Source organism: Fringilla coelebs (assembly GCF_963513975.1).
Source record: "Fringilla coelebs genome assembly, chromosome: 23".
Classification (NCBI taxonomy): domain Eukaryota; kingdom Metazoa; phylum Chordata; class Aves; order Passeriformes; family Fringillidae; genus Fringilla; species Fringilla coelebs.
In genome coordinates this window covers 3,463,479-3,533,107 of record NC_140049.1, presented here as the reverse complement: position 1 = coordinate 3,533,107, position 69,629 = coordinate 3,463,479, and the positions used below count along the sequence as shown (strand labels likewise).

General features: G+C 46.9%; 4 protein-coding genes across 6 annotated transcripts in view; 3 read left to right on the top strand and 1 right to left on the bottom strand.

Annotated features, from left to right (window-relative positions):
• Positions 1-8,409, top strand: part of SLC41A1 (solute carrier family 41 member 1) — a 20,949-nt gene extending 12,540 nt beyond the window's left edge. For both annotated transcript variants that reach the window (XM_084220616.1, XM_084220615.1), the window contains exons 5-11: positions 271-415; positions 514-660; positions 1,590-1,737; positions 1,811-1,890; positions 2,296-2,430; positions 4,051-4,199; positions 6,031-8,409. In XM_084220616.1, coding sequence (XP_084076742.1) covers positions 271-415; positions 514-660; positions 1,590-1,737; positions 1,811-1,890; positions 2,296-2,430; positions 4,051-4,199; positions 6,031-6,216 — 990 coding nt within the window. In that variant the 3' untranslated portion in view covers positions 6,217-8,409. The remainder of the gene's footprint in view (positions 1-270; positions 416-513; positions 661-1,589; positions 1,738-1,810; positions 1,891-2,295; positions 2,431-4,050; positions 4,200-6,030) is intronic.
• A 2,249-nt stretch (positions 8,410-10,658) lies between these two features.
• Positions 10,659-21,816, top strand: RAB29 (RAB29, member RAS oncogene family; the record flags this gene model as incomplete). Its single annotated transcript, XM_084220721.1, has 5 exons — positions 10,659-10,791; positions 15,420-15,491; positions 17,463-17,644; positions 19,585-19,706; positions 21,699-21,816. Exons 1-5 carry the CDS (start codon positions 10,668-10,670, stop codon positions 21,814-21,816), a joined length of 618 nt encoding a protein of 205 aa, XP_084076847.1. The 5' UTR covers positions 10,659-10,667.
• A 6,891-nt stretch (positions 21,817-28,707) lies between these two features.
• On the bottom strand, positions 28,708-32,277 carry LOC311162490 (uncharacterized protein; the record flags this gene model as incomplete). The annotated part of the gene is made up of 4 exons (XM_084220860.1): positions 28,708-29,832; positions 29,964-30,486; positions 31,950-32,088; positions 32,138-32,277. 4 exons carry the CDS (start codon positions 32,275-32,277, stop codon positions 29,426-29,428), a joined length of 1,209 nt encoding a protein of 402 aa, XP_084076986.1. The 3' UTR covers positions 28,708-29,425.
• NUCKS1 (nuclear casein kinase and cyclin dependent kinase substrate 1) lies at positions 32,206-53,669 on the top strand. Of its 2 annotated transcripts, none has more exons than XM_084220622.1 (8): positions 32,206-32,473; positions 43,729-43,778; positions 45,596-45,701; positions 48,391-48,446; positions 48,742-48,894; positions 49,122-49,274; positions 50,057-50,203; positions 50,780-53,669. In XM_084220622.1, exons 1-8 carry the CDS (start codon positions 32,457-32,459, stop codon positions 50,977-50,979), a joined length of 882 nt encoding a protein of 293 aa, XP_084076748.1. In that variant the 5' UTR covers positions 32,206-32,456; the 3' UTR covers positions 50,980-53,669. The 2 variants fall into 2 exon arrangements, with proteins under 2 accessions (XP_084076748.1, XP_084076747.1); XM_084220621.1 differs by having other exon boundaries at positions 50,054-50,203.
• Positions 53,670-69,629: the final 15,960 nt, after the last annotated feature.

Here is a 69,629-nt window from a genome sequence, read left to right as displayed (position 1 = left end):
CAGAGGGCAGGGCAGCCCCCACACCTGGGACAAGGTTTGGCCAGGGGAGGATTTGGTGTCTGCTGGGGGGGCAGTGGCACCTCGGTGGCCCTGCAGGGTGGACGGGCTGTGGCCGTGCTGGGATCTGATCTGATCCCCTGGGTGGGGAATCATGCTCAAGCTCTCCCCACCCTGGGACTGTCCTGGTGTCCAGGTGACCCTGTGCTCCCCATTCCAGGTCCAGGTCACCATGGTGGGACTGTCCTGGTGACCCTGTGCTCTCCATTTCAGGTCCAGGCCACCGTGGTTGGCTTCCTGGCCTCGATTGCAGCCGTGGTGTTTGGCTGGATCCCCGATGGGCACTTCAGCATGGACCACGCTGTGCTGCTGTGTGCCAGCAGCGTGGCCACTGCCTTCATTGCTTCCCTGGTCCTGGGTAAGACCCCCCCCCACCCTCTGCTGTGCACCTCCTCCTGAAATATTGAAATATCAGCCTCCCCTCGCCCTTATCCTGCTGGTTTTTGTCTCTTTCAGGCATGATAATGATTGGGGTGATCATTGGCTCCAGGAAGATGGGGATCAATCCTGACAACGTGGCCACGCCGATCGCTGCCAGCCTGGGGGACCTGATCACGCTGGCCCTGCTCTCAGGGATCAGCTGGGGCTTGTACAAGGAGCTGGGTGAGCAGCAGCAGGGGGCTCAGTCCCTGCCTGGGCCTGCCTGGGGCTCCCTCTCGTTTCTTCACCCCCTTCCTCTGGAATCTTCTCCCTGGGGTGGGTGGGGTTGGTGCTCTGGAGCTGGTTCGGGGAGGGGATGGAGGCTCTCACTGCCCTGCACTCCTCCTCCTCCTCCTCCTGTCCAGGTGAGGGGCTCAGGGAGAGGCTGGTTCCTTCCAGGGGCTTGCCTGGGGCTGGAGCAGTGGGAGAAGGCAGATTTGGATTCCATCTGCCCAGCTGGGGATTCCATCAGCTCCAGCTGGGGATCCTCAGGGCACGGCTGCAGCTGGAGACTCCCAATTTCCTCCTCCTTCATCCTCCTCCTTCATCCTCCTCCTTCATCCTCCTCCTTCATCCTCCTCCTTCATTCTCGTCCTTCATTCTCGTCCTTCATCCTCCTCCTCCTTCCTCCTCCTCCTCCCTCCTCCTTCCTCCTTTCTCCTCCTCCTTTCTCCTCCTCTTTCCTCCTCCTTCCTCCTCCTCCTCCTTCCTCCTTCCTCCTCCTTCCTCCTCCTTCCTCCTCCTTCCTTCTCCTTCCTTCTCCTTCCTCCTCCTTCCTCCTCCTTCCTCCTTCTCCTTCCTCCTTCTCCTTCCTCCTCCTTCCTCCTCCTTCCTCCTCCTTCCTCCTCCTCCTTCTTCCTCCTCCTCCTCCTCCTCCCTTCCCTGGCACTGGGGCTGGCACTCAGCCAGGTTCACCCAGGGGTGGAGGCAGCAGGGCTGGGAGTGGGAAGCAGGGATGGGAGCTGGAATTGCAGCGACCTCACTGAGATCCACTGGTGAACAGGAACCAGCACATCCTGCAGACTCCAGGCTGGCCTGGACCTTCCCTGCTCCCCCTGGAGCTCCTGAGGGATGTGCCCTTGATTTTTCTCCTTTTTTTCCCTCCTGCCCAGAGAGCAAAGCCTTCGTGAACCCCTTGGTGTGCGCCTTCTTCCTGTCCCTGCTGCCCATCTGGATCATCATCGCCAGGAGGAATTCTGCCACCAGGGAGGTGCTCTACTCGGGCTGGGAGCCTGTCATCATTGCCATGGCCATCAGCAGGTGAGCCTGGCCCTGTCCCCGTCCCCAGGGCCCCCAGGGTGAGCCCAGCACTGACTCCCCCTCTCCCCTGCAGCGTTGGGGGGCTGATTTTGGACAGGACGGTGTCGGACCCCAACTTTGCTGGGATGGCAGTGTTCACCCCAGTCATCAATGGTGAGTGCTGCCCCTCCCTGGGCTGCAGCTCTGGGTGAACTGGGGTGGGCTGGGACTTCAGGGCACTCATTCTCCTCTGGGGCACAGCCTGTGCCCCCCTGTCACCCTTTGCTCTTGTCATGCTGGGGTGGGCTGGGATTTCAGGACACTGAAATCTCTGGGGCACACCCTGTGCCCCCCTGTCACCCTTTGCTCCTGTCATGCTGGGGTGATCTGGAATTTCAGGCACTCATTCTCCTCTGGGGCCCCTCTTTCCCCCCCTCCTTCCCCCCCTTCTTTTCCCTAATTCTTTCTTGGTTCCCTTCCCAACAACCTTGGTGGGAATTTCTTCCAGGGCTAAACACTGGCAGAATTCCCCTCTCCCCAAACTCCTCTCTGGCTCACAGAAATCCTCCTCTCCCGCAGGTGTGGGTGGCAACCTGGTGGCGGTGCAGGCCAGCCGAATTTCCACCTACCTGCACATGAGTGGGGAGCCTGGGGACAGCCCTGGCACGGCCCCTCGCAAGTGCCCCAGCCCCTGCAGCAGCTTCTGCAGCTCAGGTAGGGCTGGGCTGGGCTGGGCTGGGCTGGGCTGGGCTGGGCTGGGCAGGGCTGGGCTGGGCTGGGCTGGGCTGGGCTGGGCTGGGTGCCAGCCGGGCTCCCTGGGCACAGCAAGGGGGGCCCAGCCCCACCCAGGGCCCTGCTCGGGGTCAGGATGTGGCTGGGGGGTGTCCTGAGCTGGGAGGGGATTTGGGGGTGTCTTGGTTTGAGCAGGCAGGTTCTGCTCAGGAGGGCAGGAGGTCCCCCTGAAATGGGAGATGTGAACCCCCTCCCTCCTAATTGTTATAAATTTGAAATTAAGGGGCTCTTAGGTAAAGATAAGAGAGCAGGAATAGCAGTTCTTTACTATTGTCTTTACTATTGTCTTTACTATTGTCTTTACTATTGTCTTTATTATTTATCCTGATCTGGAAGGGGATTTGGGGATGTCTCGGTTTGAGCAGGCAGGTTCTGTTCAGGAGGGCAGGAGATCCCCCTGAAATGGGAAATGTGAACCCCCTCCCTCCAAATTATTATAGTTTTCAAATTAAGGGGCTCTCAGGCAAAGGTATGGGAGCAGGAATAACAGCTTTTATTGGGGAAGAAAATAAGAATAAAATAAACGATGCAGTGATACAAAAGAACCCTGACACAGTCAGAGCAGTCCCTGTCCCCTGTGTGTCAGGGTGGTGGCACAGTCCCATCCCATGGTGGTGGCACAGTCCCAGGGGGTGGCACAGTCCCATGGTGGTGGCACAGTCCCATCCCAGGGGGTGGCACAGTCCCAGGGTGGTGGCACAGTCCCATCCCATGTGGTGGCACAGTCCCATGGTGATGTCACAGCCCCATCCCATGGAGGTGTCACAGCCCCATCCCATGGGGTGGCACAGTCCCAGGGTGGTGGCACAGTCCTGAGTAGTTTTGAGTCTTCTTTGTTCTCCCTCTGAGGGTCGTTTTGTGAGTACTAAAGTTAAAAGACCAAACAAAAAACCCCAAAATTGCTCTGCACCCCGAGTTAAATTTCCAACCCCCCGTTTCAGAAGGGACCCACAGGATCCTCCAGCGCAGCTCCTGGCCCTGCACAGCCCCCCAAAATCCCTCCAGCCTCGGGTGGTGCAATCCCAGAGCACTTTGGGTGGGAGGGGACCTTAAATCTCATTTAACCCCCACCCTGCCATGGGCAGCACACCTTCCCCAGCCCAGCTCACCCCCAAACCCTCCCCAAACCCTCCCTGGGTGCCTGAGCCAGCCCTGCTGTCCCCAAACCCTCCCCTGGGTGCCTGCAGGGTCTGAGCCAGCCCTGCTGTCCCCAAACCCTCCCCTGGGTGCCTGAGCCAGCCCTGCTGTCCCCAAACCCTCCCTGGGTGCCTGCAGGGTCTGAGCCAGCCCTGCTGTCCCCAAATCCTCCCCTGGGTGCCTGCAGGATCTGAGCCAGCCCTGCTGTCCCCAAACCCTCCCCTGGGTGCCTGAGCCAGCCCTGCTGTCCCCAGACCCTCCCCTGGGTGCCTGCAGGGTCTGAGCCAGCCCTGCTGTCCCCAAACCCTTCCCTGGGTGCCTGCAGGCTCTGAGCCAGCCCTGCTGTCCCCAGACCCTCCCTGGGTGCCTGCAGGGTCTGAGCCAGCCCTGCTGTCCCCTCTGCAGACGTCAACTCCCGCTCTGCCCGCGTGCTCTTCCTGCTGGTGGTGCCCGGGCACCTGGTGTTCCTCTACACCATCCACTCCATGCAGGGCGGACACACCACGCTCACCCTCATCTTCATCGTCTTCTACATGACAGCAGCACTGCTCCAGGTGAGCCTGGGGGCTGGGCTGCCTCAGGGGATGGGCTGGGGCTGCTCAGGTGTCCCTGTCCCTGCCAGGGATCCTCAGGGGCTCCTTGTTGTGCAGTTCTTCCACCCTGCCGTTCTTGGGGGTTTACAATCTGCCTTTTGTCTCTTTGTTTTTAAGTCTTTTTTGATAGCCACAGTGTCCTAATGTGTCCTGGGGGGTGATTTGGCAATTTGGAAAGGCCTGGGGACAAAAAGAGGGTGTGGAATTTTGCAGGGAATGTGTGCCAGGCGCTGCCCTGGCGTTTCCTGGAGCTGGGGGAGCCCACAGGGCTGTGAGGGACCAAAGGCTGGAGAGGATCCAGAGCAGATTGTGTTCTGGCCACGGGGTTATTGTGCCCATGGGGTTGTTGTGGGGTTGTTGTGCCTGTAGGGTTTTTATGGCCCATGGGGTTGTGGCTGTGGGGTTGTTGTGGGGTTAATTGTGCCCCTGGGGTTAATTGTGCCCATGGGGTTGTTGTGGGGTTAATTGTGCCCATGGGGTTAATTGTGCCCATGGGGCTGTTGTGGGATTAATTGTGCCCATGGGGTTAATTGTGCCCTGGAGGTTGTTGCTCCCATGGAGTTGATGTGGCCACGGGGTTATTGTGCCCATGGGGTTGTTGTGGGGTTAATTGTGACCCTGGGGTTAATTGTGCCCATGGGGTTGTTGTGCCCATGGGGTTGTTGTGGGGTTAATTGTGCCCATGGGGTGGTTGTGCCCATGGGATTGTTGCTCCCATGGGGTTGATGTGGCCACGGGATTATTGTGCCCATGGGGTCATTGTGGGGTTGTTGTGGCCCACGGGGTTATTGTGCCCATGGGGTTGTTGTGGGGTTAATTGTGCCCATGGGATTAATTGTGCCCATGGGGTCATTGTGGGGTTGTTGTGGCCACAGGGTTGTTGTGCCTGTAGGGTTGTTGTGGCCCATGGGGTTGATTGTTCCCACGGGGTGGTTGTGCCCATGGGGTTGTTGTGGGCCACAGGGTTGTTTTGTTGTGGCTCGTGAGGTTAATTAATTGTGGCCCGGGGGGTTAATTATGGCCGTGGGGTTGCTGTGGGGTTTATGTGGCCCACGGGGTCATTGTTCCTGTGGGGTTAATCATGCCCATGGGGTTGTTGTTCCCATGGAGTTATTGTGGCCACAGAGTTACTGTGCCCACGGGGTTGTTGTCCCCCTGGGGTTAATTGTCCCCATGGGGTTAATTGTGCCCGTGGGGTTGTTGTGGCCGCAGGGTTGTTTTGTTGTGGCCTGTGGGGTTGTTGTGGGGTTGTTGTGGGGTTGTTGTGGCCCATGTTAATGGGTTAATGGTTCCCATGGGGTGGTTGTTGCCCATGGGGTGGTTGTTCCCAGGGGGTTGTGCTCCCCTGGGCCAGGCAGAGCTCCTGTGGGGTTGCAGGGCTGCAGTGGGGTTGCAGGGCTGCCGTGGGGCTGCAGTGGGATTTGCAGGGCTGCAGTGGGGCTGCAGGGCTGCAGTGGGGTTGCAGGGCTGCCGTGGGGCTGCAGTGGGATTTGCAGGGCTGCAGTGGGGCTGCAGGGCTGCAGTGGGGTTGCAGGGCTGCCGTGGGGCTCAGGGCTGTGCCTGCCACGGGGCTGCAGGGCTCCCATGGGGCTGCAGGGCTGCAGTGGGGCTCAGGGCTGCAGTGGGGCTGCCATGGGGCTGCAGTGGGGCTCAGGGTTGCAGTGGGGCTGCAGGGCTGCAGTGGGGCTCAGGGCTGCAGTGGGGCTGCAGGGCTGCTGAGGGCTGTGGGCGCCGTGGGGCTGCCGTGGGGCTGCCGTGGGGCTGAGGGCTGTGGGCGCCGTGGCTCTTGCAGGTGCTGATCCTGCTCTACATCGCGGACTGGATGGTGCACTGGATGTGGGGCCGGCACCTGGACCCCGACAACTTCTCCATCCCGTACCTGACGGCCCTGGGGGACCTGATCGGCACGGGGCTGCTGGCCCTCAGCTTCCACGTGCTCTGGCTCATCGGGGACCGGGACTCGGATGTTGGGGATTAAACCTCCCTGCTCCTCCCTTCCCGCTGCTCTCCTCCTTCCTTTCGTTGTTTCTTTGCTTCCCCCTCCTGTCCTGCCACTCCCACCCCCAAAGATTTCACCTTTGATACTGGATTCTCATTATTTTCAATGGGAATTTTACCTGGTTTATATTTGTAAAAAAAAAAAAAGAAAAATATCTTATCTAGTTTTGGGAAGGACAAACAAACAAGCAAACAAAAAGTGTTAACGAGACAATCACTAAGTGCAATTTTTGTAGCAGTTGTGTGTGAACCGAGGTTCCAGAGAAGTTCCTGCTCAGTCAGGTCCTGCAGGGAGCCCCCCCTGCCCCCTCCCTCGAGGTGCAGGGCTGCTTTTTTCGCTTCATAAGCGTTTTTTAAACCCTGCAGGTGGAGCTCAGGTGTGCTCAGCTGGGCTGGCACCTTCCAGCCGAGCACGGGGTACCCCTGCCTTGGCTCCCTCCAGCTCCAGCCTGGTCCCACAGCCAAAAACGGGGAGTGTCCGTGAGGGGGATGAGGAGGATGGTGAGGAAGGCTCCTGTGTCCACCCCAGGAATGTCAGTGAGCTCACTTGGAACCCCCCCAGCCCAGAGCACAGCACGCTGCTCCTGCCTTGGTGAGCCCGGCTCAGCTGCCCTGAGCCCGGCCCAGAGGGGCTGGGAGCCCTCCCCACCCATCACCACCACCATCATCATCACCATCACCATCATCATCCCCCTGCCAGGGATCCCTGCAGGGCTCTGCTGGTGCTGCTGCCCTCCCCAGCTCCTGGGTTGTGTGCCCAGGTTCTCCCTTTTTCCTTGCAGGCAGGAAAAGCCGCCCAGCCGCTGCCCCAGCTGAGCCTGGGCTGCTCCTGGCTGGGCTCAGGGAAGGGCATCCATGGTTTCTCTGCCAGCTGGGAATGCAGATCACAGGGGGCTGCCCCTGGAGCAGGATCCCCCTGTCCTGGTGTAAAACTGGGATTATTTGGGCTCAGCCCAGCTGGGAGCCCCTGGCTGAGCCCTGGCAGTGCGGGGCTCCCTCCTCTGCTGCTTCCCCTCCTGCTTTTTGTGGAATTCCTGCTCTTCCCCTTGGGCCAGCAAAACCCAGAGGGGCAAACCAAGACCAAAGTTAGGCCAGGCTCATTGTCCCAGGCCAGGATCGGGGTGCAGAGCTGGGCCTGGCTGCAGGCGCTGCTGATGGAGAGGAGGCTCAGGATGGAATTCTGGAATTCTGGAGCAGATGGAGCCAAGCCCTCCCTGGAGCCCTGCAAACCCTTCCCTGCTGCTGGGGGCTGAGCTGGGCTCAGGCTGCTCCTCCTCAGCCCCTCCCAAGAGCAGGAGTTGTATTTTTGAGGTGATTTCCCCCTTTTTTTCCCTTGCTGATCCAGCATCAGGCTCAGTCCCCCTCGTCCCGTGCTGTTTGGGGCAGCTCTGATCCTCCTCTGTCCCCTCTGGTGACATTGCTCAGCTCTCCTTTGGCCAAAGCTGTGCTCAGAGGAAAAATCCCAGCCACAAAACCAACCCTGTCCCTGCTGTGCTGAGCCCTCAGCCCAGGGAATCCTGGAATATTTTATTTTTCTGGAATTTTATTTTCTGGAATTTTTTTTCTGGATTTTTTTTTTTCCCTGGAATTTTATTTTCTGGAATTTTATTTTCTGGAATATTTTTTTCCTGGAATTTTATTTTCTGGAATTTTATTTTCTGGAATATTTTTTTTCTGAAATATTTTCTGGAATACTCTCAGCTGCTCACCCGATTTCTCTGCCTGATGTTGAGGAATTAAATGCAAGATTTCCCTCCATTAACACTTCAGCTTTTATGGATGTAGAGAGAAGCTCTGCTGGCCTTTTCTGGTGTCACATCCCCCCTTCATCCCCCAGGAAAAGATTCCCTAGAGGAGGAATCTGCCTCTCCTGGTAGGTCTGTACATTAAAGGTGTGCTTGGGAGATGGTAAGGGAAGAATTTCATTTAAAACTGAGGAATATTGATGGAAAAACAACAACAACAAAAAACCAAACCTCTTCCCACTGGTTGCACTCCAATGCATGCCTACTCTACAGCTGCCTGCAGATGAAAATCCTGGTTTACTCTTTTATTAAAGGAAAAATAAAAAAAAGAGACTGTCTTAATTATTTATAGTTCCTATAACTGACAGATGTCGACCTAATGGATAAATTATATTTGGTTAAATAAAGATGACATTTATTTATCTGGACTCTGGTGGGGTGTTTTTATTTTCCATCAGGTTGAAGGCCCCTCTCAGGTTTTGAGGCTTATTTGAGCTCAGGCTGAATTTGAGGTTTATTTGAGCTCAGCCTGAATTTGAGGTTTATTTGAGCTCAGCCTGAATTTGAGGCTTATTTGAGCTCAGGCTGAATTTGAGGCTTATTTGAGCTCAGCCTGAATTTGAGGCTTATTTGAGCTCAGCCTGAATTTGAGATTTATTTGAGCTCAGCCTGAATTTGAGGCTTATTTGAGCTCAGGCTGAATTTGAGGCTTATTTGAGCTCAGGCTGAATTTGAGATTTATTTGAGCTCAGCCTGAATTTGAGGCTTATTTGAGCTCAGGCTGAATTTGAGGCTTATTTGAGCTCAGGCTGAATTTGAGGTTTATTTGAGCTCAGGCTGAATTTGAGGTTTATTTGAGCTCAGGCTGAATTTGAGGTTTATTTGAGTTCAGCCTGAATTTGAGGTTTATTTGAGCTCAGGCTGAATTTGAGGCTTATTTGAGCTCAGCCTGAATTTGAGATTTATTTGAGCTCAGGCTGAATTTGAGGTTTATTTGAGCTCAGGCTGAATTTGAGGTTTATTTGAGCTCAGCCTGAATTTGAGGTTTATTTGAGCTCAGCCTGAATTTGAGGCTTATTTGAGCTCAGGCTGAATTTGAGATTTATTTGAGCTCAGGCTGAATTTGAGATTTATTTGAGCTCAGGCTGAATTTGAGATTTATTTGAGCTCAGGCTGAATTTGAGATTTATTTGAGCTCAGGCTGAATTTGAGATTTATTTGAGCTCAGGCTGAATTTGAGGTTTATTTGAGCTCAGGCTGAATTTGAGGCTTATTTGAGCTCAGGCTGAATTTGAGGCTTATTTGAGCTCAGGCTGAATTTGAGGTTTATTTGAGCTCAGGCTGAATTTGAGGTTTATTTGAGCTCTCTTTTGATAGCAGAGTTAGGAAAATCAAATAAACTGCTGGGCACGAGGTGAGCTGGGGTGGGTGTGAGTGCCAGGGGACCTTGGGCAGGTCCTGGCAGCTCCTGGGGGCTTCCAGCAGGAATCCAGGTGTTTGTTCAGGATCCAGGTGTTTGTTCAGGATCCAGGCCCTGCTGCCACCTGGCCTCTGCCTTTTCCTGCTGGTTTTGTGGAATAAAAGGTGTATAAAAGGGTAAATAAGGTAAAAACCACCCCTGGAGTTGCAGGAATTGGTGATTCCCTGCAGGGCTGTGCCTCCAGAGCAGGGTCTTGGTGCAGAGTCCTGTGGTGGGGTGAGGGCTTAAGATGAGGTGAGAGATGAGAATTTAAGTGTTCAGAAGGCTGATTGATTATTTTTTTATATGAAATTATATAGTAAAATGATACTAAAGACAGGATCCATCAGAAGGCTGGAAAAGGATGAATAATAAAAACCATGACAGACCCAGAGTGTGGATTGGGCATGAAATGAAATCAGTTCCCCTGCGGGGTGAACAATTCTCCAAATCACAATCCAGAGGAGCAGGACGGGGAGAAGCTGAGGATTCTCATCTTGCAGGATCTGGGGGTGCACAGAGCACATCTGGGGGTGCACAGAGCACATCTGGGGGTGCACAGGGCTGGGGGTGCACAGAGCAGATCTGGGGGTGCACAGGGCTGGATCTGGGGGTGCACAGAGCACATCTGGGGGTGCACAGAGCAGATCTGGGGGCACACACAGCACATCTGGGGTTGCACAGAGCACATCTGGGGGCGCACTCAGCAGATCTGGGGGCGCACTCAGCAGATCTGGGGGTGCACAGAGCACATCTGGAGGCACACACAGCAGGATCGGGGGTGCACAGAGCAGATCTGGGGGTGCACAGAGCAGATCTGGGGGTGCACAGGGCAGATCTGGAGGCACACACAGCACATCTGGGGGTGCACAGAGCACATCTGGGGGCGCAGAGCAGATCTGGGGGCGCAGAGCAGATCCGAGGGCGCACAGAGCACATCTGGAGGCACACACAGCAGGATCGGGGGTGCACAGAGCACATCTGGAAGCGCACAGAGCACATCTGGGGGCGCAGAGCAGATCCGGGGGCGCACAGAGCACATCTGGGGGCGCACAGAGCAGATCCGGGGGCGCACAGAGCCGGATCTGCCGCCCCGGGGGATGTTCCGCATCCGGCGGTGCGCGGGGCCCGCTGCGGCGGAAGGCAGCGAACTACAGATCCCGGCAACCCCGGGAGGCGGCGGCGCTGGCCCGGCCGGGCTCGGCGGAGGAGCGGGGCCGGGCCGGGATGGGGCAGCGCGATCGGATGTTCAAGGTGCTGGTGGTGGGCGACGCCACGGTGGGCAAGACCTCGCTGGTGCAGCGCTACGCCAACGACAGCTTCAACCGGCACTACAAATCCACCGTGGGCGGTGAGCCGGCCCGCCGCCGCGGTACCGGGGCTGCCGGGGGGTACCGGGGGCTACGGGGGGTACCGGGGGGTGCCGGGGCGGTACCGAGGGGTACCCAGTGATTGCCGGGGGATACCGGGGGTCACCGAGTGATTACCGGGGGGTACCGGGGGGTTACCGAGTGATTACCGGGGCTTACCGGGGGTCACCGAGTGATTACCGGGGGGGTTACCGAGTGATTGCCGGGAGGTACCGGGGCTCACCGAGTGATTTCCGGGGGGTACCGGGGGCTACCGAGGGGTACCGGGGAATACCGAGTGATTGCCGGGGGGTACCGGGGGGTACCGGGGGGTTACCGAGTGATTACCAGGGGGTACCGGGGGAATCGGAGTGATTACCGGGGGGTACCGGGGGTTACCGAGTGATTACCGGGGGGTACCGGGGAGTTACCGAGTGATTGCCGGGGGGTATCGGGGGGTACCGGGGGATACTGGGGGGTTACCAAGTGATTACCGGGGGGTACCGGGGGGTACCGGGGATCACCGAGTGATTACCGGGAGGTTACCGAGTGATTACCGGGGGATACCGGGGGGTACCGGGGATCACCGAGTGATTACCGGCGGGTTACCGAGTGATTACCGGGGGGTACCAGGGGGTTCTCGGGGGTTACTGGGGTTCTCGGGGGGTTACCGAGTGATTACCGGCGGGTACCGGGGGGTTACCGAGTGATTACCGGGGGGTACCAGGGGGTTCTCGGGCGTTACTGGGGTTCTCGGGGGGTTACCGAGTGATTACCGGGGGGTACCGGCGGGTTACCGGGCGCTCTCGGGGCTTCGCTGGCGGTTCTCGGGAGTTACCGGGGGTTCCCGGTCGGTTCCCGAGTGGTTATGGGAGGGTTACCGGGGGTTCCCTGGAGGGTCACTGGGGGTTACTTCTGTCCCCCTGCCAGGATTATTTGGGGTGCCCCTACCCCTTGGAATAGCCCCCCCAGGAGCTGTCAGCTGGATAGGCTGAGGTTATAGGCTCAGCTTATCCCAGTCAAACCAGCAGCAGCGCTGGTTTGGCATTAACTGAACAGCCCTGAGCCCTCAGCAGTTTCTGTCCCCCTGCCAGGATTATTTGGGGTGCCCCATCCTTCTCCCAGCCCCTAGAATAGCCTCCCCAGGAGCTGTCAGGTGGATAGGCTGAGGTTCCAGGCTCAGCTTATCCCAGTAAAACCAGCAGCAGCGCTGGTTTGGCATTAATTAAATGGCCCTGGAGCCCCCCAGGAGCTTCTGTCCCCCTTCCAGACTCATTTGGGGTGCCCCTACCCCCTGGAATCACCACCCCGGGAGCTGTAAGCTGGATAGGCTGAGGTTCCAGGCTCAGCTTATCCCAGTAAAACCAGCACCAGGCTTTAGTAGAACAGCCTGGCCTGGCTGCTGGGGTCCAGCAGCTCTTGGGAAGCTTTGGGAGGAGAGGATGGGGCTGAGCAGGATTTGGGTTCTCTGTGTGAATGAATAACCTGGGAGGAGCAGGAGCTGCCGAGGGTTCACCCAGGAAATCTCCCCAGGAACCCAAAGCTGGGGTTGGAGCTGTTGGAATCTCCTGATTCCTGAGCTGAGGGATGGATTAGAGGTGCAGATCTGGAGAGCTCAGAGCTCTGGGCTGTGCCTGCTCTGTCCCTGCAGGAAATGCTGCAGCCTCTTCTCCCTGGGACTTTTATTTTAGTACTTTCTTCCTTGTTTTGGTCAGTTCCAGCCCAGCTGGGTCTGGCTGAAACCCTGACACGTCAGGATGTGAGAAGAGCACAGGGCTTCCCCTTTTGGTCACTGGTGACAGCAGGGATGGGCTGATCCAGCTGGGAAAGGACCTCACAGCTCCCCTGACCCCATAAACAGGGACCCCTTTCCTGTCCCAGGTTATTTTGGGGTGATCCAGCTTGGAAAGGACCTCACAGCTCCTCTGACCCCATAAACAGGGACATCTTTCCCTGTCCCAGGTTATTTTGGGGTGATTCAGCTCAGAAAGGACCTCACAGCTCCTCTGACCCCATAAACAGGGACACCTTTCCCTGCCCCAGGTTATTATGGGGTGATCCAGCTCAGAAAGGTCCTCACAGCTCCTCTGACCCCATAAACAGGGACACTTTTCCCTGCCCCAGGTTATTTTGGGGTGATCCAGCTTGGAAGAGACCTCTCAGTTCTTCTGACCCCATGTGCAGGGACACCTTTCCCTGTCCCAGGTTATTATGGGGTGAATCAGCTCAGAAGAGACCTCACAGCTCCTCTGGCCCCATAAACAGGGACACTTTTCCCTGTCCCAGGTTATTATGGGGTGATTCAGGTGGAAAGGACCTCACAGCTCCTCTGACCCCATAAACAGGAACACCTTTCCCTGCCCCAGGTTATTTTGGGGTGATTCAGCTTGGAAAGGACCTTGGAAACCCTGACACGTCAGGATGTGAGAAGAGCACAGGGCTTCCCCTTTTGGTCACTGGTGACAGCAGGGATGGGCTGGTCCAGCTGGGAAAGGACCTCACAGCTGCTCTGACCCCATGGACAGGGACCCCTTTCCTGCCCCAGGTTATTTTGGGGTGACTCAGCTTGGAAAGGACCTCACAGCTCCTGTGACCCCATAAACAGGGACATCTTTCCCTGTCCCAGGTTATTATGGGGTGATTCAGGTGGAAAGGACCTCACAGCTCCTCTGACCCCATAAACAGGGACACCTTTCCCTGTCCAAGGTTATTATGGGGTGATCCAGCTCAGAAAGGACCTCACAGCTCCTCTGACCCCATGGACAGGGACACCTTTCCCTGTCCCAGGTTATTATGGGGTGATTCAGGTGGAAAGGACCTCACAGCTCCTCTGACCCCATGGACAGGGACACCTTTCCCTGTCCCAGGTTATTATGGGGTGAATCAGCTCAGAAGAGACCTCAAAGCTCCTCTGGCCCCATAAACAGGGACACTTTTCGCTGTCCCAGGTTATTTTGGGGTGATTCAGCTTGGAAAGGACCTTGGAAACCCTGACACGTCAGGATGTGAGAAGAGCACAGGGCTTCCCCTTTTGGTCACTGGTGACAGCAGGGATGGGCTGATCCAGCTTGGAAAGGATCTCTCAGCTCCTCTGACCCCATGGACAGGGACTCCTTTCCTGCCCCAGGTTATTATGGGGTGATTCAGGTGGAAAGGATCTCACAGCTCCTCTGACCCCATAAACAGGGACCCCTTTCCCTGCCCCAGGTTATTATGGGGTGATCCAGCTCGGAAAGGACCTCACAGCTCCTCTGACCCCATAAACAGGGACTCCTTTCCTACCCCAGGTTATTATGGGGTGATTCATCTTGGAAAGGATCTCTCAGCTCCTCTGGCCCCATAAACAGGGACACTTTTCCTGCCCCAGGTTATTTTGGGGTGATTCAGGTGGAAAGGACCTGACAGCTGCTCTGACCCCATAAACAGGGACACCTTTCCCTGTCCCAGGTTATTATGGGGTGATTCAGCTTGGAGAGGACCTTGGAAACCCTGACACGTCAGGATGTGAGAAGAGCACAGGGCTTCCCCTTTTGGTCACTGGTGACAGCAGGGATGGGCTGGTCCAGCTTGGAAAGGATCTCTCAGCTCCTCTGACCCCATGTGCAGGGACACCTTTCCCTGTCCCAGGTTATTTTGGGGTGATTCAGCTCAAAAAGGACCTCACAGCTCCTGTGACCCCATAAACAGGGACATCTTTCCCTGTCCCAGGTTATTATGGGGTGATTCAGCTCAGAAAGGACCTCACAGCTCCCCTGACCCCATAAACAGGGACCCCTTTCCTGCCCCAGGTTATTTTGGGGTGATTCAGCTCAGAAAGGACCTCACAGCTCCTCTGACCCCACAAACAGGGACACCTTTCCTGCCCCAGGTTATTATGGGGTGATCCAGCTTGGAAAGGACCTCACAGCTCCTCTGACCCCATAAACAGGGACACCTTTCCTGCCCCAGGTTATTTTGGGGTGATCCAGCTCAGAAAGGTCCTCACAGCTCCTCTGACCCCATAAACAGGGACACTTTTCCCTGCCCCAGGTTATTTTGGGGTGATCCAGCTTGGAAGAGACCTCTCAGTTCTTCTGACCCCATGTGCAGGGACACCTTTCCCTGTCCCAGGTTATTATGGGGTGAATCAGCTCAGAAGAGACCTCACAGCTCCTCTGGCCCCATAAACAGGGACACTTTTCCCTGTCCCAGGTTATTATGGGGTGATTCAGGTGGAAAGGACCTCACAGCTCCTCTGACCCCATAAACAGGGACACCTTTCCTGCCCCAGGTTATTTTGGGGTGATCCAGCTCAGAAAGGACCTCACAGCTCCTGTGACCCCATAAACAGGGACATCTTTCCCTGTCCCAGGTTATTATGGGGTGATTCAGGTGGAAAGGTCCTCACAGCTCCTCTGACCCCATAAACAGGGACCCCTTTCCCTGTCCCAGGTTGCTCCAAGCCCCATCCAGCCTGGAATTGTGCCGGGGCTGCTGACCCCGGTGCAGGATTTGGGGGGGCTCCGTGGCTGGGTTGGGGCTCTGGGAATTGGGGAGAGGCTGTGCAGGAGCAGCCCCGTGGTGCTGAGCAGCTTTCCTTTCCTTTCCTTTCCTTTCCTTTTCCTTCCTGCATTTTTTGGGAATTCTCCAGTGGATTTTGCCCTGAAGGTGGTTCAGTGGTCGGAGTCGGAGACGGTTCGGCTGCAGCTCTGGGACATTGCAGGTATTGGGAAGGGTTTGTTCTTGTCTCAATGTTTTGGCCTTTTTGGCCTTCCTTTCCCTTTTCCTTTTCCTTTCCCCTTTTCCCTTTCCTTTCCCCTTTTCCTTTCCCCTTTCCCCTTTTCCTTTCCCTCTTCCTTTCCCCTTTTCCTTTCCCCTTTTCCTTTCCCCTTTTCCTTTCCCCTTTTCCCTTTCCTTTCCCTTTCCTTTCCCTTCCCTTTCCTTTCCCCTTTCCTTTCTCCTTTCCCCTTTCCTTTCCCCCTTCCCTTCCCTTCCCTTCCCTTCCCTTCCCTTCCCTTCCCTTCCCTTCCCTTCCCTTCCCTTCCCTTCCCTTCCCTTCCCTTCCCTTCCCTTCCCTTCCCTTCCCTTCCCTTCCCTTCCCTTCCCTTCCCTTCCCTTCCCTCCCCTCCCCTCTTCATTTTTTCTTCCTTTTCTCCCTCCAAAAACAAATCCCATCTCCCTGTGGATTCCAGGGGCAGGGCTGCTCTGCCTTGCTGCCTCCAGCCTGCTGTAGCAATTTCAATATTGAATTAAAAACCCACCTGCAAGGAATGCCCACGGTAATTCCTGCCCAGCCTTTCCCCTCCCTTCCAGAGCAGAGATTGCTCAGCTCCAAATTTTGGGTTAAAATCCAAATTTCTGGCACTGAGGGACAGGATTAGAGGAGCTGGAGAGGGGCAGAGGAAGGGATTTCCCAAATTCCCTGGCTCCAGGGGGCTCTGGGCAGAGCAGCTCTGAAACCCCCCGTGGATGAGGAGCAGGGAGGGACTCAGGGCTGTGGTTTCCTCTGCCTGGGCTGCCTGAGGTTCTTAAAATGGCATCAGGAAGGAGAAGCTGGCAGAGGGAGCAGCACAGCAGGAAACTGCTGCTGGTTTGGGCCCCAAAAAGGAGCTGGGGACGGGGGGCAGAGCTGGCACCGCGCCCCAGGGGTGCCCAGGGACACCCAGGGCACTGGGTTACAGGGGAACAGTGCAAATATTGGGGTGTCCATCCCTGGGTTACAGGGGAACACTGCAGATATTGGGGGATAACACCCCACAGACACACAATCCTCCTGGATAACACCCCCAAACACACAGAGAACATGGATAACACCCCCCAAACACACAATCCACATGGATAACACCCCCAAACACACAATGTATCTGGATAACAGCCCCAAACACACAATCCCCCTGTCTAACACCCCACAGACACAGAGAGAACATGGATAACACCCCATAAACACACAATCCCCTGGGATAACACCCCCAAACACACAGTCCAGCTCTATAACACCCTCAAACACACAATCCAGCTGGATAACACCCCCAAACACACAATCCCTGTGGATAACACCCCCAAACACATGATCCCCCTGGATAACAGCCCCAAACACACAATTTCTCTGAATAACCCCCCAAACACAAAATGTATTAGGATAACAACCCCCAAACACACAATCCCCCTGGATAACACCCCCAAACACACAATCCCCATGGATAACACCCCGAAACACACAATGTACTCAATAACACCCCCAAACACACAATGTATTAGGATAACACCCCCAAACACACAATCCCTCTGGATAACACCCCGAAACACACAGCCAACCTGGATAACACCCCCAAACACACAGAGAACATGGAAAACACCCCCAAGCACACAATGTACTGAATAACACCCCCAAACCCACAATCCCCCTGGATAACACCCCCAAACACACAAAGAGAACATGGATAACACCCCCAAACACACAATGTACTGAATAACACCCCCAAACACACAATCCCCCTGCATAACACCCACAAACACACAATCCAGCTGGATAACACCCCCAAATACACAATGTATTATTAGGATAACACCCCCAAACACACAATCCCCCTGGATAACACCCCCCCCAAACCCACCATTTCTCTAACTAAACCCCCCCAAACCCCCCATTTCTCTAACTAAACCCCCCAAACCCCCCCCTGGCTGTCCCCCCCAGGGCAGGAGCGTTTCACCTCCATGACCCGCCTGTACTACCGGGAGGCCGCCGCCTGCCTGGTGCTGTTCGATGTCACCAACAGCGGCACCTTCGGCAGCAGCCGCCGCTGGAAGCAGGACCTGGACAGCAAAGTGCTGCTGCCCGACGGCAGCGCCGTGCCCTGCCTGCTGCTGGCCAACAAGGTGGGCACGGGGGGCTGGGGGGTTTGGGGGGTTTATGGGGTTTTTATGGGGTTTTTGGGTGGGTTTATATGGGGTTTGGGTGTTTCTGTGCGGGTTTGGGTGTTTTTTATGTGGGTTTTTGGTGTGTTTCTGTGTGCGTTTTTGTGTGTTCCTCTGCGTTTCTGTGTGTGTTTGTATGAGTTTTGTGTGTTTCTGTGTGTGTTTGTAGGGTTTCTGTGTGTGTTTGTATGAGTTTTGTGTGTTTCTGTGTGTGTTTGTATGAGTTTTGTGTGTTTCTGTGTGTGTTTGTATGAGTTTTGTGTATTTCTGTGTGGGTTTGTATGAGTTTTGTGTGTTTCTGTGTGTGTTTGTAGGGTTTCTGTGTGTGTTTGTATGAGTTTTGTGTGTTTCTGTGTGTGTTTGTATGGTTTTTGTGTGTTTCTGTGTGTGTTTGTATGGTTTTTGTGTGTTTCTGTGTGGGTTTCTGTGAGTTTTGTGTGTTTCTGTGTGTGTTTGTATGGTTTTTCTGTGTTTCTATGTGTGTTTGTATGGTTTTTCTGTGTTTCTGTGTGTGTTTGTATGAGTTTTGTGTGTTTCTGTGTGTGTTTGTGTGGTTTTTGTGTGTTTCTCTATGGGTTTGTATAGTTTTTTGTGGGCTTCTGTGTGGGTTTTTGTGTTTCTGTGCAGGTTTGGGATGGGGTGGGGTTGGGGAGGGGAGGCAGGTTTGGGATGGGGGATGAGGGTGGGGAGGCAAGTTTGGATTGGGATGGGGTTGGGGAGGCAGATTTGGGATGGGGTTGGGGAGGCAGATTTGGGATGGGATGGGGTTGGGGAGGCAGATTTGGGGTGAGGTATGAGGATGGGGAGGTAGGTTTGGGATGAGGCTGGGGAGGCAGATTTGGAATGGGATGGGGTTGGGAAGGCAGGTTTGGGATGGGGATGAGGCTGGGGAGGCAGGTTTGGGATGGGATGGGGTTGGGGAGGCAGGTTTGGGGTGAGGGACGAGATTGGGGAGGCAGATTTGGGATGGGGTTGGGGAGGCAGATTTGGGATAAGGGATGAGGCTGGGGAGGGGAGGCAGGCTTGGGATGGGGATGAGGCAGGGGAGGCAGATTTGGGATGAGGGACGAGGTTGGGGAGGCAGATTTGGGGTTAGGGATGAAGTTGGGGAGGCAGATTTGGGATAAGGGATGAGGCAGGGGAGGCAGATTTGGTATTGGGCTGGGGAGGCAGGTTTGGGGCAAAGGACAAGGCTGGGGAGGCAGGTTTGGGGTGGGGGACGAGGTTGGGGAGGCAGATTTGGGATGGGGGATGAGGCTGAGGAGGCAGATTTGGGATGGGATGAGGCTGGGGAGACAGATTTGGGACGGAGGATAAGGTTGAGGAGGCAGATTTGGGAAAGGGATGAGGTTGGAGAGGCAGATTTGGGATAAGGGATGAGGTTGGAGAGGCAGGTTTGGGGTGAGGGATGAAGTTGGGGAGGCAGATTTGGGATGGGGTTGGGGAGGCAGGTTTGGGACGAGGCAGGGGAGGCGGGTTTGGGATAAGGGATGCTGCTGGAAGCTCCATTCCAGGCGTGCTTGGCTGAGGTGTGTCCATGAAGGAATTCCTGCTTGCAACACCCGGGACAGCCTTGCCCTGGGAGCTGGCCGGGCTGAGCCGCCTCCCACAGCCCCAAAATCGGGGAGAAATCCCCCCCTGGCAGGAGTGACCCCAAAAATCCACGGCTGCCCCATGGCTGGGGCGTCCCAGGGCAGCTGGGGCAGCCGTGGAGATGGGCAGGAGAGTTTTAATTTTAATTTTAATTTTAATTTTAATTTTAATTTTAATTTTAATTTTGATTTTGATTTGAATTCCTCATCCCCACTCCAGGGCAGGGGAGATGAGGAATAATTGAGATCCCTGCAGCCCGGGGCAGGGAGGGCTCCGGGGCCCTGAAATGCCCCAATTGTGCCCTGCAGTGTGACCTGGCCCCCTGGGCTGTCAGCAGGGAGGAGATCGATCGCTTCAGCAAGGAAAACGGATTTACAGGCTGGGTGGAGACCTCGGTGAAGGAAAACAAAAACATCAACGAGGCCATGAGGTGGGAGCAGCGCCTGGGGGGGCTGAGGGTCCCCAGGAGCGGGGAAGAGATGGGAATCTGGGAATTCTTCATGTGAAGAAGAGTTAGAAGGTTCTTGTGATAATAAATAAATAAATAAGTAAATAAGTAAATAAATAAATAAATAAATAAATAAATAAATAAATAAAATAATAGTAATAGTAATAATAGTAATAATAATATAATATATTATAATAATATATAATAATCATATTAATAAATAATAATAAATAAATAATAAATACGCCTTCCATGTTTCAGAAGGATGAATTATTATTTTATTATATATATTATATTAATATATATAGTATTTTAGTATATTATAATATATATTATAATATATAATAATTATAATAATTTATAGTAATAAATCAGCCTTCCATGTTTCATAAGGCTGAATTATTTTATTATATATATATATAATATTAATATATTTTTATAGTATTTTAATGTATTATAATATATAATACGTTATATAATATATAATAATTATATAATTATAATATATTATAATAGTAATAATTTTTAATAATAAAAATAATAAATCAGCCTTCCATGTTTCATAAGGCTGATTTATTATTTTATTATATATATTATATTAATATATATATATTTAAAGTATTTTAATATATTATAATATATTATATAATATATAATAATTATAATAATTTATAATAAAAATAATAAATCAGCCTTCCATGTTTCCTAAGGCTGATTTATTATTTTATTATATATATAATATTAATATATATTTATAGTATTTTAATATACTATAATATATAATAATTATAATAATTATAATAATTTATAATAAATAAATAATAAATCAGCCTTCCATGTCTCATAAGGCTGATTTATTATATTATTATATATTATATTAAAATATCAATATTTCTATTCTTTAATATATTATATTTATATATATTCTTTAAATCTAGAAATTATATTATTTTATATATATAATATATATGAATTATAAATTTATAAATACATAATATTTATACATTTATATATAAAATATGTAAATATTATATTTATAAAATTATATTATATATAAAAATATACAAAATTATATCTATAAAACCCCCTGGCAGAGCCCGAGGATCCTGGGCAGAGAGGGCAGGGGCAGAACACAGCTTGGCTTTTTAAATTTTTTATTTCTTTTTTGCACTGCCCAACTCTAAAAAAATCCATCTCCAGCACCTGTGAGCTTGGCTTTTGTAATTATTATTTATTTTCTGCAGTGCCCAACTCTACAAATACATCTCCAACAGTTGTGAGCTTGGGTTTTTTATTTTTTATTTCTTTTCTGCACTTCCCAACTTTCTGCAAATCATCTCCCACATTTCTGAGCTTTGTTTTTTATTTATTTCTTTTCTGCACTGCCCAACTCTAACAATCCATCTCCAACACTTCTGAGCTTTGCTTTTTTATTTTTTATTTGTCTTCTGCATTGCCCAAATCTCTACAAATCATCTCCAACACTTCTGAGCTTGGCTTTTAAAATTATTATTTCTTTTCTGCACTGCTCAACTCTACAAATCCATTTCCTGCACTTTTGAGCTTTGCTTTTTATTTTTTCTTCATTTTCTGCACTGCCCAACTCTCCAAATCCATCTCCAGCACCTGTGAGCTTTGCTTTTTCATTTTTGGTTTCTTTTCTGCCGTGCCCAACTCTACAAATGCATTCCCCACATTTCTGAGCTTTGTTTTTTATTTATTTCTTTTCTGCACTGCCCAACTCTAAAAATCCATCTCCAGCACTTGTGATCTTGGCTTTTTTATTTTTTGTTTCTTTTCTGCACTGCCCAACTCTCCAAATCCAACACAAATCCATCTCCAACACTTCTGAGCTTGGGTTTTTCATTTTTTTATTTCTTTTCTGCACTGCCCAATGCTACTGATTAAAAAATAACCCAAAAACCAAAAACCAATCAAAAATAACCAAACTCAATCCTGGCACTCCCTGCCCAGGGTTCTGATCGAGAAGATGATGTCCTCGAGCTCGGGGGACGGCAGCTCCGGCCCCGCCGGCACCGGGGATTACATCAACATCCAGGAGAGCTCCGCGCCCGGCTGGGGCTGCTGCTGACCACACACTGCTGCCCTGGCTGCTCCTCATCCTCACCATCATCATCGTCATCATCGTCATCATCGTCATCATCATCATCGTCATCATCATCGTCATCGTCACCATCATCATCAACATCCAGGAGAGCTCCTCGCCCGGCTGGGGCTGCTGCTGACACACCCACACTGCTGCCCTGGCTGCTCACCATCATCATCATCATCACCATCATCATCATCATCGTCATCATCATCGTCATCATCATCATCACCATCATCGTCATCATCGTCACCATCATCATCAACATCCAGGAGAGCTCCGCGCCCGGCTGGGGCTGCTGCTGAAACACCGACACTGCTGCCCTGGCTGCTCATCATCATCACCATCATCATCATCATCGTCATCATCATCATCGTGATCATCATCGTCATCGTCACCATCATCATCAACATCCAGGAGAGCTCCGCGCCCGGCTGGGGCTGCTGCTGAAACACCCACACTGCTGCCCTGGCTCCTCCTCATCCTCACCATCATCATAGTCACCATTGTGATCATCATCATCATCGTCACCATCATCATCATCGTCATCATCCTCACCATCATCATCATCGTGATCATCATCAGCCTGCTGCTGAAGCACACGCTGCTGCCCTGGCTGCTCACCATCATCATCGTCACCATCATCATCATCATCATCATCATCATCGTCATCATCAGGGTCACCTTTCCCTGGACTCGCCCTGGTTTGGGGTTTTTCCCTGTGGTTCTGAACGTTTGGGGCCGTTTGCTCAGCACAGCCCTGGGAGGGAGCGGGGGGAAGAGGAGGGGGAACATCCCTGAGCTCGAATGTCCCCGAGCTGGGAACGTCCTTGATTTGGGAACATCCCTGAGCTGGGAACATCCCTGAGCTGGGAATATCCGTGAGCTGGGAATGTCCCTGATTTGGGAATGTCCCTGATTTAGGAATATCCCTGAGCTGGGAACAGCCCTGATTTAGGAATATCCCTGAGCTGGGAATATTCCTCATTTTGAATATCCCTCATTTGGGAATATTCCTGATTTGGGAATATTCCTAATTTTGGGAATATTCCTGATCTGAGAATATTCCTCATTGGAAATATTCCTCTTTTTGAATATTCCTCTTTTTTAGTATTCCTCTTTTTTAGTATTCCTCTTCTTGAATATTCCCCTTCTTGAATATTCCTCTTTTTGAATATTCCTCTTTCTGAATATCCCTCTTTTTGAATATTCCTCTTTCTGAATATCCCTCATTTGGGAATATTCCTCTTTTTGACTACCCCTCCTTGGGAATATTCCTCATTTTCTCTGCTGCTCTGCTGGAGCACAATCCATATCCAAGCAGTGCCTTGGATTACATTGAATTTTTTAATTTTTTTTTTTTTAATTTTGAGCACTTCTCCCTCTGGCAGTGCTGGCCTGGGCTGTCAGAGGGATTTTGTCACTTTCTGCACCTTTTGGGGACATCCCAGGAGTGCCCCAGACCTGCTGAGGATGAGGAGCTGGGAGTGCTGAGGTCAGCCCTGTGCAATTCCGGGGGATGCTGGCACCTGGAGCGGCACAGCAGAGAGCAGAGACCCCAAAATCTGCTCAGGAGCGGCACAGCAGAGAGCAGGGACCCCAAAATCTGCTCAGGAGCAGCACAGCAGAGAGCAGAGACCCCAAAATCTGCTCAGGAGCAGCACAGCCCCCTCCCCTGGGAGCAGGGACCCCAAAATCTGCTCAGGAGCAGCACAGCCCCCTCCCCTGGGAGCAGGGACCCCAAAATTTGGTCAGGACCTGCTCCTGCCCTCCCTGGAGGAGCTGGATTCTCCCTATAGAGCTGAAATCCCAAAATTTGGTCAGGAACTGCTTCTGCCCTCCTGGATCAGCACAATCCTCATTATTTGGGTTTTCCCTGTAGAGCAGAGACCCCAAAATTTGGTCAGGAGTTGCTGGGTCCTCCCTGTAGAGCTGAAATCCCAAAATCTGCTCAGGAACTGCTCTGCCCTTCCTGGACCAGAACAATCCCCACTATTTGAGTTTTCCCTATGGAGCAGAAACCCCAAAATCTGCTCAGGAGCTGCTCCTGCCCTACCAGAACAATCCCCACTCTCCTGGTGAGCAGAGACCCCAAAATTTGGTCAGGAGTTTCTCCTGCCCTTCCTGGACCAGAACAATCTTCACTATTTGGGTTCTCCCTGTGGAGTAAGACCCCAAAATTTGGTCAGGAGTTGATGGGTTCTCCCTGCAGAGCAAAAATCCCAAAATTTGGTCAGGAATTGCTCTGCCCTCCCTGGAGGAGCACAATCCTCACTATTTGGATTTTCCCTGTGGAGCAGAAACCCCAAAATTTGCTCAGGAGCTGCTCCTGCCCTCCTGGACCAGAACAATCCCCACTCCCCTGTGGAGTAGAAACCCCAAAATCTGCTCAGGAACTGCTCTGCCCTCCTGGACCAGCACCATCCCCACTATTTGGGTTCTCTCTGTGGAGCAAGACCCCAAAATTTGGTGAGGAGCTGCTCTGCCCTTCCTGGAGCAGCACAAACCTCACTCAGCTGTGGAGCAGAAACCCCAAAATTTGATCAGGGACTGTCCTGCCCTACCAGAACAATCCCCATTATTTGGGTTTTCCCTGTGGAGCAGAAACCCCAAAATTTGGTCAGGAGTTGCTGGGTCCTCTCTGTACAGCAAAAACCCCAAAATTTGGTCAGGAGCTGCTCCTGCCCTCCTGGAGGAGCTGGATTCTCCCTGTGGAGCAGAAACCCCAAAATTTGCTCAGGAACTGCTCCTGCCCTTCTTGGACCAGCACAATCCTCATTATTTGAGTTCTCCCTGTGGAGCAAGACCCCAAAATTTGGTCAGGAACTGCTCTGCCCTTGCTGGAGGAGCTGGATTCTCCCTGTGGAGCAGAAATCCCAAAATTTGGTCAGGAGTTTCTCCTGCCCTTCCTGGACCAGAACAATCCCCACTATTTGAGTTTTCTCTGTGGAGCAGAGACCCCAAAATTTGGTCAGGAGTTGCTGGGTCCTTCGTGTAGAGCAGAAACCCCAAAATTTGGTCAGGAACTGCTCCTGCCCTACCAGAACAATCCCCACTCTCCTGGTGAGTAGAGACCCCAAAATTTAGTCAAGAATTACTGGGTCCTCTCTCTGTGGAGCAGAGACCCCAAAATCTGCTCAGGAACTGCTCTGCCCTCCTGGATCAGCACAATCCCCACTATTTGGGTTCTCCCTGTGGAGTAAGACCCCAAAATGTGGTCAGGAACTGTCCTGCCCTATCAGAACAATCCCCATTATTTGGGTTTTCTCTGTGGAGCAGAGACCCCAGAATTTGGTCAGGAGTTGCTGGGTCCTCTCTGTAGAGCAGAAACCCCAAAATTTGGTCAGGAACTGCTCCTGCCCTACCAGAACAATCCCCACTCTCCTGGTGAGCAGAGACCCCAAAATTTGGTGAGGAGTTGCTCCTGCCCTTCCTGGACCAGAACAATCCCCACTATTTGGGTTCTCCCTGTAGAGCAGAGACCCCAAAATTGATCAGGAGCTGCTCCTGCCCTTCCTGGACCAGCACAATCCCCACTATTTGGGTCCTCCCTGTAGAGCAGAAACCCCAAAACTTGGTCAGGAACTGCTCCTGCCCTTCCTGGAGGAGCTGGATTCTCCCTTTGGAGCAAGACCCCAAAATCTGCTCAGGAGTTGCTGGGTCCTCCCTGTGGAGCAGAAATCCCAAAATTTGCTCAGGAACTGCTCTGCCCTCCTGGACCAGAACCATCCCCACTATTTGAGTTTTCCCTATGGAGCAGAAATCCCAAAATTTGGTCAGGAGTTTCTCCTGCCCTCCTGGATCAGCACAATCTTCACTATTTGGGTTCTCCCTGTGGAGCAAGACCCCAAAATCTGCTCAGGAGTTGCTGGGTCCTCCCTGTAGAGCTGAAATCCCAAAATTTGATCAGGAACTGCTCCTGCCCTACCAGAACAATCCCCACTCCCCTGGTGAGTAGAGACCCCAAAATTTAGTCAAGAATTACTGGGTCCTCTCTCTGTAGAGCAGAAACCCCAAAATCTGCTCAGGAGTTTCTCCTGCCCTCCTGGACCAGAACAATCCCCACTATTTGGGTTTTCCCTGTAGAGCAGAGACCCCAAAATTAATCAGGAGCTGCTCCTGCCCTTCCTGGAGTTGCTGGATTCTCCCTGTGGAGCAGAGACCCCAAAATCTGCTCAGGAGCTGCTCCTGCCCTTGCTGGATCTTCACTATTTGGGTTCTCCCTGTGGAGCAAAAACCCAAAAATCTGCTCAGGAGTTGCTGGGTCCTCCCTGTAGAGCAGAAACCCCAAAATCTGCTCAGGAGCTGCTCTGCCCTCCTGGAGCAGCCCCATCCCCACTCTTTGGGTTCTCCCTGTGCAGCCCAAACCCCAAAATCCGCTCAGCATTTATTTCCTGCTGCCCCTCTGGGGCTGTAAATAATTCCCTTTTCTGGCCCCTTTTTGGGGCCATCCCAAAGGGCTTTTGGCAAGTGCTGCTCAATTGCCTTCCCTGGAGGAAACAGCCCCCTAAAAACCCCCCTGCTGCTTTAGTGGGGCTGGGGAGGAGGAAAAATCAAATTTATGGGATGAGAGGAAAGGAAGGAACCGCTCCCCATTCCCCTCTGGGGCCACTTTCCCCCAAGCATCCCAAATTTGGTGGTTGGAGAGAAGTTCTGGCTAAAAAATTGGTAGAAATTGAAGAGAATTTATGGGAAATTCACATTTCAGAGCTGGAATTTTGTGTGTTTAATTCTGGGTTTGCTGTTGCAGGATTTTGTGATGGGACAGAATTGACTTGCTCACTTTTTGGGATTGAATTTTAGCAAAAAAATCTTCAATAATTGGGATTTTTTTACCTCATTAACTCACCCTGCTCCTGTTTTGGATTTTAGTAAAAAGTTTCAATAATTGGGATTTTTTTACATCCTTAACTCATCCTGCTCACATTTTGGGTTTGGATTTCAGCAAAAAGTGTCAAAAATTGGGATTTTTTTTTCCTCATTAACTCACCCTGTTCATATTTTGGGTTTAAATTTTAGCAAAAAGTCTTCAAAAATTGGGATTTTTTACCTCCTTAACCCGAAACAGGACCAGAAATTGCTGTGTCCTGCTGAATTAGGTAAATGATTTTAATTTTTTCATTTTTATATAAATGGAGGAGTTGGTAAAACTGAAAAAAAAAAAAAATCTGAGTTTTCATTCTCTGGAGCTGGAAAGAATTTCAAACTGAACGGTTTGGGGTTGAGAAAATTGGAATTATTTGTGCTGCAGTTTTTAATGCAAAGCTGAAATACCTGGGCTGTGCAAATATTGCCAAATTTGGGGTTAGAAGCACTTAAAAATATCATTTTCTGCACCCAGGGAGAAGTGGTTGGCAACAAAATGGGTGAATTTTGCTTCATTGTCTTAAACAAAAAATAAACCCACAAAAAACATTTTAAAAAAACCCAAAACAAAACAAAAAAACCCCACCAAAAACCCCAAAAAACCAAAAAACCCCCCCCAAAATGTCTTTTAATCCTGTAAATATTTCATCCTATAAATATTTCCAGTTCTTTTCAGAACACAAGAGAAATGCCTGATTTTTTTAAAGTTTTTTTAAGGTTCAGGTGTTATTTATTGATTTTTTTGTGTACTGGAAATGGTTCAGCCGAGAGGTGGAAAATCCTGCCCAGAGCAGCTGAAAATTCTGAAAATTCCCAATTCCTGCTCCACCCCATGGAGCCAAAACAGAGAATGGAATTAAATCAAATTCTCCCAAAATTTTTGTCATTTTTTTGTCATTTTTTTGTAATTTTTTTTGGTAATTTTTCATAATTTTTCCTACAATTTTTTATATTTTTTTAAATTTTTCCTACAGTTTTTTGTAGGAAATTTGTAGGAAATATCCTCAAATATTTTTATTTTTTTTGTATTTTCCCCTTACAAATCTGACATTATTTATATCCTCAATTATGGAGTGTGTGGGTGGGAAGGAATTCCCATTTCCAGGGATCCAGGATAATAAAATTGGACATTTCTTTGGATAAAATCTAATTTTTTTTTAATAATCTATTTTAAAAAAATTATTTCTGTGCTGCCCTTTGGTTTCCAGCCCCAGCTGTGCCTTGGGGAGGTTTTTATTATTTTTTTCTGTTGGTTAACAGCTGAAAAAATTCAAAATAAAACCCCCCACAAAAGGAAGAGTCGTTGCTTGAGCTGGGTGAAAACAAAACCAACAGGAAAACGATTTTTGTGCAGCTGGGGAAAATCTCCTGTGCTTAAAAAAAATCCAAATAAACCCAAAAAAAGCCCCAGGATTAAAGGGGCAGAGTGGGAGGAGCAGGGGAGGTGCCCAGCTGAACAAATTCTGGTTTTTAAAACCCAAAATTATTTTTAAAAATTCATTATTAAAAAAATTATTATTTAAAAAATTATCATTATATTAAAAAAATTTTAAACCCAGAATGATTTTAAAAAATTATTATTAAAAATTATTATTTTAAAAAATTATCATTATATTTAAAACATTTTGAAACCCAGAATGATTTTTTAAATTAATATTTTTAAAAATTATTATATTAAAAATATTTAAACCCAGAATTATTTTTAAAATTATTTTCACAATTATCACTATATTTAAAATTTTTAAACCCAGAATTATTCAAAATATTATTATAAATTCTTATTATATTCAAGAATTGAAACCACAGAATCATGTAAAAGTTATTATTAAAAACATTATTCTATTTTAAAATTTCAAACCCCAGAATCATTGAAATTCTTCTATTTAAAATTTGAAACCCAGAATTATTTAAAAACTAGCATTAAGAAATTATTATTATATTTAAAATTTAAACCCCAGGATTATTAAGATTATTATATTTAAAAATTTTAAAACCAGAATTATTTTTAAATTATTACCACAAAATTTCTTATTATATTAAAAATCTTAAAAACCCAGAATTATTTTCAAATTTATCCTTATATTTCAAACTTTTAAACCCCAAAATTCTTTTAAAAATTATTATTTTAAAAATTATAATTATATTTAACACTTTTAAACCCCAAAATTCTTTTAAAATTATTATTTCTCCTGGAAGGGAAAAGCAAAAAAATGTTTGAATTTCACTTTTGTTGGGGTAGGTGGGTAAAATCCTGAACCTTTCCAGAAATTCTCTTTATTCTGCCTCAGAATTTCCACTCCTGGAACGAGGATTTGGGGGAATTTTTGGGAAATGAAGGAATTTCCTTCCCCTTTTCCCTCTGGGCCAACACTTCCCATTTCCTTCTCCTTCCTCCTTCCTGAAATTTCAATTATTCACCCCAAAACCACAAGAATTTTGAGTCAAAAATATCAAAAATTCAGCTTTTATTATGCTTTTTTTAATTTTAATTTTTTTAAAAGCTTAAAACCTTTTATTTTTATTTAATTTTCTTTTCTAGCTTAAAATCTTTTATTTCTATTTTTTTTTTTTTTTGCTCTTTCACTGAATTATTTTAAAGGCAGGCTCCTGAGAGTTGTAAAATTCAGTATTATGGTTGTGGAAAGAGGAAAAAAATTGGATTTTAATCCCCATCAGGGTTGGAAATGCAAATTTGGAGTTGCTGGGTGGGGGTTGATGTTTGGCTGTGCTAAGAAATGAGTTTACAAATTGAAATTAGGAATAAAAAGCAATAAAAATGTATAAAATAAAAAAATACCTGGTGTGGATTGAGCCTGCATTGCCAGGAAAAGAAATTCTGAAATGTCACAAGAAATAAACAAAGGGAAAGAGAAAAAAACCAGCCCAAAACAGAACAAAAAAGAAAAAAAATAGCAAAAAAAAGCAAATACACATCCAGAAATCCCAAATAAAAATGCCAAATACACCCCCAAAAATCCCAAATAAAAAAGCCAAATACACACAGGAAAAAACCCAAATGCACACCAAAAAATCCCAAATACACACTCAAAAACCTAAATAAAAAAATCCCAAATACACACCCAAAAACCCAAATAAAAACCCAAATACACACCCAAAAAAATCCCAAATACACACCTAAAAAACCCAAATAAAACCCACAAATACACACCCAAAATATCCAAATACACACCCAGAAATCCCAAATACACACCTAAAAAACACAAATAAAAAACCCAAATACACACCAAAAAATCCCAAATACACACTCAAAAACCTAAATAAAAATCCAAAATCCACATGGAATAAAACCTCAAATACACACCCCAAAAATCCAAATAAAAAACCCAAATACACACCCAAAATACCCAAATACACACCCCCAAAAAATCCCAAATACACACCTAAAAAACCCAAATAAAACCCCAAATACACACCCAAAAAAACCCAAATAAAAACCCAAATACACACCCAAAAAATCCCAAATACACACCTGGAAATCCCAAATACACACCAAAAAAACCCAAATACACACCAAAAAAACCCCAAATACACACCAAAAAAAACCCAAATACACACCCCAAAAACCCAAATAAAAAACCCAAATACACACCCAAAAACCCCAAATAAAAACCCAAATACACACCCAAAAAAACCCAAATACACACCTAAAAAACCCAAATAAAAACCACAAATAGCCACCCAAAATACCCAAATACACACCCCAAAAAAAAGCAAATAAAAACCCAAATACACACCCAAAAAAACCCAAATAAAATCCCAAATACACACCTAAAAAAACCCAAATAAAATCCCAAATACACAACCAAAAATCCCAAATACACACCCAAAAAAACCCAAATAAAAACCCAAATACACACCCAAATACACATCTAAAAAACCCAAATAAAAACCCAAATACACACCAAAAAAACCCAAATGCACACTAAAAAAACCCAAATAAAAACCCCAACTAAACACCCAAAAAACCCCAACAAAACCCCCCCAAAAAAGCAAAAAAAACCCCAAAAATCCCCCAAAAAACCAAATTACGTCAGCTGAAATATCCTCAATTCTTGAGTTTTTATTGGGCTGCAGGTGGGACATAAAAATGCAAAATTTGTGCAATTCTGAGCCACCCCCACTGGGGTTTAATTAATGAATGAATTAATTGAATATTAATTAAATTAATTAATAATTCCAGCATTAATTCCTTGCTGTGATTCCTGCGCCTTCCTCCCCTGGCTCCATAATTCCGTTTATTTTGGGCCTCTTTATTCCAATTCCAAAGGAATTCCAAGAAAACTCCAGCGAAATAAAATGATCCAAAAATCGAATTTTTTTCCTATAAATTTAATGGCGTTTGTGTCATCAAACACAGAACCCAAGGGATAAAAAATGGGATTTAAATGTTATTTTTATTAAAATTGGAGGCAGGAAACTGCCAAGACCAAACTGCAAACAAAAGTGAGAAGGTGCCATTTAATGGATGTGGAATAATCTTAATTTTTTCATGGTTTTTTCGAATCAAAATGAGTGATTTTGGGGGTTTAAATGGAAATTAAAGTGTAAAAATGAAATATATTCAGTGGGTTTTGCATGAATGGTGCTGGGAAATTGGTGCTGGTGAAAAAAAAACCCCAAAAACCAAATTTTTCCTATAAATCTGATGACATTTATATCATCAAACCAGTCTTTTTAATGAACAAAATGTATAAAAATAAGATTTAAATGTTATTTTTATTAAAATGGAGGCACGAAGCTGCCAAGACCGGAATGCAAACAAAAGTGAGAAGCTGCCATTTAATAGCTGTGGAATATTTTTAATTATTCCACGGTTAAATTAATCCCTTTTCTAATTAAATTGATGAATTTTGGCATTTCTGGCGAGTTTAAAGCGCAAAAAAATTCCGAATTTTCCGCTGGGCTTTGGAGGAATCGTGCGTGTGCTCGGCTGGCGGCTGGCACGGGGAGAGGCGGTGCCGGAGCCACCGGGATTCGCCGCCGACACCGAATTTTTGCGTTTTTAAAGAATAAAAATTCCCGGCCCCGCTCCCGCGCCCGGGGCCGCCTTTTCCCTCCAAAACCGCGCCGGGCCCGCGCGGCGAATCTGCCGATCGGGCCTTGAGGCGCCGCAGCGCCGCGGAAAATTCACGGAGAAACGGGAAAAAATTCCAGCGTGGTGCCGGTGGTGGAAGGGCGCGGCGGGCGCGGCGGGAGGGGCGGGACGGGGCGCGGCGGGGCCGCGGCGGTACCGGGAGCCCGTGGCGAATCTGCCGCCGGGGCTCCGCCGCGTGCGGGCCGCGCTGCCCGCCCTCCCCGCGGGGACAGTGGGCGGGCCCTGCGCGCCGTGATGGTTCGAACGAGCCAATGGGGCGCGGGCTCTCGCGGCCCCTGACCAATGGGCGGGAGAGAGGGGCGTGACCGGCGGGGTCGGCGGTACCGCCCCCCCCGCTCGCATCCTCTCGGCGGGGCGAGCGCGACCATTTTGCGGGGGGGAGCGGCGGGAGCGGGACCGGCACGGACACCGGGACCGCCGGCGGGATCGGGGAGCGACACCGGGATCGGCGCCGGGGCGGGCATCGGGGAGCGGCACCGGGGGCGGCGGCGGCGCCTGACGGGGGAGCGGCGGCTCCGCAGGCGCGGCCTGAGGCGCTGGGCCCAGCGCTCCCGCTCGCTGCGGGCGGCCTCAGCGGCCCCGGCGGCCTCAGCGTCCCCGTGAGCTCCGCGCCCAGCCCCGCGCGGCCCGAAGCGCCGGGAGGATGTCGCGGCCCGTCAGGTGAGTGCGGGCGGCAGCGCTGCCGCCGGGCCGGCCCCGCGCGGGGCAGGCCCGGCTCGGGGCAGGCCGTGCGGGTTTCTCCTCTATTTCCCCTTGTTTCCCCCCGCTAACTTGGCACGGCCACCGCCATCACCGCCGCATTTCGCACCGCGCCGCCCGCGGGCCTCGCCGGGCTGGCCCCGCGGCCGCTGTCCCACATTTTGTAACGGGGGATACGCGAATTTTTTTTTTTTTTTTTTTTTTTTTCCGCCGCCGTGACCCACTTGGCGCGGGGCGGGCGCCGTTCTGGCCGCGATGCGCGGCCCCCTCCGGGCGGCGGGGCCGGGCCGAGCGCGCCGCCGGGGGAGGGGACGCGGTGCCATCCGGCGAGGGTCCGGGGCACGGGGGCTGTGCATGGGGAACCACGCGTAGGGGAGGAGCCGCCGGGAGCCGCCCCCTCGCAGCGAGCGCCGCCGCCGCCACACGCCCTGCTCCGCCCGGCCGGCCGCGGGCTCGCCTGCCCGCCGCTGCTTTCCCCCTCTCCGTTCCATTCCCGGCCCTCGGCAGCCGCTGCTTTGCCCCTCTCCGTTCCGTTCCCGGCCCTCGGCAGCCGCTGCTTTCCCCCTCTCCGTTCCATTCCCCGGCCCTCGGCAGCCGCGCCGTGCCCGGCCAGGTGGGCCCGGGGTCGGTGGGCTGGGATGGAGCGCGGGGGGTTGGGGATGCGCGGGGAAGGGAAGGGCTGGAGCTGTGTCAGGGTGGGTGTTTGGGGAGTATTTCTTCCCTCAGAGGGTGGTGGGCACTGCCCAGGCTCCCCAGGGAATGGGCACAGCCTCGGAGGTCCAGTTTGGACATTGCTGGGTGGGCTGGGATGGAGCGTGCTGGATTTGGGGATGTGGAGCACGGGGAGGGGGTGCTCGAAGGAAGGACTGGAGCTGTGTCAGGGTGGGTGTTGGGGGAATATTTCTTCCCTCAGAGGGAAGAAATATTCCCTCTCTGTGTATTCCTTCAGTATTTGGGATATTTCTTCTCTCAGAGGGTGGTGGGCGCTGCTCAGGCTGCCCAGGGAATGGGCACAGCTGTAGGGCTGCAGGGGAGTTTGGACATTGCTGGGTGGATTTGTGGATGTGCACACGGGGAGGGGGTGCTCGGGCTGGAGCTCTGTCAGGGTGGGTATTTGGGAAAGTATTTGGGATATTTCTTTCCTCAGAGGGTGCTGGGCACTGCTCAGGCTGCCCAGGGAATGGGCACAGCTGTAGGGCTGCAGGAGAGTTTGGACATTGCTGGGATGGAGCGTGGTGGATTTGGGGATGTGGAGCACGGGGAGGGGGTGCAGAGCTGTGTCAGGGTGGGGATTTGGGAAAGTGTTTGGGATATTTCTTCCCTCAGAGGGTGCTGGGCACTGCCCAGGGAATGGGCACAGCCACAGCACTCCAGGGGAGTTTGGACCTTGCAGGGTGGATTTGGGGATGTGCACACGGAGAGGGGATGCAGACCTGTGTCAGGGTGGATATTTCCAAAAGTATTTGGGATATTTCTTCCCTTAAAGGGTTCTGGGCACTGCCCAGGCTCCCCAGGGAATGGGCACAGCCGCAGAGCTGCAGGAGAGTTTGGACATTGCTGGCTGGATTTGGGGATGTGGAGCACGGGGAGGGGATGCTCAAAGGAAGAGCTGGAGCTGTGTCAGGATGGGTATTTCCAAAAGTGTTTGGGATATTTCTTCCCTCAGAGGGTGCTGGCATTGCCCAGGCTCCCCAGGGAATGGGCACAGCCTCAGAGCTCCAGGAGAGTTTGGACATTGCTGGGATGGAGCGTGGTGGATTTGGGGATGTGCACACGGGGAGGGGTGCAGAGCTGTGTCAGGGTGGGTATTTCCAAAAGTATTTGGGATATTTCTTATCCTCAGAGGGTGGTGGGCACTGCCCAGGCTCCCCAGGGAATGGGCAGAGCCTCAGAGCTCCAGGAGAGTTTGGACAGCACTCCCAGGGATGCCCAGGGTGGGATTTTGGGGTGTCTGTGCAGAGCCAGGAGCGGCCCTGGATGCTCCTTGTGAGTCCATTCCTGCTCAGGATATTCTGTGACTCCCTTGTGTCCCAAAGCTTTCCCAAGGAGGTGGCAGAAGAGCCAGCTGGTGATTTCAGTTGGCTTTATAGCAGAGGTGTGAGGTTTCCCACGGTGTTCTTCTCAGGCTTTGGAATTTCTTCATTCTCAAGTGCCTGCTTGGAGTTTTATTCCCAGCTGGAGTTTCATTCCCAGTGAGCCTGGGCTGGGCTGTGGCTGTTTTGGCTAATTTAACTAAAAAGTACAAATTAATTGTGACAATGCCATGTCTATACATTTGGAGATGACAGCATTTGTATTGAAGTAATATCTCCCATAATGCAGAATTTAAAATATAAATGGAACCCAGGATTGCTTTGCTGAGCTGGGGAGTGGCTCAGGGATGGCTGAGCTGCCCAAATTAGTGGTGATGTGACTCTGCTGCCTGAGGGGACACTTCAGTGTTGGAGGTTTCCTCCAGGTAAGAAAAGGCTGCTGTCTTTAAAAGCAGAGCTTGCTGGAATTCAGTATTTTTGCACGAGTTTCCACAAAATAATTAAAATAAAACACCTCTGTCCAGTCCTGGGCTGTTGTGAGAGCTCTGCCTGCTCTCAGGCTCTGCTCTGCAGGAAAATGAAGCACCAAAGTCCAGCAGGAGCACAAAAAAACCTCCTGGCACGTGGCAGGATAGATGCAGCAGTCCCTTATCTCCCTGGATTTAATAACCCTTCCAGGGGAAAAAAGGTAAATATTCAGTGCCTGCTGCATTATATTGCTCTGCTAGCTAGAAAACCCCACCTATGGATTTAAATCCATTCATAAATTAATGCTTGAATGAAGTTTTTGCTGGTTTTTTGGGAAAATGGAAGCCTGGTGAAAAGTTTTTCATCAGAGTGAGATGCAGTGGTGGGAGAGTTTTCCCCTCTTGGAATTAATTGGTGTTTTCTGCTGGTTTGGGGTGGAATATGTGTGCACATAAAGCAGTGAACTTCATAAAATCCATCCTATATCCCAAATTTTTACTCCTCTTGTTAAGAAAATTGACCTTAATGTCAATTATTTCAAATTAAGTAGTAATAAAGTCCTGGCTATTTGCATGTGGCTGGCACTGAGAGCCAGGCACTTCCTGCACCATTCATTGCTCCTGGGTGGGTAATGATGGAGTTTTCAGTGCTCTTAGAATAAAAGGAGTAAAAACTGAAGAAACCTGAAATTACTGAACTTCTGCACCTTTTGTGTAACTCTCCTGTAGTTCTGCAGAGAGAGGGATAAATAAAACAAAATGAAATTTAATTTAATACTTGGAGCTGCTATTTTTTTTATATATATACAACATCAATTAATGTGTTTAAAGTCAGAATTTTGACTTCTGGTGCTGCCTTTCTTCTGCTTTTTCTCACTGGTCACTTTTACTTGCTGGTTTTTTCCTGCAGGCTTTGAAAATTGAGATGTTGTGGGCAGGGCTGGAAATCCCAGGGGTTTTTTTGGTCGTTCATTTTAACCTTAAAGCCAGTTATGAATTTATCTCAGTGCTTCAAGGCTTTACATCCTTCATTTTTCTGGATTTGAATCCTTCCACTGTTGGCACTGCAGGTGGAAGGGTGAAATTTTACTTGTAGGAAAAAATATTAAATGTAACTTGTTGTCAGTGGGTGATGTAAAGTAGAAATAATTGTGATTGTGGAAAAGTTTCTGTGGGATTGCAGGCAAGCAAAGGTTCCTTGGGGATTGGCACTTAATAAAATGGAGTGATGCTGTGTGCTGCAGAGATTGATGAGTAAAGAGCTGATCCTTGCTCCCTTTCAGTCTGAGGAGAAGCAGAGAGGAGGTGGAGGTGCAGGAAAATTCAAAATACTGGGGAGGGGTGTTTGGGTTTGGTTCCCTTCCTGCTCTGTAGTAAAATCTCAATTCTAGTTAAAATCAAATAGAGAAAGAGCACAAAGCTGCTTTAATTATTGCTGCAGAAATCATTTAATTGTTTCCTGGAGTTCAGAGTTGTGTGGATCCCTTAAAACCTTTCAGGACCTGGTGTGGGGAGTCAGCCCAGAGCCAAATCTGAGCTCTGGGCTGAGTCTGAGCCCGGTTTTAACCCAGCTGAACCCCAGAGTGGTCGGGTTTGTGTCCCTGAGTGTCACCAGGTGTCCTGTGCCACCTCCTGGTGGTGGCTGTAAATCCTTGTGCAGGGAGAGCCCAAATCCAGCACTGCAGATCTGCTTTGCACACTCTGAGCATCCCCACAGGAAACACCTGTGGCTGGGATTTGTGTTTTCTGTGCAGAAAAAAAACCACCAAAAATGCTTTTAGTGGCAATATTTGGTGATGATTCTGGTCTCACCTTTACCTGAGAGTGAAACCTGACTCCAGGGGCTGCAGCTCTGCTCACAAATGCTGAGGATTTTTGGTTATCTTGGTTAAATTGAGGCTGTGCTGAAAAAAACCACACAAAAACCCCAATAACCATTTCACCTCCTTGCCTTTGCTCTGTTGGATTCAGGCTGGGTGGTTTGAAAACTTTCACTTCAGTGCCTGGATTTTTGAAAACTCCTTTTAATCCTTTGCAGGATTATTTGTTATGGGATTTTTTTTAAAAAATGTGGGTTTTAATGCTTGTGCAAATATCTGGGAATCTGTGCATTCCCTTAAAAAAACCCTCAAAACTTCTCTGACTGTGGGGCTGTGCTGATGTTGATTTAAAAAATTGAGGATTTAGGGCCTAAATTGGAGATGAGTTATGAGGATGGGATCCTTTCTCAGTTTTATGGGAATTTAGTGACCCTTTGAGGTGTTAAAGTTGCATTTAATCTGTGGATTCCCTTAAAAAATAACCCCAAACTTTTCTGACTGTGCTGATGTTGGTTTAAAAACTGAGGATTTAGGGCCTAAATTAAAGATGAGGTATGAGGATGAGATCCTTTCTCAGTTTTATGGGAATTTAGTGACCCTTTGAGGTGTTGATGTTGCATTCCCTTAAAAAAAACCCCAAACTTTTCTCTCTGATTGTGGGGCTGTGCTGCTGTTAATTTAAATTAAAACCTGAGAGTTTAAGGACTAAACTGAAGATGAGGTGTGAGGATGACATTTTTTCCTCAGTTTTATGGGAATTTAGTGACCCTTTGAGATGCTGATGTTGCATTTCATCTGTGCATTCTCTTAAAGAAAACCCCAAACTTTTTATTTTGGTTTAAAAACTGAGGATTTAGGGACTAAACTGAAGATGAGGTTGACATTTTTTCTCAGTTTTATGGGAATTTAGTGACCCTTTGAGGTGTTGATGTTGCATTTCATCTGTGCATTCCCTTAAAAAAAACCCCAAACCTTTCTAACTGTGGGGCTGTGCTGATGTTGATTTAAAAACTGAGGGTTTAAGAACTAAACTGAAGATGGAGTGTGAGGATGACATTTTTTTCCTCAGTTTTATGGGAATTTAGTGACCCTTTGAGGTCTTGATGTTGCATTTCATCTGTGGATTCCCTTAAAAAAAAAAACCCCAAACTTTTCTAACTGTGGGGCTGTGCTGATGTTGGTTTAAAAACTGAGGATTTAGGGCCTAAACTGAAGATGAGGTGTGAGGATGACATTTTTTCCTCATTTTTACAGGCATTTAGTGACCCTTTGAGGTGTTGATGTTGCATTTCACCTGTGGATTCTCTTAAAGAAAACCCCAAACTTTTTATTTTGGTTTAAAACTTGAGGATTTAGGGACTAAACTGAAGATGAGGTTGACATTTTTTCCTCAGTTTTATGGGAATTTAGTGACCCTTTGAGATGTTGATGTTGCATTTCATCTGTGCATTCCCTTAAAAAAAAAACCCCAAACTTTTCTGACTGTGGGGCTGTGCTGATGTTGATTTAAAAACTGAGGATTTGGGGCCTAAATTGAAGATGCAGTGTGAGGATGACATTTTTTCCTCAGTTTTATGGGCATTTAGTGACCCTTTGAGGTGTTGAATTTGCATTTCATCTGTGCATTCTCTTAAAGAAAACCCCAAACTTTTGATTTTGGTTTAAAAACTGAGGATTTAGGGCCTAAACTGAAGATGGAGTGTGAGGTTGACATTTTTTCTCATTTTTACAGGCATTTAGTGACCCTTTGAGGTGTAGATGTTGCTTTTCATCATTCCAAAATTTCACTTTGGCAGGCATCAGGTGCAGCTTGCAAGAATTTCTCTGCATTTCTGAGCTGTAGGTAAATTACTGGGGAATTATTTCCCTCAGTGCTTCCATCCCAAAATGTTGATGAGTTCTTTTTGATCCCAAAAATATTGCACTGACAGCTGTTGTCAAAAACTTCTCTGAACTTTTTCCATGCACACTTGGTGTTAATCTGAATCAGCAAGGGAGTTACCTTCAAATTTAGATTTATATTTTAAACCACTCTGAACAATGCCCATCCCCTTTAAATTTCAATTTATGTTTTAAACCACTCTTATCAATGCCCATCCCCTTTAAATTTATATTTCAAATCACACTGATCAATGCCCATCCCCTTCAAATTTATATTTATATTTTAAACCACTCTGAACGATGCCCATCCCCTTGAAATTGATGTTTTAAACAACCCTGAACAATGCCCATCCTCTTCAAATTTCAATTTATATTTCAAACCACCCTTAACAATGCCCATCCCCTTTAAATTTCAATTTATATTTTCAAACTACCCTTAGCAATGCCCCTCCCCTTCAAATTTATATTTATATTTTAAACCACCCTTACAATGCCCATCCCCTTTAAATTTCAATTTATATTTTAAACCTCACTGAGCAATGCCCGTCCCCTTCAATTTTAAATTTATATTTCACACCACCCTAACAATGCCCATCCCCTTTAAATTTAAATTTATTTTTTAACCACCCTAACAATGCCCATCCCCTTTAATTTTAAATTTATATTTCAAACCACCCTAACAATGCCCATCCCCTTTAAATTTATATTTTACACCACCCTAACAATGCCCATCCTGTTCAAATTTCAATTTATATTTTACACCACCCTTAACAATGCCCATCCCCTTCAAATTTATATTTATATTTTAAACCCCATTGAGCAATGCCCATCCCCTTTAAATTTATATTTTAAACCCCACTGAGCAATGCCCATCCCCTTTAATTTTAAATTTATATTTCAAACCACCCTAACAATGCCCATCCCCTTTAAATTTAAATTTATATTTCAAACCACCCTGAAAAATGTCCATCCCCTTCAAATTTAAATTTATATTTTTAATCACCCTAACAATGCCCATCCCCTTTAAATTTATATTTTACACCACCCTAACAATGCCCATCCCCTTCAATTTTAAATTTATAATTTACACCACCCTAACAATGCCCATTCCTTTTAAATTAAAATTTATATTTCAAACCACTATGGAAAATGCCCATCCCCTTCAAATTTAAATTTATATTTTACACCACCCTAACAATGCCCATCCCTTTCAAATTTATATTTCAATTATATCATCCCCAGAGTGTTTTTATCCCCTTGCTGTAGTAAACACTGCAGGCTCTGTGCAAACCTGGAGTTAGGTGTAAATAAATTAATTAAAAATCACCATAAAATCGCAATAAAATCACCATAAATAAAATAATACAATAATAAATAAAATCAAATAAAAGCTGGCTGTGCTAAAAGAGGTGAGAGAGGAGTTTGGAGTCAGGGCAGGAGCAGGTTGGTTCTTTCTGAGCCTCTCTGGTGCTGTTGAAAATTTATTTAATAAAAATATCACTTTCTGCAAAGAAAGAACTTCACTTTTTAGTTTGTTCTGAAACAATGACTTTTAATTTTTTTAAATACAAAATAATTTTTTTTTTAAATACAAAATCCTGTTATTTTTCACCCTGTTTATGCTTTCACAGGAAAAACCTTGATACATCAAATCAGACTTTGTATTTAATAACTGAATTGTTCTTCTGATGCTTATCAGAATAAAATTCACTTGGTTTCTTTTTTTCACTTTTGCTTTCTTCTGAAACAATGATTTTTAATTATTTTTTTAATATAAATATCACTTTCTGCTCACCATGTGAGGAAAACTAAGCAAGTTTTTTTAAGGGATTTATTTCATATTTTGTTTTTTTTTTAATTTAAGAAGTTTGGGTTTGAAATAAAACCAATTTTACTCCTGCATCCTTCAGTAAGCCACGAGTTAGAGATGCTCAGGAGGACAAATTTGAATTACCTGTACACATTTTGTCTTCCTTTCATTTGTATTTTTGGGGTGTTTTTTAAGGGATTGGTTTCATATTTTGATTTTTAATTTGTTTTGGGTTGAAATAAAACCAATTTTGCTCCTGCATCATCTGTAAGCCATGAGTTCAAGGTGCTTATACAGGAGAGCAAATTAAATTTGATTTACCTGTACAAATCTTCTTTTCATTTGAATTTTTGGGATGTATTTTGAGGGATTTCATGGTTTTGTTTTTTAATTTAAGAAGTTTGGGTGGAAATAAAACCAATTTTGCTCCTTCATCCTTCAGTAAGCCACGAGTTAGAGATGCTCAGGAAGACAAACTTTATTTACCTGTACAAATCTTGTCTTCCTTTAATTTGCCTTTTTGGGTTGTTTTTAAAAGGGATTTGTTTCATATTTTGATTTTTAAATTTCTTTAAGAGGTTTGGAAACCAATTTTGCTCCTGCATCCTGCAGTAAGCCACGAGTTAAAGATGCTCAGGAGGACAAACTTTATTTACCTGTACAAATTTTGTCTTTAATTTGTATTTTTGGGTTGATTTTTAAAGGATTGGTTTCATATTTTAATTTTTCAGTTTCTTTAAGAGCTTTGAGTTGAAATAAAACCAATTTTGCTCCTTTATCCTCCTGTAAGCCCCGAGTTAGAGATGCTCAGGAGGGGAATTAAACTGAATTTTAGATGGATCAGCACTGCTGGCTTTGGGGTGTCTTTGAACTGACTGGGTTTATCAGCAATTAATTAATGATAATAATGAAAATAATGAATGGAGCTGAGAGCAGGAGGAGGAGCAGGAGGAGGAGGAGGATGAGGAAGGATCCTTGTGCTGGGTGGAGTTTCCAGCTGAAGAACTGAGCTCACTGCTGCAAAAATCCCATTTTCCCTTGGCTTTGGGCCAAAAGGGCAGGAAAAAGGGACTCTGGGAATTGTGTTTGCAGCTCTGCAGGAGGTGTTTGGGGTCTGATCATCAGCTGGAATTTAATTCAGTTATTGGCTGCCTTGCTTTGCTTCCCTTGCTGCTTTGTAGGGCAGTTATCTTGTTAATAAAAGAGTTGGGGTTTGATATTTGTCAATAAATCAGCTGGGATTTGATATTTGTCAATAAAAAGAGTTGGGATTTGATATATCAATAAAAAGAGTTGGGATTTGATATTTGTCAATAAAAAGAGTTGGGGTTTGATATTTGTCAATAAAAGAGTTGGGGTTTGATATTTGTCAATAAAAGAGTTGGGATTTGATATATCAATAAAAGAATTGGGATTTGATATATCAATAAAAAGAATTGGGATTTGATATATCAATAAAAGAATTGGGATTTGATATCTTGACAATAAATCAGCTGGGATTTGATACTCTGTCAATAAAAGAGTTGGGATTTGATACTCTAATAAAAGGAGTTGGGATTTGATATATCACTAAAAAGAGTTGGGATTTGATACTTTATCAGTAAAAGAGTTGGGATTTGATATTTGGCAATAAAAAGGGTTGGGATTTGATACTCTTTCAATAAAAAGAGTTGGGATTTGATATCTTGCCAATAAAATAGTTGGGATTTGATACTTTTATCAATTAAAAGAGTTGGGTTTGATACTTTTTCAATAAAAGAGATGGGATTTGATATTTGTCAATAAAAAGAGTTGGGATTTGATTCTTTATCAGTCAAAGAGTTGGGATTTGATATTTTGTCAATAAAATAGTTGGGATTTGATACTCTAATAAAAGGAGTTGGGATGTGATACTTTGTCAATAAATCAGCTGGGATTTGATACTTTTTCAATAAAAATAGTTGGGATTTGATCTTTGTCAATAAAATAGTTGGGATTTGATATTTTTCAATAAATCAGCCTGGATTTGATACTGTGTCAATAAAAAGAGTTGGGATTTGATACTTTATCAGTAAAAGAGTTGGGATTTGATACTTTATCAGTAAAAGAGTTGGGATTTGGTACTTTATCAGTAAAAGAGTTGGGATTTGATACTTGGCAATAAAAATAGTTGGGAATTGATACTTGGCAATAAAAAGAGTTGGGAATTGATACTTTATCAATAAATCAGCCTGGATTTGATACTGTGTCAATAAAAAGAGTTGGGAATTGATACTTTATCAATAAATCAGCCTGGATTTGATACTGTGTCAATAAAAAGAGTTGGGATTTGATACTTTACCAGTAAAAGAGTTGGGATTTGATATCTTGTCAATAAAAAGAGTTGGGATTTGATACTTTATCAGTAAAAAGAGTTGGGATTTTATATATCAATAAAAAGTTTTGAGATTTGATACTTTTTCAATAAAAAGAGTTGAGATTTGATACTTCATCAATAAAAGAAGTTGGGATTGGAATCTTGTCAGTAAAAAAGTTGGGGTTTTTATACCTTGTTAGTAAAACAGCTGGGATTTGATACTTTACGGATAAAATATCTGGAATTTGATATTTTGTCAATAAAACAGCTGGGATTTGATACTTTTTCAATAAAAAGAGTTGGGATTTTTATACCTTGTCAATAAAACAGCTGGGATTTGATACTTTCTGAGTAGAACAGCTGGGGTTTGATGGACAAGGTGCTGATAAAATAACCAACAATTCCATTTTGGAGGTCTCAGTAAATTCAAGAAGCAGATTTGATTTTGTTGACTTCCAGATTGGTGTAAATCATTCAGAAAGCTCCTGGAAACCAAAGTGGAAACTTGAGATGCTTTAAAAACAGGGAGAATAAAAATTGGAGGGGAAGGTGTGACAGCAGGTGAGCTGTGAGAAGCAGAAATTGCAAAAAGAGCAAAAGTTTGATTTGTGATCTTTGTGTATTTATCAAAAAGAACATTGACATTCTGAGACTGAAATCCAGTTTATTGTAAAATCTCCTCAGGAAAATGCTGTTTGTGCTTTGATGTGCTCTGTGTTCCCTCCTGACTGCAGAGCTGGGAGTGGCTGAATTATCAAAGTTTCCTTGGGATGATTTTTGGGCTGCAAATGCAGCACTAGAAACAAAGATGTGACATTTCTTTAGCAGCCCTGAATGGTGAATTCCTCATTTTTTTCTCTTTTTTCACAGGAACAGGAAGGTGGTGGATTACTCCCAGTTTCAGGAATCAGATGATGCTGGTAAATGAATTTTTTTTTCCTTAATTTCCTTGTTATTGCCATGCATATTCATTTTTCTGCTTCTAATCACATCTTCAACTTCAGCTCCAAGGAGTTTCTGTTCTTCACAGCCTGAACTGTTAATAAGTATTTGAAAATATAATCATTCTCATATGTTTTGTATTAAACAAACAATGGTGATAGAAATCTTATTATTTAATGCTGGTATTGTTGGAGGGCCTGGAGGCTGTTGGCAGCAGGGCCTTCCTTGCTCTGTGTTCTCTTCTGGGCTCCTTGGTGCCACTTTTTTCCACAGAAAAAGATGGTTTTCATTTATTTTATGGCTCCAGTTGAGCCCACATTATCAGGGATTTGGGGGGGATTGCTGCTAAAAAAAATATATATATCATCTGTGTGAATTGACAAAATAGTGCTGGAAAAAATTGAATCTCTGAATTAAAATTCTGGATCCTATTTGTTAAATGATATAATCTGTGTGAATTAACATTTCTGGATCCCATTTGTGAATTAATATAATCTGTGTGAATTAACAAAATATTGCTGGATCACACTTGGAAGAAATGTAATCTCTGAATTAAAATTCTGGATCCCATTTGTGAAATAAGATAATCTGTGTGAATTAACATTTCTGGATCCCATTTCTAAAACAGTATAATCTGTGTGAATTAACAAAATAGTGCTGGATCACATTTGGTAAAAATGCAATCTTTGAATTAAATTCTGGATCCCATTTCTGAAATAAGATAATCTGTGTGAATTAACATTTCTACATCCCATTTCTAAATTCATATAATCTGTGTGAATTAGCATTTCTGGATCCCATTTCTAAATTAATATAATCTGTGTGAATTAGCATTTCTGGATCCCATTTCTAAATTAATATTATCTTTGTGAATTAATAAAATATTGCTGGATCACATTTGGAAAAAATGTAATCTCTGTGAATTTCTGGATCCCATCTCTAAAATAATATAATCTGTATGAATTACCAAAATATTGCTGGATCATATTTGGAGAAAATGTAATCTCTGAATTAAAATTCTGGATCCCATTTGTGAAATAATATAATCTGTAATTAACAGATTATATTATGAATTTACATATGATTATGAATAAACAAGTGCTGGATCACACTTGGTAAAATCTGATCTCTGTGGATTAACATTTCTGGATCCCATTTCTAAAATAATACAGTCTGTGTAAATTAATAAAATATTGCTGGATCACATTTGGTAAAAATGTAAGCTCTGAATTAAAATTTTGGATGCTGTTTCTAAAAAAAAAATGAATCTGTGTGAATTAACAGAAAATTTCTGGAATGTTTTGAGTTCTTGGAGGATAAACTCAATGCTGAGGTTGCACTGAGAATTAAAATGAACAAATATGCATAATTTTTAATTGCAGTGGTTTTCTTGATGAAATCAGGTTTTGTGTAAGAGTTGTGAGGAGTTCTGATCCCATCACAGGCCAGTAAATCCTGTGTGCTGTGAGAGTCCTGCAGAAATACAGATGGATGTTCATTTTTAATGGGTTTATAAAATAATTAAATGCAAAATGAACCCTGTGTCCTCTTGTGAGGTTTTGTTTTATTTTTTGTGAGCCCTGACTGTACAGAACATTTTCATGGTGCTGTGGCTGAGGGAAAGCTCAGATCAGTGATTTAAACCAGGGCTTTGCTTCCACCAAAGTTATTTTAAAATTTTGTGATATTTTTTCCTTTTGATGTGCATGAGATGCTCAGTTGGAGCTAGCTGAGCAGTTTGCTGGAAATGAGTTTGAGCCCAGCCCATTTTGTGCTGTCTGTCTGTCCTGCCCAGATGATGATTATGGAAGAGATTCAGGTCCCCCATCCAAGAAAATCCGCTCATCTCCCCGAGAGGCCAAAAACAAGAGGAGATCTGGGAAGAATTCTCAGGAGGACAGGTAAAAAATTCAGAATATTTCTCAGAGCTTGTCCTGTGTATGGGGAGCAACATCTCCCAAGAGGAGAGGAATTCCAGTGAGATTGGGCATAAACATCAGAGGTGCTCAGGAGGGCAGCTTAAACTTGATTTTAGATGGATCTGCACTGCTTCAGAGGCAGGTTGGAAATGGGATTTGGGCACCAGGGCTGGCAGCTGCTGCATCCTCAGGTGGGTCAGGGCAAGGTGCAGCTCCTGCAGCCCCTCAGGGCATCCCTGTGGTGCTCATCTCCCTGAGAGGCCAAAAACAAGAGGAGATCTGGGAAGAATTCTCAGGAGGACAGGTAGAAAAAAGCAGAACATTTTTCAGAGCTTTGTCCTGTGTGTGAGGAGCAGCATCTCCCAAGAGGAATTCCAGTGAGATTGGGGGCTGAGACACTGAGGAGAGGCAGAAATCACCTGTGAAACTCCTGCCTTGCTGCAGCAGCTCCAGAGGCAGGTTGGAAATGGGATTTAGGCACCAGGGCTGGCAGCTGCTGCATCCTCAGGTGCAGCTCCTGCAGCCCCTCAGGGCATCCCTGTGGTGCTCATCTCCCTGAGAGGCCAAAAACAAGAGGAGATCTGGGAAGAATTCTCAGGAGGACAGGTAAAAAAAAGCAGAATATTTCTCTTGTCCTGTGTGTGGGGAGCAACATCTCCCAAGAGGAGAGGAATTCCAGTGAGATTGGACATAAACATCAGAGGTGCTCAGGAGGGCAGGTAAAACTTGATTTTAGATGGATCTGCACTGCTCCAGAGGCAGGTTGGAAATGGGATTTAGGCACCAGGGCTGGCAGCTGCTGCTTCCTCAGGTGCAGCTCCTGCAGCCCCTCAGGGCATCCCTGAGGTGCCAGGGATGGGTGGCACTGAGGGCAGCCACAGCTGGAAGCTTTTTGGCTCTTTGTTCCTCATTTTGGGTAATCCATAAACATTAGAGGTGCTCAGGAGGGCAGCTTAAACTTGATTTTAGATGGATCAGCACTGCTGGAGGGGCAGGGAGTGGGATTTAGGCACCAGGGCTGGCAGGTGCTGCTTCCTCAGGTGGGTCAGGGCAAGGTGCAGCTCCTGCAGCCTCTCAGGGCATCCCTGTGGTGCTCATCTCCCTGAGAGGCCAAAAACAAGAGGAGATCTGGGAAGAATTCTCAGGAGGACAGGTAAGAAAAAGCAGAATATTTCTGAGAGCTTGTCCTGTGTGTGGGGAGCAGCATCTCCCAAGAGGAGAGGAATTCCAGTGAGATTGGGCATAAACATCAGAGGTGCTCAGGAGGGCAGGTAAAACTTGATTTTAGATGGATCAGCCCTGCTCCAGAGGCAGGTTGGAAATGGGATTTGGGCACCAGGGCTGGCAGCTGCTGCATCCTCAGGTGCAGCTCCTGCAGCCCCTCAGGGCATCCCTGAGGTGCCAGGGATGGGTGGCACTGAGGGCAGCCACAGCTGGAGGCTTTTTGGCTCTTTGTTCCTCATTTTTTAAAATCCATAAACATTAGAGGTGCTCAGGAGGGCAGCTTAAACTTGATTTTAGATGGATCAGCACTGCTCCAGAGGCAGGTTGGAAATGGGATTTAGGCACCAGGCTTGGCAGCTGCTGCATCCTCAGGTGGGTCAGGGCAAGGTGCAGCCCCTCAGGGCATCCCTGTGGTGCTCATCTCTCTGAGAGGCCAAAAACAAGAGGAGATCTGGGAAGAATTCTCAGGAAGACAGGTAAAAAATTCAGAATATTTCTGAGAGCTTGTCCTGTGTGTGAGGAGCAGCATCTCCCAAGAGGAGAGGAATTCCAGTGAGATTGGACATAAACATCAGAGGTGCTCAGGAGGGCAGCTTTAACTTGATTTTAGATGGATCAGCACTGCTCCAGAGGCAGGTTGGAAATGGGATTTAGGCACCAGGTGGGTCAGGGCAAGGCTCCTGCAGCCCCTCAGGGCGTCCCTGAGGTGCCAGGGATGGGTGGCACTGAGTGCAGGGGACAGCTGCAAGCTCTGTGGCTCTTTGTTCCTCATTTTGGGTAATCCATAAACACAGAAATTGGTTTGGGAGCTGAGTTGCTCCAGCAGCCTCAGTGCTGCCCTGCTGAAAAGTGAAATTTTCCTGTAGAATTTCCATTTTGCAGTCCCCAAATGATTGCCACAAGACCTTTGAGATAATTTTTTTCAGCTTCAGGGATGCTGGTTCTGAAGATCCTTGAGGTTGTTCTGTCACCCCAAGATGTCTTTTTATTTCCCAAATGAATGAAATGATCAAATCATTTGAGAAAGCTGAGGTCAGACTTGTTAAGGGCAACATGCACAGAATGGAATCTGAACAATGACATAAAGACAGGTGCTGAATTAAAATCTTCAGGATAAACCTTTGTTTCATTTCTAGACTGCATCTAAACCATCAGAATTGTAACTGCGCTGGGAGCCATGTGGGCTGTGGGTTGGTTTGGGAGTGAAGTTGGTTCACCTCAATCTGATTATTTCCTGGTTTAACTTTTTCTGGCATTCACAGTTTGAAATTTATCTTCCCAACCTGATAACTCCACAGACAGCTGAGTAATTCTGAGGTATGTCCAGGAAAAGTGAAAATTCTCGGCCTGGACATAAGTTTGCTCTTTAAAAGTTATTTTCTACACCAGAGTGGCTGAAATCAAAGCTGAGACAAGCACTCAGACTTTATCCTTGTGTCATTTGCAGTGAGGATTCAGAAGACAAAGATGTGAAGACTAAGAAAGATGATTCACACTCAGCAGGTAACTGATAGCATTGTACTGATTGTGTATCCTTAAATCATGTCTTTTCACATCTGTGAGAGTTGCAGGAGTGGAATTTGAGACAGAAATTAAATTATTCTGATTTATTTTAAGTCAAATGTTGCCTCTGCTGCTGTTATTTTCCCTCCTGGTTTGGGATAATGTTTTTTTTTTTTGCGTGTAATGTGATGGTGCTATAAAATTTGTCTTCAGAAGTGGAAAGATGTGATCCCTTCCCTGCAGCTTTTATCCAGAATGATCCAAGAAACTCCATCTTGGTGCCTTTTCCTTGCAGATGAAGATTTTGGCAGCGAGGACGATGACGTAGGAGCCGACGACGGCAAAGCCGACAGCGACTACGAGAGCTCCCAAAAGAGCAAAAAAGGAAAGAAAGCTAAACCAGACAAGAATAAGAGAGCAGCCTCCAAATCCAGGAAAAGGCCTGCAGGTAAAAAAATAAAATAAATAAAAGAGGGGAAAAAAAAGGAGCAAAGCAGTTATTTTGCAGAGGATCTTTGTTGGGTGGGTGAGGAAGGTGTTGAGGAGGTCGAATCATCCCCGCAGTAACCCAGGGAATGTTTGAACTCCCTCATGAGTGCCCTGCCAATCTTTTGGTGCCTCGTGGCAGGAGCTCTGTGCTCTGTACTCAGCAGAATTTGGGGAATTTTTCCTCAGAGGACAGCGAGGATGAGAAGGAAGATCACAAAAATGTTCGTCAGCAGCGGCAGGCGGCGTCCAAAGCGGCCTCCAAACAGCGGGAGATGCTGATGGATGATGTGGGCAGCGAGGAGGAGGAGCAAGAGGATGATGAGGCACAGTTCCAGGAGAGTGAGTAAATGGGATTGGCAAAAGGGGCAGCAAAGGAGGCACAGTTTGATTTTTTTTTTAGGATGGAAATTGTGCTCCTCGTTTTCCCTGTCCCAAGTTGGGTTTTCACAGCTGGAATTTGCAGCAAAGTTTTGTGTGTGTGTGTGTGTGTGTGTCCCACAAAATTTTGTCTTCACAAGTGGGTAGATGTGTTGATCCCTTCCCTGCAGTTTTTATCCAGAATGAGATTGAAGTCATCAAGTACCTAAATGACAGAAATGTGGCTGTGGCAGCTTTCTGTAACTGGAAAGTTGGAATCTCTCAGGAGTTTGCACCCCTTGGTTGGTCGTGTTCAGTGGGAGATGAACCAGTGCTTCAAAACTGCTTTGGAATTCTTGCAGTCAAAAGTTTTTAAGCAGGAAATCCTTAAATTCCTGAAGAGTTCACTCTGAATCTGGAAGAATCTGTGAGTCAAGAAACTCCATCTTGGTGCCTTTTCCTTGCAGATGAAGATTTTTATTCCAGGGATGTGAGTGTGTGTTTTCCAGAGATCTGTTTCTTTCTAAGCAGCCCTGAAAGATCATTGTAAACTTTTCAATCCTTTTTTTCTGCTTTTTGCTGGCTGTGTGGCATTGCTGATGTAAAAACCACTCAAATTTTAGCACAGCAGATCATTGGAAGCCCACAAGGTCTCAGAGTCCGTGTCCACAATTTCACTGGCAGATCTCAGCTGGATCTTTTCCTTCCTTTTTTTTGGGTTTTTTTCCACCCAAAAAACTGAAATTCCCTTATGCTTCCAGCAGATTCAGGAAGTGATGAAGACTTCCTCATGGAAGATGATGATGACAGTGACTATGGCAGTTCAAAAAAGAAAAACAAGAAGGTCTCCAAGAAATCCAAGCCAGAGAGGAAAGAAAAGAAAATGCCCAAGCCCAGGCTAAAGGCTACAGGTGAGTCTGTGCAAGGAAAGTTTCTCAGTTTAAAATCCAGATTTTCTTTTTGCTGCAGGGGTTTGGTTGAAATCTTGGGAGAAATGTTGGAAGGGCCAAAATGTCGTGATTTAAAGTGGCAGGATTGGAGTAATGAGCTGGCTTGAATTCTTCCTTTAGGGGTTGGTTTGGTGTCTGTGTCCTGATGGTGAAAACTCAAAAAAACTTTTCCCTGCTGAGGTGCTGCATTCTGACTTTGTGTCTCACAGCCAAAGAATAAAAATTTGTGGCTTTGTTTGGGACTTTGTGATGTTGTCAGGCTGTGGGGAAATGTGAACCAGAGGAAAACTGGATGAATTCCTGCAGGAAATTTCAAATGATAACAGCAATGTGTGCTCTGCTGTGTCCATTTATGATGTCTCATCCAGCAATTAGCCAGGACCTGCAATTAAACCCCTTTTAAATCTCATTAGATTGCTCTTCACTTCAGCTTTGCTAAAACCACCGTGGCTATGGTCAAACTGCTGCTGAATGACTTTGAAATCCCATTTCTTGGGAGTTTTGCTGCTGAGTTTTACAAGGTTTTTCTTTTTCCAGTGACCCCCAGCCCAGTGAAAGGCAAAGGGAAGGCAGGTCGCCCCACAGCTTCCAAGGCAACAAAAGAAAAAACCCCATCCCCCAAAGAAGAGGATGAAGAGCCTGAAAGTCCCCCAGAAAAGAAAAAATCAGCCAGCCCTCCACCAGAAAAATCAGGGGATGAGGGATCTGAAGATGAAGCACCCTCTGGTGAAGATTAAAATGGCAGTTGAGGAAAAATCTTTGTTTAAAAAAAAAAAAGAGGAAAAAAAAAAAAAAAACAGAAAAAGGAAAAGAAAACAATACTTAGGGGTAGAACACGGTTTTGGCTGTGGCTTGACTCATGGGCTTTGAATGCTGTCTTTACTTTCAGCTGTTTAATACAGTGTAATTCTTTTTTAATAAGAGGAAACCCTTCTACAGTCAGATTTTGAAGTCAATGTTCTCTGTTGGCCATTCCGTTCTCCCTCCCCTGCCAAATCTGAAAAAGCCATTTGAGACAAATTACCAGACCATTCAATGTTTGATTTATTTTGTTTTTTTTTTCAAGGGATACTGCAGTTGTGAAGCAATAAGGTTTGAGACTGATCTGTGGAAACCATATTTACAAATCCTTAAATAGAATAGATTTTTCCCAGTGCTGGTAAGAGCTGTTTAAAACTATTATTCTGTATTTGGAATATATGAAAGGAAAAAAAGAAAGAACTTCTGCTTTAACAGACTTTGAGATGAGTTCACTCTCAGCAAAAATGCAGTTGAGCTGATTCCAGTGGAGGAGGATGGAGCACAGGGAGGAATCCTGGAATGTTTTTCATGGAAAGCAATCAAGAAACTCAGAGATGCTCCAGTGTCTTTGATTTTAAAAAAGACCCTCCAGTCAGGATGGGAGATCTTTTGTCTCTGCTGGATAGAAAACTCTTCTGCTGTAGGCAAATTGCAGCCCATTCCAGAGAAATTCAGATATTCCCATGGCCACTCACCCTTCTTTTATTCCTTCTGTAGAGGGGCAGAACAGGGAAGAGAAATGACAAAATCATTTTTAGAACTGCTTTCCATTGGCTATCATGGAAAATGTTTTTATTATGGATTTTTCCAATGAAAAACAAAAAACAAATTAATTAACAGATAATGTAAAGTGAAATTCTTCAGCTTTTGGGGTGAGGGATGTCCTTTGTGGGTGTGAGCCGAGGATTGCTGCAGTGCTGGGGTCAGGGGGTGCCCTGAGTCAGCCCTGAGTGTTCCCTTCCCTCCCTCCCTCCTCCCTCTGCAAACCCTGGGGGCAGCTCCCCTTCTTGTAGGGTCTGTGGGGTCAGCTCCCCTTCTTGTAGGGTCTGTGGGGTCAGCTCCCCTTCTTGTAGGGTCTGTGGGGTCTGCTCCCCTTCTTGTAGGGTCTGTGGGGTCAGCTCCCCTTCTGCCTGTGCAGCCAGCTCCTCCTGCTGTGGGGTCAGCTCCCCTTAGACCTGTGGGGTCTGTGGGTTCAGCTCCTCTTATACCTGTAGGATGAGGTCCTCATCCTGCCTGTAGGGTCTGTGGGGTCAGCTCCCCTTCTGCTTGTGGCGTCTGTGGGGTCAGCTCCTCCTCCTGTACAGCCTGTGGGGCCAGCTCCCCTTATACCTGTAGGGTCTGTGGGGTCAGCTCCCCTTAGACCTGTGGGGTCAGCTCCCCTTAGATCTGTGGGGCCAGCTCCTGCTGTGGGGTCTGTAGGATCAGCTCCCCTTCTGTCTGTGGGGTCAGCTCCCCTTAGACCTGTGGGATCAGCTCCCCTTCTGCCTGTAGGGCCAGCTCCTCCTCCTGTGAAGTCAGCTCCCCTTATACCTGTGGGGTCAGCTCCCCTTAGACCTGTGGGGTCTGTGGGGTCAGCTCCTCTTATACCTGTAGGATCAGGTCCTCATCCTGCCTGTAGGGTCTGTGGGGTCAGCTCCCCTTCTGCCTGTGCAGCCAGCTCCTTCTGCTGTGGGGTCAGCTCCCCTTAGACCTGTGGGGTCAGCTCCCCTTCTGCCTGTAGGATCAGCTCCTCACCCTGTCTGTGGGGTCTGTGGGATCAGCTCCTCACCCCGTCTGTGGGGTCAGCTCCCCTAAGACCTGTAGGGTCTGTGGGATCAGCTCCTCCTCCTGTGGGATCAGCTCCCCTTAGACCTGTAGGGTCTGTGGGGCCAGCTCCCCTTGTACCTGTAGGATCAGCTCCTCACCCTGCCTGTGGGGCCAGCTCCCCTTAGACCTGTGGGGTCAGCTTCCCTTCTGCCTGTAGGATCAGCTCCTTGCCCCTCCTGTAGGATCAGGTCCTCACCCTATCTGTGGGGTCAGCTCCCCTTAGACCTGTAGGGTCTGTGGGATCAGCTCCTCCTCCTGTGGGATCTGTGGGGTCAGCTCCCCTCCTGCCTGTGGGGTTTTCTCCTCACCCCTGCCTGTGGGATCTGCTCCCACCCTGCTTCTGGGACCTATGGGATCAGCTCCCCACTGAGGATCCTGTGGGATGTGTAGGATCAGCTCCCCAGGTTCCTGTGGGCTCTGTAGGATCAGCTCCCCGGGCTCCTGTGGGATTTCTGGGCTCTGTAGGATCAGCTCCCCAGGCTCCTGTGGGATTTCTGGGCTCTGTAGGATCAGCTCCCCGGGTCCTTGTGGGATTTGTAGGGTCTGTGGGATTTCTGGGCTCTGTAGGATCAGCTCCCTGGTCCCTGTGGGCTCTGTAGGATCAGCTCCCTGGTCCCTGTGGGCTCTGTAGGATCAGCTCCCCGGGTCCCTGTGGGATTTGTAGGGTCTGTGGGATTTTTGGGCTCTGTAGGATCAGCTCCCTGTGTCTCTGGGCTCTGTAGGATCAGTTCCCCAGGTTCCTGTGGGCTCTGTAGGGTCTGTAGGATCAGCTCCCTGTGTCTGTGGGCTCTGTAGGCTCTGTGGGCTCTGTAGGCTCTCTGGGCTCTGTAGGGTCTGTGGGCTCTGTAGGGTCTGTGGGCTCTGTAGGGTCTGTGGGCTCTCTGGGCTCTGTAGGGTCTGTGGGCTCTGTAGGGTCTCTGGGGTTTGTAGGCTCTCTGGGCTCTGTAGGGTCTGTGGGCTCTGTAGGGTCTGTGGGCTCTGTAGGGTCTGTGGGCTCTGTAAGGGTCTGTGGGCTCTGTAAGGGTCTGTGGGCTCTGTAGGGTCTGTGGGCTCTGTAGGGTCTGTGGGCTCTGTGGGGTTTGTAGGGTCTGTGGGCTCTGTAGGGTCTGTGGGCTCTGTGGGCTCTGTGGGCTCTGTAGGGTCTGTGGGCTCTGTGGGCTCTGTAGGCTCTGTAGGCTCTGTGGGCTCTGTAGGGTCTGTGGGCTCTGTAGGGTCTGTGGGCTCTGTAGGGTCTGTGGGCTCTGTTGGCTCTGTAGGCTCTGTGGGGTCTGTAGGGTCTGTGGGCTCTGTGGGCTCTGTAGGGTCTGTGGGCTCTGTAGGGTCTGTGGGCTCTGTAGGGTCTGTGGGCTCTGTAGGGTCTGTGGGCTCTGTAGGCTCTGTGGGGTCTGTAGGCTCTGTGGGGTTTGTAGGCTCTGTGGGCTCTGTAGGGTCTGTGGGGTTTGTAGGGTCTGTGGGCTCTGTAGGCTCTGTGGGGTCTGTAGGGTCTGTGGGCTCTGTAGGCTCTGTGGGGTTTGTGGGCTCTGTAGGCCCTGTGGGCTCTGTAGGGTCTGTGGGCTCTGTAGGGTCTGTGGGCTCTGTAGGGTCTGTGGGCTCTGTAGGGTCTGTGGGGTCTGTGGGCTCTGTAGGGTCTGTGGGCTCTGTAGGCTCTGTGGGGTCTGTAGGCTCTGTGGGGTTTGTAGGATCTGTGGGGTTTGTAGGCTCTGTGGGGTTTGTAGGCTCTCTGGGCTCTGTGGGGTTTGTAGGGTTTGTAGTCTCTGTGGGCTCTGTAGGCTCTGTGGGGTCTGTAGGGTCTGTAGGGTCTGTAGGGTCTGTAGGGTCTGTGGGCTCTGGAGGGTCTCTGGGCTCTGTAGGCTCTGTGGGCTCTGTAGGCTCTGTGGGCTCTGTAGGGTCTGTGGGCTCTGTAGGCTCTGTGGGCTCTGTAGGGTCTGTGGGGTCTCTGGGCTCTCTGTGCTCCCCAGCCCTGCAGCAGCCCCGGGGCTGTTTTGCCCCGTTCCTGTCCCTGGCAGTGCCCCATCCTGTGCTGCCCCTTCCATCTGCTTTTACCCCAGCACCCAAACCCTTCCCTCATTTTTTAATTTTCTGAACTCATTAAACTCCCCACACCTCCTTTTTCCCACCCTCAGACCGTTTCCAGCCCCGTTTCTTGGTGGAAACATTAAAAACTGGACCTGCCATTTTTATTTTGATTTTTTTTCCCTAAACCCTCTGTGCTTCTGTCTGTTCCTCACCTTCCCTTCCAGCTTTGCATCCTTTTTGGGATTTTTTTTGCTTTTTTTTGCCACAGAACTCCCCATTTTGTAACCAGCCTCTGGAAGGTGACATTAGGCAGCTAACTCCTGAGCTGGGATTTCTGCTGGCAGCAGATTCTGAATCCTCTTTGGGATTTTGGAGATTCCCTAAAAATGATCAGGAAGGACCCTGAATCCAGTTCAGGTGGGGAATGGAAAATTCCAGTATTGTCCTGTGGGATTCTCTGGGTTTTATTGAGGCTGATAAATTCCTTTACCTTATAAAAATTGAACATTCTTGACTCTCATGGAACTACTGTTGCAGTTACAATAAAGATGATGTTATTTCATTATAAATCTACTTTTATTTTTTTACAATGCTTCGATTTTTTAAAAAATATTTTGATTTTTTTTTTCCCTGAACAGCATCAGGCTGCAGGGACATCTCACTTTTGAAAAAGGAAATAATTCCCTCTCCTTTCCCACAGCTCTGCCCACTGCTGGATTGCTGGGAGAGCAGAAATTCCCTCAACTTTTTGGGTAATTCTGGAAAATTCTGAAAAATAAAAACCATTTTGGGGGGTAGCAAACATTTGTACAAATAAATCTCTGCTTCCCAGAGCTGTTCCCCAAAATATCTCAAGATCTCTGCATGGGGTTCTTGAGGTTTTCTTTAAATTCAGGTGGGATCTGGTTCTTCACCTGCCACACCTGATTCTTTCTGAAGTTTCTTTTGTGAATCTCACCTCAAATATATTTTTGTTTGCTTCATTTATTTTTTCCTAACATGTGAAAATCCTTTTTGTTTTCTCCTTTATTTCCCAGAACTGTTCTGCTTTCTCCCACGTGGGTTGGAGGCTCCCTGATGCTTTTTTTGCTGTTTCACAACCCAAACCCCATGAAAAATCTCAGATTTTCAGACTTTTCAAACTTTTCCAAACCTGTTTTGGTACAAACACTGAGCCCTGATGGTCTCTGTTAGAAATTCAGCAATTTCACAGACAGGAGCAAATGATCAAGGTGAATATTTCTATTTGAATATTTTAAAAATATTTTAATTTTAACATTCATCATTTTGCAGCAGCAGCAGACTTCACCTTTTAAAACACCAAATTAATTGGAATTAATTTGTATTAAATATTCTGGAAGGAAAGTTGGGGAAAAAATGCTTTTCTTGAGGAACACCAAGATATTTTTATGGAGCAGAAAGTTTCATTCACAGGAGGAGGAAAAGATTCTGTGTATCAGCTGTAGATCTGGAGCCTTTGCAGAGAGGTAAAATGGATTTATTCCCAAAATGCTTTAAACCAATTCTCAATTCTTCAGGGCAGAGAGAGTGAGGGGAGAGAGGCACAGTGCAAAAATCTGAAATTCCTGGGAGGTTTTTTTTCCCTTTTTTCCCTTTTTTTTCCCTTTTTTTTCCCTTTTTTTCCCCTTTTTTTCCCTTTTTTTCCCTTTTTTTCCCTTTTTTTCCCTTTTTTCCCTTTTTTCCCTTTTTTTCCCTTTTTTTCCCTTTTTTTCCCTTTTTTCCCCTTTTTTTCCCTTTTTTTCCCTTTTTTTCCCTTTTTTTCCCTTTTTTTCCCTTTTTTTCCCTTTTTTTCCCTTTTTTTCCCTTTTTTTCCCTTTTTTTCCCTTTTTTTCCCTTTTTTTCCCTTTTTTTTCCCTTTTTTTTCCCTTTTTTTCCCTTTTTTCTTTTTTTTTTCTTTCTCTTTTTTTCCCTTTTTTTCCTTTTTTTTTTCCTTTTTTCCTTTTTTTCTTTTTTTTTCCTTTTTTCCTTTTTTCCTTTTTTTTTCCTTTTTTTTCCTTTTTTTTCCTTTTTTTTCCTTTTTTTTCCTTTTTTTTCCTTTTTTTTCCTTTTTTTCCCTTTTTTTCCCCTTTTTTTCCCCTTTTTTTCCCCTTTTTTTCCCCTTTTTTTCCCCTTTTTTTTCCCTTTTTTTTTCCCTTTTTTTTCCCTTTTTTCCCCTTTTTTTCCCCTTTTTTTCCCCTTTTTTTCCCCTTTTTTTCCCCTTTTTTTCCCCTTTTTTTCCCCTTTTTTTCCCCTTTTTTTCCCCTTTTTTTCCCCTTTTTTTCCCCTTTTTTTCCCCTTTTTTTTCCCTTTTTTTTCCCTTTTTTTTCCCTTTTTTTTCCCTTTTTTAATTTTATTTTTAAATTTTCCCTCCACTGACACTCACAAAGGTACAAAGCCACTGAGGCAGCCAGGTCAGGGAGAGAGGGAAGGAATCTGTACCATGCTGGAAGCTTCTGGAGCTGTAGAAAAAACAAAAAACAAACAAAACAAAACAAAAAAAAACCCTGGTGCTTTGCTTTTCTGTCCTTGGGTTTGTGGAGTGTTTATTTTTCTAACAGATCCTGCGTTGAACACTCGGCCCTGGAGCTCCAGAGTGACCCCGGGTTCGGGGTTTGGGGGGATTCGTTCATCCCCTGCAGGGGAGGAGGGACGGGGCAGGGTCTGGGGGGTGACTTGGGGGGGAGTTTGGGGTCCCTGTCACATCTGTCACCTTGAAATGATCAATTGTGTGACCAAAAGAGAGCTGAGGGACAGGCTCAGAATCCTCAGGAGCATTTTGGAGCTGTGAGTTTGGGGAGTTTCTGTCACCTCGAATATCAATTCTGCGAGGATGTGACTAAAGCAGAGTTGAAGGACAGGCTCAGAGTCCTCGGGGGTGTTTTGGAGCTGTGAGTTTGGGGGTCCCTGTCACCTCTGTCACCTCGAAATGATCAATGATGTGACCAAAAGAGAGCTGAGGGGGGCTCAGAATCCTCAGGGGTGTTTTGGAAGTGTGAGTTTGGGGATCCCTGTCACATCTGTCACCCAGCAATGATCAATTCTGGGTGGATGTGACCAAAGCAGAGTTGAAGGACAGGCTCAGAGTCCTCGGGGACATTTTGGAGGGGTGAGTTTGGGAGTTCCTGTCACCTCTGTCCTCTAGAAGTGATCAATTCTGGGTGGATGTGAGCAAGGCAGAGCTGGGGGACAGGCACAGAGTCCTTGGGGGCGTTTTGGAGGTGTGAGTTTGGGGGTCCCTGTCACCTCTGTCCCCTAGAAAGGATCAATTCTGTGACCAAAAGAGAGCTGAGGGGGGCTCAGAGTCCTTGGGGCATTTTGGGGGTGTGAGTTTGGGGTCCCTGTCACATCGGGCTCAGAGTCCTCGGGGAATTTTGGAGTTTAGGGGTCCCTGTCACCTCTGTCACCTCGAAATGATCAATTCTGGGTGGGTGTGACCAAGGCTGAGCTGGGGGACAGGCTCAGAGTCCTTGGGGGTGTTTTGGAGCTGTGAGTTTGGGGAGTTTCTGTCACCTTGAAATGATCAATTCTGCGTGGATGTGACTGAAGCAGGGACGGGCTCAGAGTCCTCGGGGATGTTTTGGAGCTGGGAGTTTGGGGAGGGTCCCTGTCACCTCTGTCACCTCAAAATGATCAATTCTGTGACCAAAAGAGAGCTGAGGGGGGCTCAGAGTCCTTGGGGCATTTTGGGGGTGTGAGTTTGGGGGTCCCTGTCACCTCTGTCACCTTGAAATGATCAGTTCTGGGTGGATGTGACCAGGGCAGAGCTGAGGGGGGCTCAGAATCCTCGGGGGTGTTTTGGAGGTGTGAATTTGGGGAGTTTCTGTCACATCTGTCCCCTAGAAATGATCAATTCTGTGACTAAAGCAGAGCTGAGGGATGGGCTCAGAATCCTTGGGAGCATTTTGGAGGTTTGAGTTTGGGGTCCCTGTCACATCAGGCTCAGAGTCCTTGGGGGCATTTTGGGGGTCCCTGTCACCTCTGTCACCTCAAAATGATCAAATCTGTGACCAGAGCAGAGCTGAGGGACGGGCTCAGAGTCCTGGGGGGCATTTTGAAGGTGTGAGTTTGGGGGTCCCTGTCACATCGGGCTCAGAGTCCTCAGGGGCATTTTGGAGCTGTGAGTTTAGGGGTCCCTGTCACCTCTGTCACCTCAAAATGATCAATTCTGTGTGGGTGTGACCAAGGCAGAGCTGAGGGATGGGCTCAGAGTCCTTGGGGCATTTTGGAGCTGTGAGTAAATGATCAGTTCTGGGTGATGTGACCAGGGCAGAGCTGAGGGGGGGACTCAGAGTCCTCGGGGGCATTTTGGGGGTCCCTGTCACCTCTGTCCCCCAGCAGTGATCATTTCTGGGTGATGTGACCAGGGCAGAGCTGAGGGATGGGCTCAGAATCCTTGGGAGCATTTTGGAGCTGTGAGTTTAGGGGTCCCTGTCACCTCATTTCTGGGTGATGTCACCAGGGCAGAGCTGGGGCTGTTCCCCTGCAATTTTGGGGGCGCTGATGGAGCAGAGGCAGCGCTGCCGTTCAGTTCTGGCCGTCCAGGGAGGATTTTTGGGCTTTTTTGAGCCTTTCAGAGAGCTCCCCGAGGCCAGGCTGGCTCTGATCCACCCCCACCTCCCCAGCTGAATGTGTTTTTTGGTGGAGCTCCTGCTGTCAAGCCGGGATTTTTGGGGGGTGCAGCCCCAGCATGCTCAGTGTGACTGCAAAGCACCCGTGTGCAAACGCTCTGTACAGTGGGGCCAGGGTTTTTTATATATATATTTTGGGATGGGGGGAGGGAGGGAGGGAGGAAGGGAGGGTGGAGATCCTAAAAATCAGCTTAAGCCAGACTTAAATGTGTGTAAAAAAAACAAAAAAACCCCAAAATCTTCGGTGTGTGAGTGCGCGAGCGGGAGTGTCTGACATCCCATCCCCTTTGTGTTCTCAGCATTTGTGAGGTTTTATTTTTATTTCCTTTTTTCCTTCTTTTCTTTTTCCCCTTCCCGCAGAAGCAATTGTTACAAAAAGAAAAACAAACAAAAAAAAAGGATTGTAAATAAGAGCTAGGTGAATTTTTTTTTGTTGTCGTCGTTGTTGTTGGCCACGGTGTCACAGCAAACCCTGAGTGAGCAGCAGGGGGAGGAGACTTGGCAGCATTTTTTGGGGTGCAAGGAATATTTTGTCTTGAGTATCTGCAATCCCCTGGTGAGCTTTTGGAAAAAAAAAATATATATATTATAAAAAAAAAATAAAAATAAAAATCAGGCTCTTTGCAGTTCCCCTCCCTGTCCTTTTTTTTTTTTTAATTTTTATTATTAATTTTTTTTTTGTTGTTTAATTTTAAAAAAGCAGGAAAAAAAGGGGGCAGCTGCAAACAGTGATTGGGGTTGGGAACTCTCGACAACACCGAGATCTAGCATGGTACTAGGAGTTAAATCTGAATGTAACATTAATGCTTTATTTAAAATTAAAAACAAAACAAAAAAAAACAAAACAAAAAAACAAAACCACCTTTTTTTTTTTTTTTTAGTTGTTTTTTTTATTTTTAAAGGGGTTGAAGTGAACATGACCGTTGTCCATGTTCGTGAATTTCTAGACTCAAAACCATTCATGGGTAGAATCGTGTGCTGGTCTTTTGTGCTAATTAATTTGACATATTCCCAGTCTCTGTATGTACCTGCAAAGAATGAAAAAACACACAAAAAAAAAATAAATAAAATAAAAATAACAAAAACCCTGCTTTGCTTCGATTGAAAAAGGGTTCCTGGGACTGCATACCTGCTCCTGAGCTCTGTTTTGTGTATCCTTCGCTTGTATTTTGTATTAAAAAAAAGAACCACGAGGAAAAAACCGAACCCTTTCTTGTTCAGCATGTTGGAATTGTGTCCCCTCGTTTATTTTTTCTCCTTTTTGGAATATATTAAGCAACTCATTCTTCTGTATCTTTTATTTTCTTTTGTAAACTTTTTGGTTTTGTTTAAAAATGGCTTTATAAAAGGGCTTTTATAACCCATGAGCGCGGCTGGTGTCGTTTTTGTGCTGCTGCAAGGGGGAAAATCGTCCTGGCAGAGGTAAAAATGGTTCATTTTCCAGGGTTTCTGGGAGTTTGGGGGGAATTCCTTGGAATTCTCTGAGTTTTGGGCCAGGTGGGACTTTGGAGAAGTGCGAGGGGAGAATGAAATAATCCAGAATTAAATAATTATTGAAATAATCCAGAATTAAATAATGAAATAATCCAGAATTAAATAATTAATGAAATAATCCAGAATTAAATAATTAATGAAATAATCCAGAATTAAATAATGAAATAATCCAGAATTAAATGAGGGGAGAATGAAACAATCCAGACTTAAATAATTAATGAAATAATCCAGAATTAAATAAGAGGGGAGAATGAAATAATCCAGAATTAAATAATGAAATAAAAGGGGAGAATGGAATAATCCAGAATTAAATATTTAAGGGGAGAATTAAATAATCCAGAATTATATAATTAAAGGGGAAAATTAAATAATCCAGAATTAAATAATTAATTAAATAATTCAGAATTAAATAATTAATTGAAGGGGAGAATGGAATAATCCAGAATTAAATAAAAGGGGAGAATTAAATAATACAGAATTATTAAGTAATTAATTAAAGGGGAGAATGAAATAATCCAGAATTAAATAATTAATTAGATAAGAGGGGAAAATTAAATAATCCAGAATTAAATCATTAAATAAAAGGGGAGAAGGAAATAATCCAGAATTAAATAATTAAATAAAAGGGGGAAATTAAACAATCCAGGATTAAATAATTAAATAAAAGGGGAGAATGAAATAATCCAGAATTATATAATTAATTCTATAAGAGAGGAGGATTAAATAATCCAGAATTAAAAAATTAATTAAAGGGGAGAAATAATGAAATAATCCAGAATTATATAATTAATGAAATAAAAGGGGAGAATGAAATAATCCAGAATTAAATAATTAATTAAAGGGGATAATAGAATAATCCATAATTAAATAAAAGGGGAGGATGAAATAATCCAGAATTAAATAATTAATTAAAGGGGATAATGTAATAATCCATAATTAAATAAAAGAGGAGAATGAAATAATCCAGAATTAAATAATTAATTCTATAAGAGGGGAGAATGAAAGAATCCAGGATTAAATAAGAGGGGAGAATGAAATAATCCAGAATTAAATAATTAATGAAATAAAAGGGGAGAATGAAATAATCCAGAATTAAATAATTAATGAAATAATCCAGAATTAAATAATTAATTAAAGGGGAGAATGAAATAATCCAGAATTAAATAAGAGGGGATAATTAAGTAATCCAGAATTAAATAAGAGGGGATAATTAAATTATCCAGAATTAAATAATTATTGAAATAAAAAGGGAGAATGAAATAATCCAGAATTAAATAATTAATTAAAGGGGATAATTGAATAATCCATAATTAAATAAAAGGGGAGAATTAAATAATCCAGAATTAAATAATTTATTCTATAAGAGGGGAGAATGAAATAGTCCAGAATTAAATAATTAAAGGGGAGAATGAAATAATCCAGAATTAAATAAGAGGGGAGAATGAAAGAATCCAGGATTAAATAATTAAATAAAAAAGGGGGAAATTAATTAATCCAGAATTAAATAATCCAGAATTAAATTAAAGGAGAGAATGAAATAATCCCTGCTTTCCCCAGGCTCTTCTGGAGTTCTAAATGGAGATTTTTAGGTCCAGAAGGTTCGAGGAGGGACAGAGCCCTCGGGATGTCACCTTCCCCTCCGGGAGCTTCCCCTGGGAAACTTGGAATGGAAAATCTCACCCAGAATTTGGGATAAATCATTTTTGTGCTGTTGTCACGGCAACCACGGGCGGGGCTCGGCCCCGGAGCTCCGGGAATTTCTGATTTCACCGAATCCCAGCGCGATTCCAGCGGCTCCCGGGCCGCCTTCGGGATTTTCCCCATTCGGGATTTTCCCGATTTTGGCTCATTTTGATGCGCGGCCGTGCCCGGTCTGCGCCAGCAGGGGGCGCTGGCAGGGCGAGGTGGAACCGCTGGAATGGGAGAAAAACATCTGGAATGGGAGAAAAAAACATCTGGAATGGGAGAAAAAACATCTGGAATGGGATAGAAAAACACTGGAATGGGATAAAAACATCTGGAATGGGATAGAAAAACTCTGGAATTGGGTGAAAAACCTCTGGAATTGGGTGAAAAATATCTGGAATGGGATAAAAAACTTCTGGAGTGGGGCAAAAAACCTCTGAAATGGGATGAAAGCCTCTGGAATGAGATAAAAAATGTGTGGTATGGGATTAAAAAGCTCTGGAATGGGGTGAAAAATCTCTGGAATGGGAGAAAACTCCCTAGAATGGGATAAAAATCTCTGGAATGGGATAAGAAAACCTCTGGAATGAGATAAGAACCTCTGAAATGGGGTGAAAAACTGGAATGGGATGAAAAACTTCTGGAATGGGATAAAAAAAATCTCTGGAATGGGCTAAAAAAACGTGTGGAATGGGATTAAAATCTTCTTTAATGGGATAAAAACCTCTGGAATGGGAGAAAAAACCCTGGAATGGGATAAAAACCTCTGGAATGTGGTGAAAAACTGGAATGGGATGAAAAACTTCTGGAATGGGATAAAAAAATCTCTGGAATGGGCTAAAAAAATGTGTGGAATGGGATTAAAATCCTCTGGAATGGGATAAAAAATGTGTGGAATGGGATAAGAAAACCTCTGGAATAGGATAAAAAATCTCTGGAATGTGGTGAAAAACTGGAATGGGATGAAAAACTTCTGGAATGGGATAAAAAAAATCTCAGAAATGGGATTTAAAAAACCCTCTGGTATGGGGTGAAAAACTCTGGAATGGGATAAAAAAAAATGTCTAGAATGGGAGAAAATCCCTTGGAACGGGATGAAAACATCTCTGGAATGGGATGAAAACTTCTGGAATGGAATAAAAACCTCTGGAATGGGGCGAAAATCCCTGGAATGGGGTGAAAATCCCTGGAATTCCACCCCAAAATGGCTCTGGGCCCCTCCTGGGGTTCATTTCTGCTCTGCTTTGGTGTAAAAATTGGAATTGTGGCTCAGGGAGGTGTTGGCTCCTCTGGGGTCGGGCTGGAGCTGCCCTGGGATCTTCCCCAGAGATAAAAACCCGGAAAGCTCAGCCTGGCACCGCTCAGGGGGGATCCTGCCCCGTTTTGGGCTCATTTTTCACCTCAATCTCCCCTTGGCCCCCAAATATTCCTTGCAGTTCCCCCTGTGGATGGAGCAAACCCTGCCCAGAGCCAGATCCTCCTCAGGAATATTTCATTTACCCTCCAGAACCTCAATTCTGCTTCCTCTGCCCACTAGATAATTATAAATAATTATTATAAATAATTATAAATAATTCCACTCTGCTGATCCCCGTGCTGGCTCAATCCTGAGTTATTCTGGCCCTGCTTCAGAATTTAAAAATCTCTTTTTAAGCCCAGGGCTGGGTCTGGTTGAGCCATGAGTGTAAACAAGGCTCTGGTTTGGGTGCTGCCTTCACATCCTGAATCCTGACCAGGAGCTGGGTTTGATTTGAATTGTCTGAATTATTGATTGGAATTATCTGAATTATTATTGATTTTAATTATCTGAATTATTATTGATTCGAATTATCTGAATTATTATTGATTTGAATGATCTGAATTATGGATTTGAATTATATGAATTATTATTGATTCGAATTATCTGAATTATTGATTCGAATTATCTGAATTATTATTGATTGGAATTATCTGAATTATTATTGATTGGAATTATCTGAATTATTACTGATTCGAATTATCTGAATTATTATTGATTCGAATTATATGAATTATTATTGATTTGAATTATTATTGATTCGAATTATCTGAATTATTATTGATTCAAATGATCTGAATTATTATTGATTCGAATTATATGAATTATTATTGATTCGAATTATATGAATTATTGATTTGAATAATCTGAATTATTATTGATTCGAATTATCTGAATTATTATTGATTTTAATTACCTGAATTATTATTGATTTTAATTATCTGAATTATTACTGATTCGAATTCTGTGAATTATTATTGATTCGAATGATCTGAATTATTATTAATTTGAATTATCTGAATTATTATTTATTCAAATTATCTCCTTCAGCTTTCTGCAGGGGGCAGATAACAGCTCCAGCACCACCCCATTTCCTCTGCCAGCCTTTTTTGTTTTTCCTGCAGCATTTCCAGCTCAGCTCTGGGCCCTGGGAGGAGATTTTGGGGTTTTGTTATCGACAGCCGCCTCTCCTGCCCGCAGGGTTTGCTCGTTACAACCCTCAGATATTTTTGATTAATTGCACTGAGAACTTCTCCTTTCCTCATCAAGCCAGAACTGAATTTATTTTTGGTTTTTTGGTGGGTTTTTTTGAAGCTGAATGTTTATTATCAAGGAGTGAGGGAATGATTTGTCTCTAATCCAATTTCCCACACTGAGCTGCCATTCCTTTTCCCCAAACTGGCCCTGTTTTATTCTTTCTTTTCCCTCATTTCATTAATTTGAAATTAATAAGTGACACATTTCTCAGGGGCAGAGCAGCCTCCCCTTTGGAAGTGCCTCATTCCCATTAAATTCCTTTTACACCTCGGAATAAAACCCCTCCAGTGACTTTAAAACATTTTAAATATTTCCAACATTTTAAATATTTCCTTCTTTTGGACAAGGTGCCAGAAAGAAAAAAAAGAAAATTTCCCTGGGTGTAAATGTTCCTGAATCTCCTTTTCCTCACAGCACCCAGGGATGTGAGAAGAAGGAAAAGAATTTTTAGGGAGGGAAGGGAAGGGAAGGGAAGGGAAGGGAAGGGAAGGGAAGGGAAGGGAAGGGAAGGGAAGGGAAGGGAAGGGAAGGGAAGGGAAGGGAAGGGAAGGGAAGGGAAGGGAAGGGAAGGGAAGGGAAGGGAAGGGAAGGGAAGGGAAGGGAAGGGAAGGGAAGGGAAGGGAAGGGAAGGGAAGGGAAGGGAAGGAAAGGAAAGGAAAGGAAAGGAAAGGAAAGGAAAGGAAAGGAAAGGAAAGGAAAGGAAAGGAAAGGAAAGGAAAGGAAAGGAAAGGAAAGGAAAGGAAAGGAAAGGAAAGGAAAGGAAAGGAAAGGAAAGGAAAGGAAAGGAAAGGAAAGGGAAATTTCAAGGAAAGGGAAAGGAACAGAAAGGTAAAATCAATATCTCTCTGTAAATATATAAAATAGGATGTATATTTCTATATTTGATGCCCAGGAGGGGCTGGGGGGAGCTGGCACTGCAGAGCAGCCCCTGCCGGGCTCTGGGCTGGGGTCAGAGCGGCTGAACAGTGCCCGGGCACAAAGGGACTGCAGGACAGACAGACAGACAGCAGGACAGGAGCCAGCAGAGCGCCCTGGAGGCCAAGAGGGCTGAGGGCTCCTGGCCTGAGTCAGGGATGGAGGGGCAGCAGGGCAGGGGGTGACTGTGCCCAGCCCTGGCGGGGTCACACCCCGAGCGCTGTGCCCAGCCCTGGGACGGACCTGGGGACACTGAGCACCCCCAGAGGGGCTGGGGACACCTGAGAGGAGCCCCTGGGGAGCTGGGGGGCTCAGCCTGGAGAAAAGGAGAGCCAGGGGTGCCCTCATCGCTCTCACAGCTCCTGAAAGGTGCCTGTGCTCAGCTGGGCTGGGCTCTGTCTGCAGGGACTGACAGAACAGAGCACACAGCCTGAGCTGCACCCAGGGAAATACAGGCTGGAGAGCAGGGAAAAGATTTTACAGAAAGAGTGATAAAGTGTGGGAAATGAATTTGTAGAGAATGAGACATTCACAGCGTGGTGTGGCAAAAGCTGATAGGCCAAGAAATGCTGATAATTATTGTAATTAGGAAATAGTTAACTTCTGATGGTGATGGCGTGAATTATAATATCTGTGTTGTCTCACCCTTCTCATGAGACTGAAAACAGAATAAAAGTTTTTAAAACACCTCTCAGTTGCCCCATCTGTGGGTCAGAAAAGAGCCTAATCTGACAATAAAGTTCTGGAAAGTTCTGCCCGGGGAGGTGGTGCAGTCCCCATCCCTGGGGGTGTGACACAGCCTGGATGTGGCACTGGGTGCCAGGGTTTGGGTGCCAGGGTTTGGTGCTGGGTTGGGTTTGATGATCCTGCTGCTCTCCCACGCTGGTGGCTCTGAGGTTCTGTGGCTCTGTGGGTGGTTCCAGGTGTCCCCTGCGTGTCCCCAAGCCGTGCTGGGGGTGCAGAGGGCTCAGGAGCTCCCCAGGGTGGCTGTGGGGACACAGAGGGCTCCGGGAGCTGCGGCTCCCCCGCCCTGCCCTGCCCTTCCCTGCCCCGCCCTGCCCCGCCCTGCCCCGCCCCGCCCTGCCCCACCCTGCCCTGCCCCGCCCTGCCCTGCTTTGGGGACACCTCTCATGGCATTGGGGACACCTCCCAGAACTCTGGGGACACCTCCCCAGGTGAGGAGCTGGCTCTGGAGACAGGGGACAGGCCAGGGAGGTGGCTCTGGGGACAGGGGATGGGCAGGGAGGTGGCCCTGGGGACAGAGGACAGGCAGGGAGGTGGCCCTGGGGACAGAGGACAGGCAGGGAGGTGGCCCTGGGGACAGAGGACAGGCAGGGAGGTGGCCCTGGGGACAGCCCAGGGGCAGAGGGGACGCTGCAATGTTTGTGCTGCTCTCTGCAAACAGCACAAACGCCGATTGCAGGATTTCCTGGATCCGGCCCCGGGAGCTCCGGGCAGGTGCTGGCAGCGCCCAGAGCCAGGCCAGGGTCAGTGGGCACTTTGCATTTTGGATTTTGGGTTTTGGGTTTTGGATTTTGCATTTTGGATTTTGGATTTTGCATTTTGGGTTTTGCATTTTGCATTTTGGATTTTGGAGCTTTGTTTGCCTGGCAAAGGCCTTGGAGCCCGGGGATTGACCCCACCAAAGGAGAAAATCTCTCAGAGGCAGCTCCTGCTCCAGACCAGCCGTGGGCAGCCGCGGTGCCCGGGCGCTCGGGGCTGAGCTCGGCTCCCTCTGAACAGGAAATGTCTCTGTCCCTGTCTCTGTCCCTGTCTCTGTCCCTGTCTCTGTCCCTGTCTCTGTCTCTGCCTCTGTGTCTCTGTCTCTGCAGGGCAGGAGAAGCCCCCAGGCCCCTCTGTGCAGAGCGTGGGGCGCCAGAAAGGCCCAGCTCAGCATCCTGGGCAGGGCTGGGGGAGCCCAGAGCCGCGGAGCCCCCGGCAGGGACCCTCCAGGGCACCCCGGGGACAGCCAGGGCACGCAGGGAGTGACAGGAGCAGCTCCTGTGCAGCCAGAACTGCCACAGCCCCAGGGGCTGGGAGCTGCAGGAGCTGCAGGAGCTGCAGGAGCTGCAGGAGCTGCAGGAGCAGGGGAACTGCAGGAGCTGCATGAGCTGCATGAGCTGCAGGAGCTGCAGGAACTGCAGGAGCTGCAGGAACTGCAGGAGCTGCAGGAGCAGGGGAACTGCAGGAGCTGCATGAGCTGCATGAGCTGCAGGAGCTGCAGGAGCAGGGGAACTGCAGGAGCTGCATGAGCTGCATGAGCTGCATGAGCTGCAGGAACTGCAGGAGCTGCAGGAACTGCAGGAGCTGCATGAGCTGCTGGGGCTGCAGGAACTGCAGGAGCTGCAGGGGATGCAGGGGAGCTTGCAGGAGCTGCAGGAATTCCTGCGTCAGGGAGCACTGGGGGTGGACCTGGAGCAGCCCTGGGCTCGCCGGGCTCTGGGCTCCCACGGGAGGTTCTGTTCCAGTGGTTTTTCTCTCTTCTAGAGGCGCTCCAGACACAATTCCACAATTCCACAATTCCACAATTCCACAATTCCACAATTCCACAGTTCCACAGTTCCACAATCCCAGCACCGCTCCCGGCCGGCTCAGGAGGTTTTTAACCATCAGCTCATCCAGGGAGACCCTTCTACAAACCCAGAGTGAACCCCCACCCTGGGACCCGAGGCAGCAGCACCGGGCACCCCCAAAGTGTGGGGCTGTGTCATTCCAGCACTGGGCACCCCCAAAGTGTGGGGTTCTGTCATTTCAGCACTGAGCACCCCCAAAGTGTGGGGCTCTGTCGTTCCAGCACCCCCAAAGTGTGGGGGTTTTGATATTTCAGCACTGGGCACCCCCAAACTGTGGGGTTCTGTCATTTCAGCACTGGGCACCCCCAATGTGTGGGGTTCTCTCATTCCAGCACTGGGCACCCCCAAAATGTGGGGGTTTTGATATTTCAGCACTGAGCACCCCCAAAATGTGGGGTTTTGGTCATTCCAGCACTGGGCACCCACAAAGTGTGGGGCTCTGTCATTCCAGCACCCCCAAAGTGTGGGGTTCTGTCATTCCAGCACTGGGCACCCCCAATGTGTGGGGCTCTGTCACTTCAGCACAGAGCACCCCCAAGGTGTGGGGTTTTTGATATCCCAGCACTGAGCACCCCCAAAGTGTGGGGATTTTGCTATTCCAGCACTGGGCACCCCCAAATTGTGGGGTTTTGGCATTTCTCTACCCCTTTTCCACCTCGTGTTCACAAGGTTTGGTCAATGTTCCCTCCAGCCTCCCAGGGTGGGGTGCTGGGGTCGGGTTTGTGCTCTCTGCCCCCAGAGGGGTTTGGGCTGTGAGTCACAGCCAAGTTCAGGGCTTGGCTCTGTAACGTGGCACAAAATGGGTCTGAGGAGCCTCAGAGCGAATCAGAGCAGCCCCAAAATCCCCAGAAATGCAGAGGGGATTCGTCCCGGGTGGAGCTCTCCCCGAATCCTCATTTTCTGTGCCGTGGGTG

Coding starts and splice junctions, on each gene's coding strand:
- NUCKS1 (XM_084220621.1), top strand. Junction 43,779..45,595: donor TCAGGAATCAGATGATGCTG/GTAAATGAATTT, acceptor TGTCCTGCCCAG/ATGATGATTATGGAAGAGAT. Junction 45,702..48,390: donor AAGAATTCTCAGGAGGACAG/GTAAAAAATTCA, acceptor TGTCATTTGCAG/TGAGGATTCAGAAGACAAAG.